Genomic DNA, 66,142 nt, shown 5'->3' on the forward strand with positions numbered 1-66,142 from the left:
TAGATCGGAACCCCTAGAATGCCTCGCCGCCGTTCCAGTTCCTTTCTCCGATTGGACTAACCTGCAGGGGAAAGAAAAAAGGACATTTAACCTAAATCCGGAGAGAGAGCATGCACGCGCGTGTCCACCAGAGTTCCCGGCATCTCGATCAGACGGCGGACTTCGCTGCCCGCTACGCACACGCACGACACGGAATCCGGACAAGTTCGCCTTCTTCCCATTTTCCCTGAGCCCACGTGAACGTCTCCATGTCTGTGAGTACCTACGTGGGGATCAGATAATCAGGCCATGGAGGCTGTAAAGTGTATCAAGCAGCGCAAGGAAAACAGCAGGTCAGAAACGGGCACACACGATGCAAGCCAGCCTAAAACCAGGCACGCGGTTTTGGATTCTTCTTCCCCGTCTAGCGGGCAGCCGAGGCTACTGTGATGTATACCCAACACAGACAGGAACACATCTGTGCTGCGCTGGTCTAGACTCTGATAGCCGCCGCCGTCAACTACCTTTAGTCAAGAAGCAAAGGCACAACATCCAACCCGGGACTGCGGTTCCTAAGCCCCGCGTCCGATGGACTTATCCTGATAACTAGGCAAGTGGGCACGGTGGGATAGCACAAGTGGTTTTTGTGACTGGTGAATCTCTTGGTCCAAACGCCAAAAGCCGTCTCCTCGAAAGACGGACAAGGAGAATAAGGGGGGTTTAGCGACTGGCCCATGATGCGTGGATGCCACGGCATGTTTAGCTCGTACCCGGAAGAGCGGAAACCTGTCTTTACTCAGTCTATAGGCATGGGCATGGGCATGGCATGGCAATGGCGTGGACTTCCCCCCTTCTAGTAAGCCGTCAAGCAGCGACGCCGTGGACTACCTAAGCAGTTCGCCACAGACTAGACTTTGTTTGTGTTTCCATTGTGAGACTTGAGCACCACATGGCTTCAAGCCACGAGCGTGGGAGAAAATCTCGTTGTGTGTGTGCGCGCGCGTGTGTGTGCGATGTATGTGTTCCTCTCGCGATCTCGCGAGGACGAAAGGAGGAACGAAGGATGGAAAGCTTCCTACCCGTTGGCCGAGAAGCCCACGTGGTGACACCCACAACATCGACGGTGATATGGGAGGACAGAGAGATGAAATGTCTGCCCGCCACGTGAAAGATGTAGGACAGGCAGGACGCGGCGCCCGACAGAAAGCCACAACATTCCTCTGTTTCGATCCCCACGGGTAGCTGCTGCATCCTTCCGGGACACCGAGGACGGCCCAGAAGTTTGATACTGCGTGTTGTCAGCAAAGACAAGTCTTATATTTCCAATAACTCCAAACAGAAGCCGGTGGGGAAGAAGAAAGAGAGGAGGATAGAGCTAGAGCAGAGAGAGAGAGACTGGCCGGAACCGGCAGGTAGTCAGAAGCGTACATCATAGTACGGCATTGTGCGTCACAACATGGAATGCCATCAAAGAATGTTCGGAAATGTAAGACAAGAACGGGCGCGCGCCAGGTGGACATTCTGCACCGAAACAAAGCAAACGAAGCCCTTTCCTCCCTTCTCCCCAGCCCAGCCCACCGGCAAACCGTTTGCTTCATGGCACTTTGCCTGCGGGAGGTCAGCTTCCGTTGCATAACACACAACGCATTCTTGTTTCCCTATGATCAGTTCAAACATCACAAGGTACCACTGAGTGGGCTGAAAAGAGGAAGTCCATCCTAACTTGCGTCTTTCTGAACCGGACGAGGCTGGGGAAGAGGGAGGCGGAAAATCTAAGGCGGGACGATGTACCAGCCCGTCAGCCTGCCTCTAGGAGTGCAAATCACTTCTTGGCCAGGCGTTCGCATGTCTGCCGGGCTGGGCATAACAACCCGTTGTAACAATACCGCAGACAAGCAGCTCCGCGAGACCGAACATTGATGAGAGGCTGTAATCTCACCAGAGAGATTGGTAGTCAGCAACCCGTCCCGGTAGTTGGGAATGGGGAGTGGGCTCCTGTTGCCGTTAGCCGTGGCCCATGGCTCGGTAGCTTCGCGCGCGCGCGCAACTTATGGGTTCCTAATTTCTAAAAAAGAACGACAAAACCCTGAGCTGTGGCAGTAATCCCCTTGGAGAATGGGAGATTTCTTCTGCCCCCCCTAGTTGCCGTGGGATTAAGCTCAACCTTCTAATGGCATTCTAGAACTTGGATAGAACCCTCCCTTGAGCCTTCCCCCTTCTTGACGGGTCCTTGACGGGCGGACCTGACGGGGGGCTCGGGAGCCACGTAAATGCGGGTTCTCGGATGAGATCATAAAGCGCGTGATGAAAAGCCCCTTCTAGCCTTCCTGAATCCCCCCTTCCTTCACCGTCACCCCCAATTGGCAATTTGTAAGGCTTCTTCAATGAAACGAAACCCCTTCTGGTCCCCTTCTGGTCCCCGAACGGAGCCTAAAAAGCCTAGTAGTATACATGGATACCGGCAACCAAGTTCAAACAAGTCCTGGGAAATGAGGCCAGGCAGTTCAAGGTGGACGAACCCCACGTCGTACAGGCTCTGCCTCTCTCTTTCTGCTAGCGACGCGACGCCCATATATCGGCACTTATGTACCGTGTACGGGAGTTCCATTATACCATGGCATGCCATACTTCCCTTGCCTGTCCAGCCTCGGAGGGAGGCTGTGGACAGTGGAGAGGGTGAGCCCAGATATCCGTCGTCGTGTCGTACGACGGAGGGGTGCCGATCGCCTAGAAGCCCGCCGAGAAAGCCGCTGCCATATCCGTACCCTCCCTTGCTTTCGTCTGGTGTATCCGTACATGGCCGGCAGCGATGCGGTGAGAGAGAGAGTGCGTGAGTTCGGTACTTCGAAACCGCAACCCAGGGACTGGACTGTGTGCTACCTATGGGATACGTATGGATATTGACATGGGCTATGGGGGTGTGTAACCACCTCTGGCTCCGGTTGTCACGAACCGGGAGCGGGGACGGACGGGGTTGGAAAAAGGCGGTGTTGACTGATCCAGGGTCGTAAAGGGAAATAGGTTTCGAACCTTCAGAATCCATGATTGACTGTATCCATTTCGGTTCTGCTCACAGGAAAGAAGCGACGATAGACCCGGTGTCCTGGCAACCTGAGGTGGGTTACGATGTATTCTCTCTATCGGGTGGTAGCGAGGACAACAGCCATCGTCTCGACCTTCTGCAAAACTGAGGAGAGCCTATTTTGCGTTTTCATGTCTCTCTTTCGCTGGCCCGGGAGTCTCCCCGAAGTGGCCAGGGGGAGGGGGGCGGGATCGAGGAGAAAAAAACGCAAAGTCGTAACTCGTGGCATCCCAAAACCAGAGTTGTTATGCGATGCGTTTGTTTGGATGGCATCATTGGCTATCGAGCCGCAAAATGCTCGAGCTTTTCCGAACCATCCTTCTGCGTGTCTCACTGGCGCATGTGTATCGCGTACGTAAACTACGGCCAATAGGGCACCATGCCGTCGACTTGAAATCCTGAGGTCTGTCGTCGTCATTGTCGCTAAATTTCATGGACGTCTCTGTTTTCCGAATTCTGCATGGCAAGGGACCAGGCTAGCCATCTCTAGAGTCTGCCTGGGCCGGAGAGAGCGGCACTACTGCAAACTGCATCCTCCAAGCTTGTTTGGCCCCTTCCCGATCCCAAGCTTACAGGGGGGGGATTACGGAGTAGACACCGCTATTATTTCCTCTATGCCGAGGAAAGACGAAGACAGACGCGCGCGCGCGCAGGAGTTGTGTGACATGAGATTGTGCGGCTTCGCTCTTCAAGGCCAAGGAAAAGGCAACCGCCGCCTGAACTACCGATCTCAGGCGTGACAAAGATGGCAAGGGAGCTCCCGGTCCCTTGCCATGTGGCATTGGAGATATTGGTCCCGCGATTTCCCATCGGCGCTGCAATCTAGCAGCATCCGTGGGCATGCATCATCAAGTGGGAGGAAAGCAAGCCGCCTCCGAATTGCCGTTGCCGTACCCTGTCTTTCTTACTTCTTGCGCGGCTTCCCTGGTTTCACGCTTGATCGGCCGAGCCGGTAGCCGGTGGCCGGCCGCACCGCGCGAGATTGGCGATGGCTCCCGATGAGGTTGAGCATTTCGGCTCTATTCCAGCCTCGTGAAATCCAGTGGCTCCAGGCCCAACTGGTCGGTCGGTCGGTCGTTGGGGGCCGTGCCTGTCATGTTGATATTATAACCGCACATGATGGACCATGATCAGGGTAGTTATTGGCCAACCAGACGAGGTCTCGGTGACAGTTGTTGACTTTGGGGGAAGACAGGTCGTTGAGAATCGTCAGCTGCTGGCCCCCCTTGCACATAGCCAACGTCTCTTCGTCTCAGTAAGCGGCGTCAGCTCTGTGCCTTTTTTCCAGCCCAGCCTACCATGTGCCAGCGTACCAGCCTAACCCCAGGTGTGCCCGGCAAGCCCCCCAGCCCAACCCCAAATCCTCCTTATGACCAGGGCCCTGGAAACATCATGTTCGAATTTCCGTGTGGCTTGCCTAGCCACGTGGCAATCTCCACCTCTGAGACCGAGCCAGCCCGAATCTGGCACTGGTTTCTGAGTTGTGTCTTGTGCTTCAAGCTTCCCACAGTGTACGGAGTGATGTTTGCTACCGCTAGGTGGACCAAGAGATGTATCGTACGTTTCGTGCCTGTACTCACTACACCAAAAAGCAGCGTCGCGAGTCGATTGGAAATCGTGTCGTCTCAACAGCCACTAGAGGCAGAGTGTAGCAGGTGAAAACGAAATGAGGCGCTCGATCGTGCATGCCATTCAGCCGAGAGGCGAAGACCGGGATAGTTGGGGCACTTGGACTTTTTGACATCTGCAAGTCGATGGCAGGTTGTCTCGCTTCGTAGAAGCGGGATCGCGCGCTTATCAATAGCTTTGTGTTGTGGACAGGGTTTGTGGTCGATAAGACGAACTGGTTTGACGCCCGATGGGTGAACGGCACCGGTAAGGTAAGCTCTTTGACTTGAATATGCAAGGGCTTGGGCGCAAAGTTTACCGCATCATGACTCTTGCCAATATTGTATAGATGACATTGATATTGGCGCTGTACTGCGGAGAGACTAGCAATGCCGAAAGCTGTAGTAAACGTTTCCCTTGAGCCGTCAACGAGTCTAATGAACCAAGATGCCGGCTAACTCGCACCAGGCCGCACGCTCGCTAGACAATGAAGCTGTATCCGTAGCGTCATAGACACAAAGTGCGGGAGCTCGCCACGCTCTCAGGGTTGACCCCCAACGAACAAACAACGGCAAGAAGAAACCAACCGTTCGACATAAGCCTTCCCAACACACGTGTGGCTGCAGAATGACGGAAGCCACCCCGCAGCCGGATTGACGGCAGAAACGGGAGAAGAAATTGCAGAACCCCCTCACGAGATATCCACGTGGATATAAGGGGGGAGGGGGGGTGAGCAAACTGACGAGAGGCAGGGCATCTCCAACCGCTGGACACCCATCGTACGATCTCGCGACTCCATCTTGAGTACTTCTCGCGCCCCCTAGCATGGAATCCATTTGGATATGCGCGTGATCCAAAGGAGGAGGTGGGGATTGTTTGATCCAGAGTGATTTATGCGGCCCTCTCCCTGTCAGTCGCGGGAGATTTTCCTCGACCAGCAACTGCAGCTGCCACCCACGCGCGCAGCGTAGCAGCAAGTTGTAACCACTTTTCCTCGAGTCGGTGGAAATTGACGCACTGTGGGGTTTTGCAACGGCCCATGGAAAGTCAACGTCGAACGGACAAGTTGACGTGCTGGTATTGCGTAGATCGACTAGAAGCAAATAGCTCTATATTTTCTTGGGATAATCGATAGTGCTATGACTGAGGAATACTCAATGATTGCTTCGGTGATAGGACGATCGACGCCCAAGATCACTAGCCCTGACTTAGGCCGTTGAGTCTTTTCTTGCTACAGGATCAGCCGTACGCACCTGTTGGTGAGAATCAGCCCCGTGCCAGGCGACACGAAGTGTCAAGCCGGGTAGCTTCGTAGCAACCCCTGTCGGCCCCGCGAGCGATGAACCGTGTCTTTGATCTGTCTCCTTTTTTCTTTGCTTTTTCCTTCCAGCCTCTAATCGCCAGCGCGTCTCAGATGCCTCTGAAACGGCTTTCAGCTGATTAGCCACGAGATTCGACACGTGTTGAGTGAGCGCCACATGGCGCAGCCAGGTTTCTCCACATTTCATCATTCAGGCTCTTGTTGGGAGGAAGTATGCCGAATCGTCGATGCAGACGTCTGGTTTGATGATAGGAACTCGTTGAGGACACATTTCGTTGCCGAACGCCTGTTCCTAAGATGGCGTTCTCGCCAGGTTTCCTTGAGAAAATGCTTCACAGCGAAAAGAATGGGCTCGAATGCGGAGCGCTGGTCGGATAGGCGAATCGTGACGAAGATTGCAGAATGTTGATGACTGAGCAACTGTGCTGGCACTGTGTCAGGAATCTCGGTCCGCAAGCCGCAATTTGGCAGGTGTCGACTTCTTCTCTACTCCGTATCGAGCTTGGTGCACACTGCCGCGACCCATAGGGCCTGGGAAATGGGTAGAGGTGTCCGAATCTCACGCTGCGATATTGCTTGAAGATTGGTTTACTCCGTACAGTAGCGGCCTATCATGTGTAGCTCCCTGGACAGGGAGCACCCCCAACGAAATCTGACCCGTGCTAGCAGCCTTCAACGTGTGAACCTATCTTTGATGTAAAGTCGAAGATCGCGCCCTGCCAACGTCTGGTGAATGGGCAGCTACAGCGATGTGTGCTCTTGGCACCGAGGCTCATCTAGCAGTACCGCGACATTGTTCATTGTGGATGAAACGCAAAGCCATATCTGTAGGACCGCCCGTTGTAGGATCAACTAGACAGATGAGGGAGAGTGCGTGTGTAGGTATTCTACACAAATCCATTGCCCACGATAATGCGCCGCGACGGAAGAAACAAGCCGAGATCGATTAGTGGTCTAGCAACCACCATGCCTTGCATGTTTAGCTGCCTTTAGCATCTTCAACTTCTGATGGTGGGCTGCGGGCATAATAAACTCGATCCGTTGCGCCGGGCGTCCGCGGGCTTTCGTTTGATCTGAAATCCGACGTGGATACGGAAAGAGTGTAAGGTTCACGTCCTGCAGCAGTGCAGAAGGTTTGGCTGCCCAATCGCTGCCAAAATTTGGATCGTGTCCATATCAGGGACAGACGCGGGAGGTCAGCGAGCGAAACGTCAGACGTTTGAAACCGAGAGATAGCAAGGTTGGCTCAAGCGAAGGTTAGAAGTCTCGGCTTCCCAAAAGGACTGATCGAGCTAGCTAAAGGTATGCAGGACCCCTCTTCCTTTTTCGTCATCATTGTGATATTCCACAGCAAGGTTGCCTGGTTGCCTTCACCTCCGTTATGGGACTTTGAGAGGTGAGACCCATCCAAACCGCAGTCACCGACCCCTGTATGGCCTGGGGGTGTTTAGCTCGTGTTTCCACGAAGGCTTCTAGAAGGTTGGACGTTATTGTGCGGAACTGCAATTTGGACGTCAGCAAGCAGTGCGAGACTGCAAGTATCCTTGAACCCCACCAACCCCGGTATCACAGAAACGATAGGCCATTTAAACCTTGGAGCGAACCTATCCGTAGCATCCGCTGTCTCTGTGCTGTCACCGCGTGGCTTGTTGCTACAGGATATGCTGCTAGGTAGCGGGCCGGTAGACAAACAGCCGAGCCAAATTATAGGCCCAGCAGGGTTTTGTACCTGCATAGGCTGTAGTCGGCATAAGAGGTCGTTATGAAACGTGTATGATTATAGCAGCATGGCTGCAATTCGTAGGCTGCAAAGAGCTAGATATCGACCGGTCACTGCCGAAGTTCGAATAGCCTGAAGCGCCTCGTTATTGATGTTCCCTTGAGCACCTGCAAGGTGGGAAAGGCCAAAGCTTGCGGCGTGAAATGATAGACACATTGGTCTCCATGTAGCCTATCATCGCTGATTGGACGAGATCATGGAGTCAAAGATGACTTCTGTAGCAAAGCGCTAAGCTGTAGATGAGCCTGAAGAGGCTGCTTATTGCCTAGCGTTCCATCCACCCTTTGTTGGTCAATTGGAAAGGTAGACCTGGTTGGCAGCCGGCGTCCGAGTGGGCGTTTTGGGGAATGCACGGCTCCGACTGCCAAGGGGGTAAGGATCGGCGTCCAGGGACCAAGGCACCAAAGCAACTTTGTCGGAAATAACGAGCCACGGAGGGCCCATCTGGCAGCTCCTCCATCATTACGGTGACTCCGAAGTCTACTTGTATGTGTACGGAGTATGGAGCATTTTCAGGTCGCGTCTGCGGATACCTGAGCACACGCCCATCAGCCAGCTCATCGTATCCAGACATGTGTGAGACTGAGAAAGCGTAGCAGCGGGGGAAGGTATCGAATGCGCATGGTTCCGTACGGACCGTTGAGCTGTACGGTTAGGCGGGCTCAGTGAGCTTCTCTCTGGTGTCAAGATAGGGTACCGCGAGGTTGGGTTTGCCAAAGGTGTACCAATAAGAAGGCTGTTATGTTACCTTCCTTTGTCAACAGCAGAGTGCTTGTGCACGAGCAAATGTGTTGCAACTTGCACGACCGTGACGAGTGTTGAAGAAGAAAATGTAGTGCGACGTCTGAGATGGATTGCCGAAGAGGATTGCCGATTGAATTGTGTTTTCTGGTATTTTGCGTTTGTCGTGGTTCGTCTTCAGTATTGTGGCAGTGACTCTTTCGATTGCCGTCAGGTTGTTTCAGGCGTGCTGAATCGCCGACGGGGAAAACGCCGCCCTTATGATCCAGTGAGGTGGATTCGAGGTCAAGTATTCGTACCTCGTAAAGAAAAAGAGGCTCCCAGATACGACTACTGCATCACAGTAATGGTGAAGATGCTCTGACTCCGACAGTCTCTGTCAGACTTGGTTGACTATGCCTGTGCAGACAAACATTGGATGACGTTGGGTGCGTATTGGGCTTCCCGCACCAGCCCGTTGAGGTGAAGTGAGGGGACGGGTGCGGAAGCCAAAGAAGCATTCGCAGGCTAACGCAAGGTGGTGTATCTTAGGATGCTGTGACGCTGTGCTTGGGCAGAATGTCAATGGGTGTAGATGATAGCGCGTGTCAATTGGTGGTATACACAGTACAACGGTGCCGGTCCGCTGGGGGTGCCGGGACTTCCTTCAATCAGTCAGCAGGTGAGTGAGAAAGAAAGGTTAGTTACGGGTACCATAGGATGTGCCACGATGGACTCCGGAGTAAGGTAATTACTGTGGTATTGTTAGTATCCGTAGGGGCCCGGGGGAGGATTGGAGGTGGCGTGGGCGATTTTGGGTTTGGATGTCCTGCATGGTGACGATCAATGAGCGACGAGCATCCCGACCTTGGAGCGTCGAGAACGTGGTTGTGTCGAAAAATTGTTACTTTGGCCGAGCCTGCGCCTGCGTATCCGTAGAGAAAATGGAGTAGCAGCGTTTGGTAAGTGGGTAAGATGGCAGCCAAAAAGGATTGAAGGGGAAATGAGGGGAGGGGCGGCAGGTGGCAGGGCCAGTCCCCAGGGCAGGAAGGAGCAGGGGGTGTGGTGGCTCTGCGTGGCAGCAACGTGACGCCGCCAAAGAAAGACGCGGGCCCATCTGGATCCACTGCGTGGCTGCAGGGAAGATGCGGGCCCAAAACAGCTTGGCTCGGTGGGAAGGATCCCTGAGGCCACGCGCCGATCTGTTCGGCCTGGTGGTGAGACTTCCTTGGTGCGGCCCCATAAGCCCATGCCTCATTGGTGGATACCGGGCTTTGCAGTACGGTGTACCTCCGTATGGATAATCCACCCGTCTCTCTTCCTAGGTACCTAAGGTATGCACGACGGCGTAGTGCAGGTAGTTTCCCAGCATGTATGTACCTTCTCCGTATACTTACACTTAGGTAGTACCTCAGGTCATGCCGTGGACAAGGAACTCGAGGTAATGTCAACCATCGTGGGAAAAAACGGCGCAGACCCAGCAAATACACTTTCGTTCGCTACACTACTATCGCATGTAGGATTACGGAACCGGGGGAAATTTGAGGTACATCTGACATCAAGAACGTCAAGCGTCTGGTCACTGGTAGCCGCAGACTAAGGTACCTAGGTAAGCAAGTTATGCAGTAAAGTGCCGGTGGGATAAAGTGCGGAATGTACGGTTTTGTTCCAGATCTTGATCCCAGTTTTTCTTGGAGCTTATGGAATGAGGTGTTCAGGCACGCGCGGGCAGCAGAAATAGCCTGGCACGCCTGGGAAGGAAAGAAACGGATGCATAAGGTAACTAGAGAGACAACGGCGGCCGGCGGACGGGCAGTTGCTCCTGCCTGCCAGGCGTGCCAGGCTGCATTAAGCTTGTCTCTCTCTCTTTTTTTCAATTTGTTCTTTTTTTCAATCCATTCTTCTTTCCTTTCCGCACCTCCCTGCGTTCATGGGGGGCATGAGGTAAGTACTCGTTACTGCCTGCCTTCCACCGCCTCGCCACCTTGTACTCGAGAAGCATCTTGCCTCGTACCCTTGCCGTACCCATCTTTTTGCGATTTTGTCCACTCTCATTGGCTGATAGATCTGGGTACCTGCCTGGATCATCCGGCGACACATGGGAGCCATGAGATGGGAGCCACCCGGTTTCGTTTCTGCACGCCTCTTGTGGATTCTTTTCTTCTCTTCCTCTCTTTTTTTTTTGCCGAAGGAGCTTGTACACAGTGCCAAGAGTGCGAGGTCCCCGCCCTCTCGCAAGTACCTTCTTTCGCCCTCTTCTCAATCCTCAAGGACCTCAACTCATTCCCACTCAATATCCACTTTGGCCCGTCCTCAAGCATCCAATGAACACCACAATCAGTAGCAGCAAGGACTATCAATCGCGACCCTTTACGGTAACCCGACGGCGTCGTCAGCCAAAGACACTTCTCGTTCGCTCGCTCTCGCTGCGCAGCGTGCGATCTCAGGTGCCCAAGTGGGCTGGCGGGCGCTGCACAGCGTATTCGCATCAAAACATCATCATCACCGCCTTTTCAACGTCCCCTCTAGGCCCTCCTCCTCCTCCTCCCCCCAGCCTCATCCACCAGTGGGACTACCCGCCGCACGACGTTTCCCATTTTCTGGATCCCGCTCTATGGAGTCTGGACGTGTTCGTCTACCCGCAATCAGTGTCCTCACTGTGCCAGCTAAATGAACCGTTTGTATCCGTACGTGGTAGTGTATCTGCACACTGCGAGCCCGATATAGTCGAAGCTGTGGACTCTCTCGCTTCTTCGAAATACACGCTCATGTCCCAATTTCCAAGCCCGCCTAGGTACTCCGTAGCCTAGTCCCTTTTCTCAACCTAAGCTTTACGGATCATAAATGCACGTGTTTTCATCAACGCCTCCCTCTCTCTACTATAGCACGCCCCGCTCATGTTCACAACTAAACAAACCAACCCTACGTTGTGTATTCCTATTGTGGGAGATAAGTTAGGGCGGGCTAGTATAGCACAACGTATCGGCCTTCGTGTTGCCACGCCAATCCTTACTGATTTCAAAAGCTGTCAACCATGAAGGCACTTTGCTTCCTGGAGCCGACGTGGCGGGAGTCATCAGAGTTCAGAACCAGATATCAGACGGCGAAAGAACCCGCACGTTGGCTGCCTGGTCGCCTACATAGTAACATGCCCGCGGCACCTCACACACCCTCTTGGCCATGTCTTCCGAAGGTGCCTACCTGGTTGACCTCTCAACTTTCTTTGGCGGTCTCTCAGACGTTGGCTGCCCCGCACGTGCTGCCTTGTGCCGTGCGTGCTTACGCAGTAGATCGCTCCCCTGGTCCCCTATCCGTCCACACACCCATCCAGTTCATCGGCATCTCAGACGCCCGTTTTCCGAGTATTCCCAAAGGCAGAAGGTGCCTTACCCGGGGGCCTAGGCCCTGTCCAAAGTCCTCTGACATCAGAGTAAGGCGCATCAACATAAGATGGACGTCCAGTACATGGAACGGCGGCGGCAGGCACCGACAGAGGTAGTGTGCCTTGTGGTGGTCTTGGAAGCATGAAAGTTCCGACATCGCAAGGTCGTACGGGGTATGTAAATCGTACCATGTTGCGCCTCTTCCTGGCCTCCCGTGAAAGGGAACTCATAGATGCATTGGCCTGCAGGTGATAACTCATTCACACATTGTCTTGGTGCATCACAATGGCGATATGGATGCTGCATACTATAGGCTGCGATATAGTACCAGAGTCAAGCCCTAATGGGAAGCGGGAGAGGCTTTCTAATAATGCGCCACAGCAATTACCTTCTCAACGGCTGCTTGCGAACCCATTCCGGGATATATGTCGTTGACAACTTTTGTTTCTTTGGTCCAGCACATGATCGGCTTGTCCTTATCAGACTATGCTATGGCCAAGTCTTTCCGGTCATTGGGAGAGAGGGAGTATCCGTACAGTTCGATTGGCAGGGCTCGATGGGTTGCGACACGTTCTGTAACACCGTACCTGCGAGGTATATCTGCCCTTTCTTTCCTTGTGGTTGCCCATAGGCATCCTTCCTGCGTTGCCTTTGGGGGCTGGATGCATGAGGAGGTAAGGGCGAGGTATATGCATAGCAACCTCAGCGCACTTAGGCGCGGCCGGATGTAATGACATAGCAGATGTTCTGCCCGTCGCATCCGATCAAACGGGAACCAAGCCGTGGGCTACTCTCTGTACCTGGTTCTTGTTGGAGTAGCACTGGTACCTACAAACAGGCGAAATAAACAAAAGAAAAGAAACGACAAAAAGGCTAAGAAGGGGGACAACCGGCGACGTCGTTCCCTGAATGGAACGACGAGAGTTGGACGGACGTGTCCCTGCGCCTCTCTTGATACCTCGGCCATGCGTCCGTCTTCCGAATCGAAATATCGGAAGTCGATATCGGAAGACGGGAGGGAGAGAAACTCAGACTTACATGACAACATGTCAGTGGGCAGCAAAGATTGAGGAAAAAGAACAATAGAGCAGAATTATCGGATCGTGAAAAGGGTTCATGACTCTTTCGCATCTATATTCGTATTATACTCTCGTAGCTTGTAAGAGGAAAGGATAGAATTGACAAGAAGCAAAAAGGAGGCAAATTAACGTCAAAACACCGGAGCCCACTTACTGTCAGAGACAGAGAGACGATGTGGGTTCAAGGGGGGGGATTGACGGCGCCGACCAGGCAGACGGGATTTCCTGCTAGCAAAAGATTGATAATTGCTGATGTGATGTCGGTGCACGCAACGGCGGCGAGCCTTTCTTCACGACGGGCTACGGGAGCTAGAGTAGTGATCCACTTGGTCCGACGAGAGAGAGCCAGCGGAATGTCCGTATCACATTGACCACATGGCATCTCCGTCAAGTCGGGAGCTTCGTGACGTTTTTCTCATCTTGCGAAACTTTTCGCGTCTTTTCGGAGACATGTCCATATTACCGCCTTAAACCATTTCTGGTAGTATACACCGCGGCTCGACCATCTCTACATGGTAGTTTCCGGAGCCCTAGATTGAACATCAACGATCGGTTGTTGAAGAAAATAAAAATAAAGCATGTAACTACACAGCCGCACGGCAATAGAAACAGACGGAAAGGCTCGCGGCTGTTCAAAGATTCGCTCTTCTTCTCTGGGCATCGTAACCTTTTTTTTCTAGTTCACACTGTAGGCAACGGCTTTTGATGGAGCTAGGCGCGATGGAGGTTGAGGAACACCTGCATGGCTCCCTGTTCCCTACCCACCACAAGGAGGGTGGGGAGGGGGGCAGGAGAGCACATGATAATCCCTACCGACCTGTCCGTCGTCGTCCATTCACGACCTCACCTTTTTTTTTTTCCCCTAGGCGTTGAATACGGCTCCTCTTCTCCCCTTGCCCACCACCCCCTCAATATACCAGTAAAGGTACAGTACGTAGACATAGCCAGGCCATGGGTCCAGCCCGGATGGCCGCGAATCTTAGCACACCGCACATCTCTGATATCACGACGGAGCCTTTATTTCTCTTTGAAAAGATGAGGTAAGGATGAGGGGACATGGTCACACACACACACAGCCAGGACAAGGAGCCCTACCTAGGGAAAGAGGGATGGTCCGATGGATACCTACGGCATCGACCAGGGGGTAAGGGAAGGCAAGGGAAGGGGGGAGGACGGACGGAGGGATTCAATACGGCGTGCGGCGGCGGCGGCGGCGCAACAGTCGGGAGTTCTGCAATAAGGCGAGGTGCGGTTGCGGGTTGCGGTTGCGGCAGCGCGCGGCGAGATATGATAGAAAATAATCTCTACGACATGCTGCGTAAGGCGTGACTGGGGTAAGGTAGCAAGCCCAGCCAGAGAGCGGCACACCTTTTTGGGTAGGGTGAGGTGTGATTGAGTGAGGAGTTTATGGGAATGGGAGGCGCCGTGCCTCATGGCGAAGGCGCAGGCAGGGCACATGGCAGAAAGTGAGGGGACCAGGTTCAGTTGCCTCCCCCCCTCCCTCCCCCCTGGGCGTTGAGTTGAGGAAAATAAAGGGGGGGTGGTGTTGAGCAAGGGTAAGGTATACAGCTTTGAGATGTGGCTAAGGGATGAAGTACTGTACGGTATTCCATTGCTCGCATGTGCATTTTGGAATGTGACGTTGATTGGGTAGGCTATTGCTAGCTGTGAGAGCGATTATGAGAGTATGGATATGTGAGTGAGTGAGTGAGTGAATGAGTGGATGAGAGTGAGTGAAAGGGCGATATCTTTCGAGATGAGAGGATAAGAGGAGCTTCCATGTGAGAGTGAGAATGAGAGTGAGAGTTGTCTCTCACCTCCGTCCTCCGTCACGCCGTCCCGGATGGTGAGGGGTGAAGAAGGAGCCACGGCATGTGTGCTTTCCAGAGGGGGGAGTGCGGTGGAATGGAGTCCTTCCATTGGGGGCAGGGTCCCCACACGACACCTTTTTCCACTGCAATAGGCCGCCGTCCAGCGGGACTTGGTGGTGGATATCTCTCTCAACCGCTCCATTCATACTCCGTACCTTGTCGCTCTCACCTCTGTACGGTGCGATACGGATACAAAACCTTTATTACGGATGGAAACTAGAAACCGTTCAGATACAATGACGACAGTGTATGGCTCCACCTCGTAAATCGTTAGGGAAAGACAATTTTCCGACGGGCAATGGAAGTTCTGGAAACAACTCAGAGAAACAAACCTCGCAGTACCAAGGCCTCATCATCGGGTTAATAAACAAGAAAAAAAAAGGTACCCTACAGGAACAGTGGGTTAGCGGACGATGGACAGCGGCCGGTGAGAGACGACCACGGAGGGACATGCATGCAGACGGCACCACCATTATCAATCTGCCTCGTGGCAGCAACGAGCTCTATTCATCCGCGAAGGGGGGTTGCGGCATGGCTGGCCACACGGCATGGCTCCCGTCGTTTGGTTTGCGTTGGCGAAGAGCCTACCTTGCATGGCTACAAGTATGGTTCTATCGAATGAGAAATGCAGACAGACAGCCCGTTCCAATGGCCCACCCGGTTCACTCACTCACACGGCAGCAAGTATGTATACGGATACAGAGCGTTGCATTAGAGTATCAAAGAAAGAAATCTATGAGCACGACAAAACGTGTCGGGTCTGCCACAAAAGAGCGAAACAAGAAAGTTGGGCAAAATAAGAATAAAACACGTTGTATGGCATTTCCCCCCCAGACTTTCACCTCTCTGCTTTTAACTCTACTCCGTACATACGGAGTACTCCTGCTCCTATTCCTGTTCCGTCCTGCACATCATTCCCTACTTCTCTCTCGCCCGTCAGCTGCCGTGGCTCGCCCCTAAAAAAGATCGGGTTCGCTGGCTTCCCTTTTTCCCTTGCCCCTGGTTCATGTTTGAACCTGCGCCGGCCTGGCTGACTTCTCGTCCTGGGATTTTCTTAGTCTTGTCGCTTCATCACGTTTCGTCCACTCTTTCTTTCGCCTGTTCGTGGGACTGGTTGCTGGACAAGTTCCGACCAAGGGGGGAAACACACTCTCTCACTCTCTCTTGACCCAATCTTTCCTATCCCAGCTAAGCCAGCTAGTATCCCGTACTTTTGGACTCTAGATCAATCCATCGATCCATCAGTCAAACGCCAAAATTGCCTCCACGAGTTCCACACCCCGGTTTTATTTCATTTTTCCCGTTTTTTTTTTTTTGTACTGCGTTACTCCCTACGGCGTATTTTTCTTCTTTCTCGGCTTACCTTTCCCGAATCCTACGAGAACCTAGGGGCATGCAGACCCAGACGCAGACCCAGACGAGAGAGTAACCCAAGAGAGATTGAGAAAGAGAGCGAGGGGAAAATTAGTTCACACAACCCGCAAGCCAATTTTCAGTCTAATCGAACTACCGCTGACTGCCCGTCCTATATCGTACGGGGCCGGCATAGTCGCAAAATATCAAACAGGACCCTATTCCGGTCCTGCTCTAGCCTCTTACCACCAGCACATCCCATACTTGGCTACCATACTCCGTACCAAAGGCGCATTATTTTCCCCCCTCCATCCACACACCACGGCGCACACCAGCCAAGCGCAAACCCCTAAAACCAAAGAGAAGGGGGGAACCGTCAAGTCTCACGTTGCTGAGCCTCGGTCTCAAGTCTTCGCTCTTCCCGCATCGTCTCCTTTCTTACGGAGATAGTCCCTTTTTCCCCACCCCGGGCCTGGCCTTACCGTCCACACCTCAGACCTCACCCATTCTCACACCTTGGACCTGGAACTACGGATACCGACTATTACCTACCTACAGGCTACCTATACTACGGAGACATTGGCTGGCCTTACCTTACCTTACCTACTGCACCTTGACCTTGACCCAGCACTTCCGTAAAACCTCAACCTGGGAAAAAAGGAGAGAGGGCACTCGCCAGATCAACGCCCTCGTTTCCCATCTACGGAGTACTCCATCCCAGCGTCAGCCACCACGCTTAACTTGTCACTATCCATACACCAATCCCAATCCCTCGCGTTCTCCTCTCTGCGGTATTCGTACCTACATTGAAGGTGCTTGGATCGGGTTGCTAGGCTGGCTTATTACCATTTGCTACACCTCTTATTCCCGTCTCATCTCTCAGACTCTCACACACATACCTGCCTGCCTACACGCGCGCATCATCCGCATCGTCCACTTTACTTCGTCGGCCTTCTTTCTGAGGGGCCGTCTCCTGCTCCTGCTCCTGCTCCTGCTCGCCTCGGTTGTCCCCTTGATCCGCCGTCGTCCTTTTCGCACATCACCGTCGCCAAAAAGTCATCCGTCGTCCGCGCCCGCCCGCGCCGCCCGCCCCGTCCGTTCCACTACACACTGGGCTGGCACACATAACACACATGTCACCAAGCGCGGCTTGAAAATCTGCAGACAGAATCCTCCAAGCCCGCAGTCCAGTCCGCCGGTGGCCATCCAGAGACGAATAGCTTTGACTATCACGTCACGCCTGGACTCTCTCTGGCCACAAAAAAATTAGATCGAATTGTTTGGATCATCGTACACATACTTGCAGCTTCAGTCAAGTCAGTATCTCCCGTACCTTTACCTATTACCTACCTACCTTAGTTACCCTGCGGCAGCGCACAGGCACGACGGTCATATCCGTAGCCCGCATTTCTCAAATCTCCCCCATCCACGTTCTTCCCAGTCATCATCCGTCCTTAACCAAAGTCTCGAGCTTTTCGTTCCCTTTTCCCTTTAAATCCAATCTTGTTGAACCATTTTCATCATCCGAGTACATACCACACCTACCCTATACCTAGTGCGAATTACCCTCTCGTCCCGTGGTCCTGGGAGAGAAATAACCACCCCCCGTTATTTTTGTAAATCAGCCTGTTTCCCACGCGTGGGTGGTCCCCCTACTCCCAGCAGCAGGTGAGCAAGTCCCCGGCGGAAGCCTCATTCAAGCAGCAAAGTCCAGTGTGGCGTGGCGTGGATAGAGAGAAGGGAGAGAAAGAGAGCCTTGTTCGCGATGTCCGACATTCTCTTGTCTCTCTGTGTATGGGTGCTCTCGGCCTCATTTTCTGGAGTTCCTGGGCTTTGACTGCCTGTCTAATCCCATCATCATCTCGCTTTTTGGCTTTCGCTTCATCATCGGCATCTCATCCCTTCTTCCTTTTCCCCTTCCCTTTCCAGTTCCCCCCTAATTACCTTACCTACCTACACTACTCCGCACTCCCATCTTCATCCACTCAATTGTGGTCGAGGTGAGGTGGTTCAAACAACTACTGCCCTGGGCTCTGCTCTGCTCTGCCCTGCTCTGCTCTCTTGCTGGCCCTGACTTGGGTACTTGAAGGTGCCTTGGTTCTTCTGCCCACCTACCTACCTACCGCCCGCTCTACCATTCTCTCTGCTTGTGGTAGCCGTAGCGTGGAGCGTCCGTCAGGCCAAGCTTGGAAAGTCCACAAGTACTCCCGTACCTTACCCTCCTCCTCCCACCTACTTTGCACTCCCCCACTCCCCTTGTCAGCCAGAAGTCTCACTCCCACGCTCTTCCCACTCCCACTAGCCTGCCCCCCCTTGTACCTTTTACTTACAGGGTTCCGCCGTCTACATGTACATCAACCCCTTGAGGCCTGTGTACTCCGTACTGTACCTCGTCTCGGCCAAGTACCTTTTTTTTCCCTCCTCGCTCCATTCGCAGCCCTTGTCCCTTATTCTCCTTCTCCTCCACCACTACCACTACCACACACCTCCTCTCCTTCTCCTCCTTCACGCCCTGCCTCACCAAACCACCCGCTTTCTCTTCAGTTTTTTTTCCCTTCTCCATTTTCTGCGCCGTGCCTTTTATTTGAACACCCGTCTTGCCTTCCGCGCCTCTTCTAACCCTCTTCCTCCCATTAGATGGCCGCTGTCTCCAAGACATCCCGACCTCCGAACCACGAGCCATTGTCAAACGAGGCCAGCTCTCAACCTCTCACACACAAAGCCAACCCCAACCCTACCAGTGCTAATCCACGATCCACCGCTACTACCACCAGCACCAGCACCGGCACCACCACCACCACTTCCAGCACTCCTCCTCATTCTGCTGCTGCTGCTGCAACTACCACTGCCACCACCACTACATCATCATCGACCGATCCCTACCACGCTCAACAACACCAGCAACTCCAACAACAACAGGCGCCCTCGGTGAACCGTCCGTATTATCGCTCTCATCACCACTCGCCTTCTACCAGTTCCCTCTACAAACTTCAGCGTTCTGGTGGAATCTTCGGCTTCGCTGCTGCTGCCTTTGACAAGACCCAATCTGCACTCGCTACCTTCTCCTCGGACCAGTCTGTCCGCCATCGCGCCTCCAGTTCCGCATTGGGCCGCGCCTCTTTGACCCCCGACTCTGCCTCCGACTACTCTGCCAATCTGGGTTCTCAAGACAAATACCCACGATATACGAGCCCCTCCAATTACTCGTCCTCTTCCAGCAGCACCCTGAACAACATAGAGGGCAAGTATCCAAGCCAGGTGTCGCTGGTACAGGATATCCCCTCTCAGCCATATAGCGAGACCGATCCGACCAGGCCCCTTCCCATTCGATTGCCGAGTATCGAAAGCAAGATGCACCAAACCTCCTCGCGGCTTCTCCGCATGACGGATGATGACCGGCCATTCACAAAGGTCAGTCCCATTTCTCCCAATTCCTGGCCTGCTCGACAAGAATCGCGCATCCAGTGCCCCGGTCGCATTCCCGGTCGCTTCGATCGAACCCCGCGGTTCACAGATGGCTAACGTGGAACAACGACAGGACTTCAAGGATCTCTACTCAACACTGATTGTCAGCCTTTTGCCTTTGTCTGCACACCGAGTACGCTTAACACGTGTGGAGAACACGTTCTTATCCGAAGATGCGATCAACAACTTGGGGTCTCTCAAGTTTTCTCAATCCAACCGTATGCCCGACCCCAAAGACCCCTCCAGGATAGTTACGACGACCACAACGACGACTTTCTCCATGGCCAAGGATATGGCACGCTCCATCTGCCAAAAGTTCCTCGAAGCGAGATTCATCGAGTCGGCCGATGGAAAGTACCAACAGGTGTACAACATGAAGGGTTCCGTGTGGCAATTGACGCCCAAGGGCGTCACCGTGCTGGATCGCTTCTGCTCACGTAACGGCATCCAGCAAAAGTCGATATCCGACTTGGTCGGCGCAACACTGTCGCAACTCGTCATTCTCGAGCGGGACGGTCAGACGGACAAGCTCATCACGGATCGCGGCACGATTGAGGTCATTTTCAGGAGATTCATTGGAACACACGGTCCCAATGTCAAATCGAGCGTCAGCTCAGCCGATTCGGACTCACTTAGCGACTACAAGGATGGCTTGACTGGTGTCAAGATGGCTAGCGAGCGCAAGGTGAACGGCAAGACGTACAAAGATACCTTTACTGGCAAGGCTGCCACTGATTGGTTGATGGACTGCTGCACGACCGTAGACAGGCGGGAGACGTACGACATCGCGTCCCTGTTCGTGGAGTACGACTTGATGGAGCCCGTGGTACAAGACCGTGCTCATATGGCACAATATCCCAGCAACAACCTGTTCCAGCCCACAAAGCATGCCATCTACCAATTGACGGCAAAGGGCAAGGATCTGATCAACGGTCTCGGTTCGCGGGGAAGAACGTCAGAAAGCGAGGTCGTCACACCCTCTCGTAACGCTATCGCGCGAGACTCCAACACCCAACGGCTCGACAAGATTCTCAACGATGCGGCCCTTCGTCTGCTCTTCAGAGAAAACCTACGCGAAACACATTGCGAGGAGAATCTTTCCTTTTACCTCGACGTCGACGACTTTGTTCGAAGCTGCCGGCAGGCGATTCGGGTCGCGCAGAAGAACCCCAACGCGAGCTCAATGGACGGCATCAAGGAGATCATGGCCCAGGCGTACGGGATTTATAATGCATTCCTCGCCCCCGGCTCTCCCTGCGAGTTGAACATTGACCATCAGCTTCGCAACAACCTGGCGACTCGAATGACCAAGGCTGTTGGACAGGACGTAGCCATGATCGACACTTTGCAAGAGGTCATGTCTTTGTTTGAAGATGCCCAGAACGCAGTTTTTAAACTGATGGCAAGCGTATGTTTATTGTTCCGACTGATGCACCGTGGAATGTGAGGATCTTCATACTAACCCAACTTGTTTTTGCAGGACTCGGTTCCCAAATTCCTGAGGAGCCCCAAGTACGAACACACCCTGAAGAACTACGATTTCGACTCAGTCACTGGCGGCGGCCGCGGCTTGGAGCGAAGCACGAGCCGATCGAACCGCAAATGAACGGAATTTTTGATATTACGCAACTCTGCTCCCCCAAACTCAATATGAGACGGCATTTTTTTTCTTGCACAATCTCGTCACAACAAGACCGATCGCGTTCCTAGGATCGATTCCATCGATACTGGCACACGCAGGCCGTTTGGCAATTCTCGGCACTTTCCTCGAACCATAATCTTGTGCATACGTGGTGGGATGGTCTTTGATTCATCGACGGGCGGTGGGCAAGATTTTTCAGTTTTTTCCAACAGAGTAGCCCCCAACCGGGACTGATCTTGGCCGCCATCTTGATTATTTTGGAAATGAAGGCGTTGGGGATGGAACTATTCTTAGAGGGAGACCCCTTGAGTCGGCGAAACTGACTCCGCTTGCGCATGACTACGCCGTCATCATCACATGCGGGCTCGACTTTTTTGATTCCTCCGTTTTTTGGTTTTTTTTCTTCTCTTCTAATTTCTCATTTTGTTTCAATCATAACTGGCTGGGTGGGGCGGACGATCATAGAAGGACGGCATGAAAGAGCGCAGTCTCAACCACGACCCCCGAGACGAGCTTACGGCGACGGATGAACGATTTTGTTCGTCACAAGAGTGGAGGACGAGGGCGATTCCGCTGCCAATTGGTATGCCGGAAGTGGATGTCGTGTGGACATCACAAAGCGAGTAACTTGCTGTGGGATAAGGGGGAGGACAAAAAGGGAGACAAGCGGTCGAGGAGCAATTCTGGCCCAACTGTACATATCTCAGAGCTCCACGAACCGAGTGGGGGCGCACAACGCTCGACCTTTTCAACTCGCCTCCGAATGAGAGGAAAGCATATGAAAGCGGTACCACAAAACTTGCCATGCCGGTGCTCGCATGCTCATGTCCCCTGTGTGATGGGAATGCTTCAATGATGAAATCTGCAGAGCTCGAAATAGGATGGGAGAAAGGAGTCGAGACAGGAAGGTGTGTTTACTCCTAGGCCCACCATGTGTTTGTCAACTCATTCGTCCCATCTACCTTTAGTTTCCGTCTTTGCCGACTTTCTTCCCTTCTGGACCTGAAATGTTGGAATGCGCCACATTACCGGCGGCCGGTGGAAACATTCTTGGCAGCTCAACGGACCACAACAAACACGGGCCCGGGACGACTCCCCCAACATTCCCGGCCGCGAGTCCGGAGCTTCTCATTGGTCTCGAAGAACCAAAATTCACAACGTCCAATCTTGCCGTGTTCCAGAGGAACCGGAGGCTCCTTTTTTCGAGTGGAGAGGTGGGAAGTAGTCGTCGTGTTCCTGAGACAATTTTGTTGGTTCCCGGCTTAGCATTTCCTATCCCTTTCCTCCGTCGTGCAAGGCTAAGCCTTTTCGTCAGCTTGTCTGGGTATCGCCAACCCCTGAGCGTGCCGTTCCGGTGGATATCCAGATATCTTTGGTTTATTTTGGTGTGTTTTAACAGGATGTTTGTGTCGGCATGAGATTGACATAAGAAGGAGGCTCTTGAACCGTTTCTTGTGACACCTCTCTTTCCCTTTCATCCCTCACACACACACACATCTCACATACATCCATCCAAGAACTCTTTCGTTTGTTCGGAGGTTCCCCCCCTTTCGTTTTATTTGCTTCAATTGGCCTCAGTCACTCTCTTGAAAAGAAAATCCAAAACATTGCAACTCACTCTCCTTAACAAGAAAACCAAAAACTTCAAACAATCATTAACCAGCTCTGTTTGCTCTCCGGACAATCCCTCACGCTCCCTCGACACTCACTCGCTCAGCAAGTAACTCGATAACCGACAATAATCAACAACTTCAACTCACTCACACACACACACACTACACCAATCAACCAACCAACCGACAAAATGCAGATCCAATCCGCCCTCGTCTCCCTCGCCCTCGTCGCCGGCACGGCCTCGGCCTACGAGCACGTCTACACCAACGGCACCTACACCATCACCAAGGTCTGGGACGCCGTCACGACCTACTGCCCCCAGCCCACCACCCTCTGCTTCAACAACCGCACCTACACCATTGAGCAGCCCACCACCTTCATCATCCCCGACTGCCCCTGCACCCAGACCTACGTGAGTTACCCTTTCTCATTTTTCCCCATATCTTCAACCCTTGAGCCTTGGCTAACACGTACTCCAAAGACCACCAACCAGTGCTCCGAGTGCGCCCACGCAACCGGCTACGTCGTCCCCGCCCCGCCCGCCCAGACCGACGTGCCCCCCGCCGTCCCCACCCAGACCGGCCTCATCACCTGCCCCGGCAGCCCCAACTGCCCGCCCGGCGCCTCGGGATCCGTCCTCCCGCCCGCGCAGACCGGCTCCGCTGGCGTCGTCTGCCCCGGTAGCCCCAACTGCCCTCCCGCTGCTTCCGGCGGTGCTGGCGGCGCTGGCGGTGCTACCCCCAGCCAGACCGGCGCCCTCGTCTGCCCCGGCAGCCCCAACTGCCCCGCCACCGGCACCGCTGGCACCAACGGCACCAAGCCTACCACCGTCGTCGTCGCCGGCGCCGAGAAGAACGCCGCTGCTGCTGGTGTTGCTCTCGTTGCCGGTGTCGTTGCCGTTTTGGCTCTGTAAAGGGGCTTTTTCCCCTTTTGGTTGCAACAACCCCATCTTTCCATGGCTTTTTTTCCTCTCCTCCTTGGAGACCAGACATGGCACTACTCTTCTTCTTTTTTCAAACCCGTTTTGGTAATGGGGGGAGACTTCCAAAGCGGATAGGGGAGGAAACCCAGAGACTCTGTTGTTGTTGGAGTGGTAGAGACTAGAGGGAGGGGTGAAGTGAAGCCAGATTCGCCTGCGCCTTCTGCACTCCTGCACCTTTAGGTTTCTTTTCCGTCTTCTTCATCTGGAGTTGAAGGGCCCTTTCTTTTCTTCTTACAATCGTCATCTCTTCCTTGCGGACGGGTAGTGAAAAAGAGGACTTGTGCGGCTCTGGAATCCATGGGAGGTCTGGAACTCCGCTGATCCAAGTCGTGGAAAAGTGTGTGGATCCAATATCGTTATTGTTTTAGTGTGTGTGTTTGTTTCTTGTTTTGTTGTTCATCATCATCATTGTTATCACGCCCCGTCATTGCATTACGCCGATTACGCCCAGAGATGAGGATACTTCTGAACCTTGCATTGGGGAAAATTAGACGAAGAAGGAGAGAGAGAGAGAGTGGAGTGGTTTGGAAGAGACAGCAGCAGCATTTCTTATGGCAGTATCCCGCTAGAACCCGGGTGAAAGACTGGGGGAAAGGAGGCGGGATGGACACTGCTCCAGTGGATGAAAAGGGGACGAAATGAAGGATCTCCTTTGTTAGAATCTTGTTTTATTGCTGGGTTCTGTCACAAGGGGGGGAAAGGGAGGATCGAAAAGGGGTTTCGATTGGTATTATTAACCCACTTTCAGCATCATTATCACTCTGCATCCTTATCACCGCCATCATCATCGTTATCATCCTAATTTAGGTGTATTTTCTTTGATACGCCTTTATATACTTTATCCTTATTTTTTCTAGACTTTATAGAATTATCACTTTTGTTGTGTGTGTGTCATATCTAGGCCCATGATGCTTCTTGTTTTGTCTGGTGAAATGTCTGTGAATTGGGATATGTTGGGTATGGCACTCCTCGTAACCGTGTAGTGCTTTTCTCCAGAGGCCAAATTCATGTCATATTCCTCCTCAGTAGATTCTCGGACTCGGAAGACCTAATTACCCATCCCTGAGGTCACTTGCAGATGGTTTAGTCACCCTTGGTCTTTTCTGGGCAGTGTCAAGACAATGGGCGGTAAGTTGAGCGATGGTTGGAAAGCAAGGGCGAGGTATGGATTTCGAGGCTCTCGATCGACTTCATAATCTTTTGCTCAGTTGTCTATGATTGTCTTTCGTGCGTCTGAACCGTGTTATGAGTCTATAATGGAATTTCAACGATACCTGGGGTAGGAAGCTGGGCATATTGCCGCTTCGTCACAGGGTATGTCCTATCCGCCCTTCAACCTCCTTCATAACCCCAAACGCCTCAAGCATCTCCGCCCTCGTCTCCTCAACCAGCCCAGAATCATCACTTTTCGCAAGCCACTCGAGCCGATCCATCCAAAATCCCCACCGCTGGAGACACATAATGGGCGGACCCTCGTACAGGACCCCCTGATATGCTATCGCTTCCTCCGTTAAGTCCCTCTCGTACTCTGGCATCTCGGAATAGCCAACGTTCTCCCGCGCCCACCCGAGGAGAGGCCTCGCGCCTTGAAGAATCCATTCACAGGCGACGCGCAGCCGGCACTCTGCGACCGCCGGAATGGGGCTCGGCTCCTCCTCAAGCGCCGAACGCAATGCGTACATTGCTTGCGTGTGAAGGCCCAAGACGCCCTTTCCTAGTAACATAGCGCCGAACCTGTTGATGTTGCGCCATTCTTGTGCGTCTTTTGGGGTGAAACTCTCTGTTGTCGCTTCTTGGGTTATGTCTTATTTCGCGTCAGGCCTTCAGGTCCGCACGCAGCCTAGTCCCTCTTCATGAGGGACGACAGTGGTTCAATTGCAACTTACCACTAATAGAAGCCCCAGCGGCCATGTAAAACATTGGCAGATCTATCCAAACGCGTTGTCTGTCTTCTTCGTTCTGTCAAGTTTGAGATGATCAGTCGTTTGTGGTCCAATTTTGAGTGCTCGTTAGCGAAATACACTTACACCCCAGATGTCGATTTCACCTTTTGCACATTGCTGCAATGCTGACAGGGTGTTGACGAGATGAGTTTGCGTCTCTTTTGTCACATCATAACTGGTTGCAATATATGTTACGAGGCTCCAAATGACATAGAAATAGTTTTCTGCCTCTTCGCGCTGTTCTAGAGGAGGGCACAGAGCGTCCAAGTAGAATGCAGCCTCTGAAGCGGTCTCCCAACTGGTCGCTCGAACGTCGTAGGCTAGAATATCAAGAACTTGAACTTCAATATCCGAGAGATCCAAGTTCTTCAAAAGCTCTAGTTTGAGCAAAGGGTTTTGTGCATTCGTCGTTTTCTCTTCCATGGTACCGAATCGCGGCTGGCTTTGATGTATGCCGAGGCAAACGAGGTTTCGAGTCTCAGAGGTAGTGACTGAACGAAGTGCCGAGTTAAATACAGGTGGGAAACTCATACATCTCACATCACCAAGAAACACGGCAGAAGCCAAAGAAATCAGAATGAGCCTACAGTAATTCCCATAATAAGCGCTGAAGTCGGCGGCCGGGGAAGCAACGGTCAGATCCCCGCTTTTCCGGGCCGGCGTCACCACATGCAACTGGTCAGAGCTAGGCTTTAAGCGCCCGTCGACCAACAACCCACGAGAAAAGTCAGTAATGAAACTTGGAAAGTAGGCACGGCCTCTTTTTATTGCACTGGGTAACTGAAGATATGTGGAGGACTACTGCGGCGCGCCGCCGAACCAACATGGCGCTAGGGTATGCGTCTTAACGCGCGGAAGCGAAGCCAGTCGAGTCTCTCTCTCAGCAGAAAACAGTCCTATTTAGACGTCTACCGGACAAAGAAGGCTTGTACATTCTACAAGCCACTCTTTCCTCACCGTATTTCTCTCCTTGAAGGTCATTACAACCTGAAATGAGCCAAAAGTCGGTTATTGAACCAGAGTAAGGCCTGTTCAACATGGCACTTTTGTCACCGCCTCGGGAACTAATTCTTCAAAAGATTGCCTATTTGACTAAGATAATATACACTAGACCACCCTGAACGGAGATACTTTTACGCCCCAACCCCAGACCGACTAACAACAACAAATCGTTACATACCGAAAATCCTCCTCAGCAGAGACAACAAATCCCCCGGCAACTCCCTCATCAAACTCATCAATCCCTTACGAGCTAGCTGAGACCCCTGCTGCTGCTGCTGTTTTTCTTGCTCCTTTTGCTGCGTCTTCCCTTTCTTTGGTGTAGGCGTATACCTCCTCTCTCCATCCAATCTCTGCATCCCATACCTCTTGGTCACAAGCGTAGACCAAACCTCCATCCCCAAAATCCACGAAACGCACCCGTCCCGCAAGATCCTCAAATTCACATCATCAACCTCGTCCTCCAACATCGGTAGCCCCTCGCAAACTTCCAAAAACTTCTTCACGAGATCACTAGTCTCCTTGCCCAGCTTCGTCATGGCCTCTTGCGCACCTACCCCGTCCTCCTCCATGAGGACCCTCACTCCATTATGTCCGTCCTCGCCCTTGGCCTGCTCTTTATCAAAACTATAAATGTCGTTTTGGTTGATGATGATGTCGACGCAGAGACCCAACAGCGAGTCCACCGCGGGAACCTGCAAAAAGTTGGGGCGGATGGCGCGGTCGATGAGGAGGAGCGCCATGCCCGGGAGAACACCGATAGTCCGGCGCCGGACGGCGATGTACCTCTCCCGGCTCGGCACGCAGTTGTGTCCCCCCACCTCCCCGTTCGGCCCCGTTCTCCGGAGCGCCACCTCGTCGCCCACGCCGTCGAGGTAGTCTGCGAAACTGTCCACGAAGAAGTTCCACGAGTCGAGCGTGCCGCCCACGGCGTCGCTGCGGTAGCGGGTCGCGATGTCGGCTGCCATGCGGACGCCCACCCACACCTCGTCATCCTCGTCTCCGTCCCGATCTTGCCCAATCTCCTCCGGGTGCCGAAACGCGCGGACCATGGCGGCAGATTGCCTCCGCACCTGGGCCTCGCCCTCCTCCGTGTCGTCCACGTTGTCCGTGAACTCGTCAATGACGAAGAAGTGGAGCATGACGAGCGCGGCGAGGAGGACGTGGCGCGTGGGCTGGTGGGCGTAGATTATGCATGCTATCTCGGGGAAGTCGCCGGCGATGATCTTGGAGATGAAGAGTTCGTTGATGCCCTTGTTGATGGAGTTTGGCTTGGCGTTGCTGTAGCAGTAGCCTCGCAGCCAGCTTTCGGATTCGGCCTTGATGTACTGGGAGTCTGGGTGGTTGTTTGGGGGATAAGGGGACGGCCAGCTTGGGTGTTGGCGCCAGTCTGCTAGGAAATCTGGTATTTGAATGGTGGCGTGTTGGGTGGTATGTTTCTCAGTGATTGGGGACGCCATGATTTACGGCTTGCCAACGTAGATCCAGTTGTCTGGACTCTGGAGTAATATGACTGGATGATAGTGTAATTGAACTCTTTGAAGGGAAGAAGAGGTTGCTTTGGACAAGAGAGAGCAGGAGGATTTGACTTAATGTCTTAGGCTTCAAATGTTTACCTGATCACTACTTGGAACTGAGAGCTTTATAGCCATCCTTCGAGGGGCTAAGCCGTACTACCAAGAGGCTTTCGAGTCACGAGGCTCAGCAAAGACAGAGAGGAAGCCTAGAACTTGATGTCATCCAAGGTACACGATATCACATCCGAACCAACTTGTCACTTTCAGACTTGATAACGGTCATCATATCGGCACACAATCACTTCCTAATCCGGATGTGAAAACGGGGCCTCTTCTCACTCCGGAGACAAGGGATAGAGGCCAAAAAAAACCTGATGTGAAAAGCTTCTCCCCCTCCAACACGAAGGAAAAAAACTACCGATACACTGCCCATAAGGCGTCCCATCGAAGGAGACTAGGCTATCGCCGTAGCCCACCGGAAACCCGCCCTAGTGCCCCCACGCAACTCAGCCCTATCGCCATTGAGGAACTGCACAGCAGACGCTTGTTGGTTCGCAAACGCACCCAGACCAATCAATTCGCGGCCCCCAAAGCCCATAGGGCTGAGACTTGTTCGGTCTTGTTGAAGAATCCGGTTCCAGGTCCGCGGTAGAGTTACCTTCGGACCGGGGCTGAGGGCTCCCCGATCCCCGGCTCCTCCACTCTCTCTTCCTTCCTGTGCCTCGGGCGGTGGCACGGTGATGGATGACTGGCTGTTTCCACACCCACACACACACACACACTTCCACTATCACTATCACTATCACACACACTCTCTCTCCCACATACACACTCACACAACACCAACACCCTCTTACTTCCATGTCCCGAGAGTTACCAAAAGACCATAACCATGGACAAAACTCCATCAAAAATAAAACATGCAACACCAGGCATTCGCCGGTCGTCTCCGACCCGACTACTACTCTGGCCCTCGCTGGTTTATCAATGGGAGAGCGGACGGGATCCCGAGTTCTCCAGTGGGTATGGTCGCATGTGCTAAGTTATTCTGGCAGTTCTGTTCTTGTTCCGGCAGGCTGGTTGACCGCGGAGCGTCGTTGGAGCGTCGTTGGACGGGCTCGGCGGGATTACCAGAACCAGGACCCCGGGATCGACATAAAACCAGGGCGATTAGTCACAACGTATCTAAGCCCCCCCAAATTGGGGTCTGGAAAGTGGGATGTGGAGAAACATGTTGGTCACAAGTGCATGTTCTCTTTTTACTCCATTCGGCATCATCTTACCCCCCTTCCCCTCGTGCCACACCTTGTTCTGGCCGTGGTTGGGGAGGACCGGTGGGAGCTGACTGTTTGTTTGCTTCGCCCGAGGCTAGCAACGGTGGCGGTGGTCCAGGCTTATACGGGCTGGCGCGGGGGGGCATTTGCGTCGTTCAGGGTCTCGGCCCGGGAAAAGCGGGGCCGGGGCGGGCGTCCGGCTTTAGCAGGCAGCACAAGGCAAGGCTTGGATGGCAGCCTGCCAGGCAGACGTGGACGGAAAAGTCATTCGCGGGCGATGGTTGCTCCCCTTCAAGGTGGTTCTAGATCGGGAACTATGCCAATCAAAATTTTTCCTTGCTGAATTGTTATCTGGCCACATGATCTTTACGGGTGAGCATTAAGCGCGAGAAGCGTTGGAGACGACTCGTTCTTATAGTGCGAGATTCGGGGTCTATTCATCTTTCGAGTAGGAGGCAGCCAGACTTTTCAACACATTGGTTCGAAGTAACCCGCACGCACGTCGAAGGAATGGATGTGTTCCGGCCGTGATTGGACATACCAAAAAGCAACCTCATGACCGCGCTTCCTCAAGAGTCAAGAGAGACGTCTTACCTACATTCCATTACGAGACTAACAAAACCCCATGCCCGCGCAGCATGGAACATACTCAAGACGCCAAAAATATGAAAGACATAACGAAATTCGAACTCGCAACCTCCAGAGCGCATCATCGTATTCCGTAGAAAAAGGTACATGTGTGAATACGCAGGTATCACATCACAAACATCGCCCATCACCAAAATTACTATGGAGAACGATGCCACCAAAAAACAAACTATCAATGGCATTATGTAGGACCGTGAGCCAACATACGCTTCCACCACCAAAGGCAAGAATCGTACCGCTCGGCCATCGACTACAACGGACGGTGTTTGTTAAAAGGTGCATCTCTTTTGGTCGCCATGTATCACCATGTCAGTCCAACATTGTATTTTTTTTGGGTGCCCGTTTTTGGGTGCCCATACACTCACTCATCTTCCATATACACATGTCATCTTAAAAATTCCATTTGATTGTGAGATAAAAACCAATTTGCCATTTCAAAGGTTTCCTGGCGCTTTTCAATTGCCGCAGTCAAACTCATCGCATGCGTATACAGTGACCAGGTCTTAATCTGCCAAACTGAGGGTTTTGTCACATTTCTCAGCTCAGTAATAATGATGCTCTTCTCTTTTCGCTGTATTGGATGAGGTTTATTCATGTAATTCTCACCGATGGAGCATCGCCGAGTTGCAAAACTTTCACCTGGATGAAGAGGAGCAAAACGAATTGCGTGCGTTTTTATAGCCTAGAACGCCAACAACATAGATTACAGTTCATCAGCGCAAAGCTACCTTAGGCAATGATCGCTTCAAGCATTCATCTCTTCTTCTTCTTCTTCTTCTTCTTACAAAGCTCTACCCACGTAGAGGGCAAGCCATACTCTCTATCAGCAAGTTTTCACAACTCGCAATTTAGACACCACTTTCGGGGGGTTCCTTCAAAGCCGGGAAGATGAGAGTGGAGTGGTGCCCGTGGCAGGGCTCCAGACACACAGAGAGAGTCAAACTCATACGAGGAAAGTTATGTTGAGAAGGAAGTCGTCCAGAAGGGAGAAGGGGAGCTGAGAAAAATGTGGTTCTCATAAGTACGTGTATCATCTGACAACAGTTTGAGTGATTTTGAGAAAACGGTTGCCATAGGAAGCCTGCGAGTTGAAATATGAGGTTTCCTTCGACGAGCGATACATTTTGCGTGATTGCGGCTTTCACCCAATGAAACTTGCACAGTAACGGGTGCGTAAGAGTTAAGATTTCGCCTTTTGGTGATGCAGATGAAGCTGGTAATCAATAGTATTTGAAAGACGAGAAGAAACTCAGCCTCGGCCTCAGGTAAGACTTGATCTTAGTCAACTTCACCAACCTTGCCACATCAGGACGTCACCTGCGCCTCACCCGTACTACACAAGACATCCAGATCCCACTTACAACGAAGGAAGTTCTCATGTACTAGTATATGTGTCTTTGATAAATTGCCAAAAATGAATAATAAGATATGGGGTATCGAGTTTATATAACCAACACAAAAAAGACCCTTAGGCCGAAACGACGGGAAACAAAAGACTGTGACACAAAGGGCACACTCCGCCACCGCTCACTCCCGAAATCTCACTCACTCCAGCTCAGCGACAAAGGGCCCTTGCAGCGTTGCGCCACTGTTCTGCTGACACCCATTCCGCTGGTGCTGCTGCTGACCAAAATCATCACCGCCGGCACCTCCCGCTCTCCCACCCGCGTACGGCGACGGAGGCAAAGGTTTCGTGTCGTAGGCCTTGTTATGACCGGACAAGAAGTTGGCGTGCGCGTACCCGTTGGCGGCGGACGGTTGCGATTTGATATCCGGCCACGACGGCTTCTGCTGATGTTGATGTTGGTGTTGATGAGAAAACGTCGAGCCGGTTTGGTTAGTGGTGCGGCGGACACGGAGGGGTTCCGGGTACGCGTTTTGCGAGGACTGGGAGCCGTCGCTGGCCGGGGGCGTCGGCGCTGGTGTTGGTGCGGTTACGGGGTTGTTGTTGGTATTGGGATATGAAGGTCTATACGGGAGACTGATCTGGTTGCCGAGGGCGTTGCCGAGGGCGTTGCCGTTCGTGTAAGCCGGGTTCGGGTACGTTTGTTGATGCTGCAGCTGCGCTGCGCTGTGCCCGCTTGAGCCGGACCTGACCGACCCCGGTAGTGAGTTCTGACTGCCGTGCCGCTGATGCGCGGCGGCGACGACGGTGCGGTGGACCTTTGTCTTTAAGCGGTCGACCAGCAAGCCGTGGCTCTTCTTGAGCGTCTTCTTGACGAAGCTCGAGGTGAAGACGTTGCAGCGCATGTCGACGTCCTCGCGGATGTAGAGCCCCGTGAGCGGGGCGCCGATGCCGAGCTCGACGGGCTCGACGGGCTCGCCCGGCAGGGAGCCGGCGACGGTCCACTTGTCGCGGATCTCGAGGCCCATGGGCGCGTAGCAGTGGGTCTGCAGACCGGTGGGCAGGTCGTGGAAGCAGCATGTGTAGCTGACGTTTCCCGTGGCCAGGCCGCCGGGCAGGTAGGAGATTTCGTCGGTGAGGGAGTACCACGCGCAGGCGTGCTCTTCGGGGGGCGCGTTGGGTGGCGGCGGGATGAGGTGGCGTTCTTTGATGAGGGGGTTGAGGTCGATCATCTCGAGGTGGTTGTGGAGGAAGTCGAGGACGGCATCGCGGGTGATGCCGGGGGGTAGAGGGGAGATTGTGGTGAAGGTTGTGCGTTTTGACATGGTTGAGGGAAGAGAGAGGAGAATAGATGTGTTGGTGGGCGGGGGGAGGAGGTTCTCTCTTTAGATGCGGGTATTGGACCCCATGTGCAGAAAGACTGTATCTGGAGACGAGTACGAGGGTTGAGATATGATGTGAGTTTAAGGTTGTTGAGCTTTAGTTTGGGGGTGAAAAGCAGCTCTATTACCGAAGCGGATATGGGATGGGACAAGAACAAGAAAGTGGAATAGCTTTGGTGTAGAGAAGTCGGTTGAGAGGTGAGTAGGTGAGATAGGTCGGTAGTGTGTGTAGTCCCAAGAATTCGGGTCTGAAAATCGAGAATAGAAGAGTCAAGTTCGCGGTAAAACAGTAGATCGAAGGCCGGGAGGTATTGAAATGGGGCCTTTGCCAGGTTATGCGGTGGAAGAGGAAGCGATGCGTCGTGGTTCGGAGGCAGTGCCAGCTTGGCACGGAGACGGAGGACGGAGGCGCAGAGGGCGGCCGGGTGAGATTGGCTCCGCGAGGCGTAGCTGTGCGTGGTGGGCGGTGATGGCACGGTGAAGCCCGACTACCCACACTATCCGTACGGATGCTAGTATCTGTACCGCAGTAAGATACTGTGTAGGCAGGTAGTGTGCACTACCTTAGGTAAGTGTGTCCCCTTGAGCTGGGTTCCCTGCCGGAAAGGGTTGGAGCCGGTAAAAAGACAGGGCTCTGGGTAAGGGGAGCAGGGCAAGGATTGCCGTGGAGAGCAGGTTTGGAGGTGAGGAAAGTCTAGTATCCGTGGGAAGAAACAAGAAGGGGCATTACCACGGTGTTGTTTCTTAATGAAGGCCAGGTAGTTGAGTGATAAGTCGTAGGAGATTTGAGGGAAACGAGATAGACTCGGGATGACCTCAAAGTAGGAAGGGATATGTACCTTGGGTATAGTAGATGGAAAACCAACGATGATGATTGATCAAGAACAGCGTCAGAAAGACGGAAAGAAAATGAAGGCCAATCAATGAAAAGAAAGCGGCGGAGAGCGGGTAAGGAAGGAACTGATGCCAGTTCGTGTAGTACTTGTAGTCCCATGTCACTTCATAAACAAAAAGATGCGGTCAACCTCGTAGTTTTGTTTTCCCCCAGCTTCGGAAGGAATCACCAATTGAAAATTAACGAGAAAATCTCATCAGGCGGACGGGACCCATGCACATCTTACCTCACACCTTTTTTGGCTGAACTGAGGTGTTCGTACTTCTGTATCCGTACAAAAGTCGTCGGGGGCCACGGGATGGATTGGGATGGCATGGGGGGAAGAAGCATGGGCGGCCGCCGCCCTCTCCCTCACTCTCTTGCACGCACACACACACACACACACACACACACACACAAAGTACCTTACTGCGTACATAGAACAAGGGGAGTCAGTGGACAAGTTTCTGTGCTGCCACTAAAACCAAGGCAGGCAGGCAGGCAGGCAGGCAGCTCGGCTCGGACGTTTCTCTCGTCTTTTTTCTCTCGTCCCATCAGCTCAGCCCCCTTCCCCAGACTCAGAGACAAAAAAAACAAAACAGATCATGCGGCTGATGTGTCCCACTGGGGACACTGGATGTTTTCAAAAGACATTGTGTTCGGGTGGCCCAGTGGTCCTGGGAAGAGAGAGAGAGAGAGAGAGAAGATGATGGTGTTTCTCGGCACATGGCTAAGTCGGATCGATGACAGATGACAGTGGCACCTGGAGGACCCAGACACTCCAAACCTAAGGGAAGTCAAAGAAAAGGGAAACACACCCAAACCACCCAAAACCCACCCTTAAAAAACCCACGAGATTGGATGCCCGTGTGCGGAATTCAACCCGCCGCAACGTGGCGGCGGGCGGCCGCCGGGTTCCCAGACTTGTGGGACCACCCTGTACCCGATGGACGACTGATCACCAAAGGTATCCGTACCCGACCCTGTCTTTGCCTGGAAAGTATCGAGACGGGTGCTGTCATTGGGCCGATGCAAAGAGTCAATCAACACCAAGACAAGACGTCCAGTCCCGAGCAGCAGGGCCCTTCCGTCCAGCCAAAGTACCTACACCAAACAACCACGCGTGCGGCTTGCATGCTCACTCTCACCAATCTCCATCTTTCCAGCATGAGCGAATACGAGAACAATGGGATTCTTGATACAAACGCCTCTTTTTCATACATGTGTAAAGCTACAGGCGATGCAATGACCATGCGCAACTCGGAAAGGATCCAATGAGGTCCAGACTTCGGTAGATGAGGACAGTGGAGATGCTGTGTACCTTGAATGTAGGTAAGAAAAGCCTCTCTTTTGGGAGGGAGCGGCCGGCTTACATCTCTTGGCACGCGGCCGCCCGAGGGAGGGACGTCACTGACACTGACACCTCCAACGTCGTTTAAACTACCACAAACTACCCGAGGCGGCCGCCATCCCTTGGCGCTTCTTGACTAACACACACACACACACTGGACCTTTCAGACTGCACTCACCGTCTTCTTACATTCGTCAACCAGCCTTAGAGAGGTAGACGAGCCGACAACCGCATTTGTCCATGCTCATATCTCACGCACTATCTGAAGAGATAGTCTGTCCTGTCCTCCTGCTACCTAGGTACCTTCTGACAGGCTATCACAGCCCATGCACTGCTACGATGATCAAAGGTTTCACGAACCCCATCGTCCCGTCAGATCAACCACGAACCCCAGCCGCTCCAGCCTCCCCTCCCTCCCCCCTCCCGCTGCCTCCTGAAGATCCTCTAATAATATATATCCCCCGGCCAAAAAGGGATCATACTCTATCTTATTCAGCACGTGTTTACTCCGCGATATCGTGACATCGTGACATCGTGACATCGTGACATCGTGACATCGTGACATCATCTAAACTCCATGTCTTGATCCATTCTCCGCTACGGGGATATGGTTATAATTCCGCCAGACACTCTCGTTCTTCAACCCCCCCCCCCCCCCCTACCTCGTGACCAGGGCCATAGGTCGAACCGCATACATTGTTCAGGGTGCCTGTCTATGGAGAAGCAAAACGCAAAACGCAAAAAAGGGCAAAGGCGCACCCAAAGTGCCAAAGGTCCTCATACTCTGCGTCTCGACCTTCGCCCCCGGGCGTCCGACGACGACGACGACGTTACGGCCGTTACGCAGCTATCAAATTCCCCCAAGCAACAACAACCATCATCAAACCTTGAAACTACCACACTGCCCACCACACCACAAAGCCAATTTAGACTTTAAACTAGGACTTGACAGCAGACCATAGCCAATGGGATCCGCTTCGGTTCATGATACACTCAAAGACATCGGTAGTTCACCATAATATTACAACTACCCGGCTGACGCTATCCAAAATGCGCTACTCTCGTGATCACTAAACATAAATGAACCCCCCCCCCCCCCCAAAACCAACCGCCCTCAGAGACTCCAGCAAGATTAAGGTCTGTTAGGGAGATAGAAATACTGCCCGCCGTCCTCGTATTCCCCTCTCCTCACACCTACATCGTATATCCATAAGCAGACTGCATATCCATGATTCCAAACAAACACCCAACAACCCCCCGACCTTGACAAAAGCAGCCTAGACACCGGGCCGGATCGCCTCCCTAGCGCCGCATCAGAACAACTATCTGGTCCAACTTAATTTACCCAACGTGCCTACCTACCTACTTGCCTCCCCACGCTCCCCAAGGTAAGATATTCGCCTGGCCACGTCTGGCGTCCTTACTTGTTACTTGATAGACGATCAGACCACTTTATGCCAACCACGCCCTACGAATCCCTAGACCGCGCGATACTCATGTGGCGCCAAGCCCTGGGAACCAGTTGTGGAAATGAGATCGCCAAGGAGGCGCTCGACTTTCAGTATCAGCCAGCTCCTTTGCCGCCAACTACTGTTACAGGTCCTAGGGGTGCGAATATGTAATGGCTGATACTGGTCTACCGCTTTAGTCTATACGCCACAGTCATATCATATGCCTCCAAGACGGGGCTCAATCAGTCTTCGTCGAAGCATGACTCCATTTCCCACGCTCAAATCTCCTTACACCACCGCGCCAACACGTTATTCAACTTCAATCCCGCGGGAATCTCCTCCAGCGCCATATCCACTTTCCACATCTTCCCCTCTAGCCCGCCGTACCCCGAAGCCCGACCCGTCCCGAGACCCGCTGGCACCAGCAGCCCCAGGGCAACGAGCCTCTCCCATGAGAGACCAGCCACACCCCGGCCCCACACCCGCACGCCGCCGCCCAGGGCCAGCAACCCGGAGCTGGCCGACTGCACGCGCTGCCGGCCCATCAGCGAGCCGTACTCGTCGTACGCCATCGCAAAGTTGACCGTGTCTGTGTGCGCGACAATGTCCAGTCGCGCTGCCGCGATGAGGAGACCCAGGTCCAGCTCAGAAAGCGACGACAAAAGGTGAAGTTTGGAGTTTGGTGGCGTGAGGGAGACAAGCGCACCGCTTGGTGTTGGTGGAATGACGAGGTCTAGAGATGTAGAGGAAAGCGCGGAGAGGGGGAGGATACACGCTGATAGGAACGCCGAGACGGATTTCGTCGTCGCATAGTGGTATTGCAGCAGGCTCTGGAATGCCTTTTCTTTGTATAGAACCTGTCGAGAGGTGAGTCAGTTTCCACCCCTCCTGCAATCCGCTGTGGAAACATACCTCAATCATAGCCTTCCAATTTGCGTGGAAAGCTTCGTGTCCATCAACATTGACATCGATGCCCTCGACGTCCATGTCCTCGTCGTCGACGCAAAGACCCTGCTTGCATATTTTCCAGTATGCCGGCAAGCTCTTTGGGAGGGACAAGTAGACATAGCGGTGGCTGAAGCGACTCTTCACGCGCTTTTCCAGGCTTTCTACTACGTCCATCCGCGTCGTGCAACCCAGCACCGCGATAGGGGCTTTACGCGCCTGTGCAATATCAAACAGATTGTAGAGCAGCGTTTGCCGGGGATGTGCTGCAAACATGTCAAACTCATCAATGATGAAGACGACCGCTTGCGAGGTCACACCCTCCTCCGCCCGTGCCATCTCCGACGGGTGAGATAGCAGCGCAAGCAGCGAGGCCATTGTGTCGGCATAATTTGACTACACAATCCGTTAGTTTCTTTGACCTCTATCTCTTGAGGTATTGGGACTGCAAACCCGAGCATTGGCCTCGTCCTCCGCCTCCATCTCTTTGCCTAACTGCCGCCAAATCTCTTTGAGAGCCAGCTTATCGTCGGTGTGAATAAACCCGTTTAGTCTTACAACGTGAAATTCCTTCTTGTGTTGTAAAGACAGGTCGTCAACTATACTCTCGAGGAGCTGTTTGATATTAGAACAGCACCGATGCCGGGGGAATGACTTTCGACCTACCGTGGTCTTGCCGCATCCCCTTGCCCCTATTACGAGCATGGAGTTGCCCTCCCCAGCCAGTACCGTCTGCTCAACCAGCTGATGCGCCTTTTCGTAGGCGTCATCCTGGTCGATCAGCTTGATTCGTCGGCGACCAGTACACCGGTCCAGTAGCACCCTTTGCAGATTGCTCAGGTGTTGTGCGAAATTGGGAGTCTTCACCGCCTCGTCTGCTGCCACTGCTCGCGACTGCTTCTGCCCAACACATTCGTTGCAGAACCAGTCTCCCCGGGGAACCTTGGGCACGTTGTAGCATTTCTGATGGAACGCCTTATCGCAGCCATCACAGAATAGAATTCTGTTTCCCGGCTTGGAATCGGGCTTCGTGCATATCGAACAAACGTCCTCGTCTTCCTCTTCCTCCTGCTCTGACGCTTCTGCTACCGGTTTCTCGTCTTGCTGTTCTTCAACTTCTGACTCCGCCTCTTCTTCCTCCTGTGGCTCCTCGTCGATTACCTTCGGTGGCGCCTTTCGTGACTTCCCGGGCTTCGCCACTGCTACTTTTGCTTCAACCACCTTTTGTGATGGTTTTCGGCTTCTCCCAGATTTTGTCGGAAGATCCTCGAAAAACACCTCCTCTTGAGCCAAGGCACTGGCAGAGTCAAATGCTACGCTCTTGCTCCTTCTCGGCGTACCGTCCCGCTTGGACGGCGTCAAAATGCCTTTCAAAGGCATAGACACATTGCGATTGACCTTCCCCGTCGCCTTCTTGGACTTCGAAACTTCATCCACAGCGGCAGAAGATCTTGCGTGAGAAGTCGGAGTTGCAGAGCGACTCGCAACCTTTTCCACATACTCGAGGGCTTTCGCTGTCAGAGTTCTCCGGCGTCCGCTCGATCGTATCTGCGAGGAAGACTCCTCCGTCGAAGCATACTTCTCGTCCTTTCCCAGCACCCTATTGCTCCTGCCCTTTCGGGGCTGTGGCTCCTCGATGGTCTCCCCTCCATTGACCTCATTTATAGCGTGGTCGGCCGCGGCGTTGCTTTTTTTCTTCGTAGGGCTCGCTTTCTGCGAGTTCACCTCCTTCGGGCTCGAATGCAACTCGTCGTCGGAGCAGGGAATATCGTAAATGTCAACGTCGACATTGCGGCGAGGCGGGATCGGAACCTTGGCAGTCGGTCGGTCAACGCTCCTAACGTTGCGGATTCGACGTGGCGGGTTGTCTTCGGGGGAGTCTGGCACGTCGTATGCTGAGACGGGCGAGGATGTAATTTTACTGCGAGCGGACTTCTTTACAGCCGACGAATTGGCCCCTGGAGTAGTTTTGGGTGTTGTCGGAGAAGAAGCGACGATCGGGTTGCCGTTGGCGTCTAGCTTCCGTTTCTTGAAGCTCGATGGGATACTGTGGTCTGGTTTCGCAGGTGTGGCACGACTGCGCTTTCGGCTCTCCGTGCTGTCGTTAGCACCCATTCTCCAGGATTATCACGGATGCAGGAGATCACGCAATCCGAATCGGCACAAAAGAAAGGGTCGTTATGCGAATCCGGGTCAAGAAATTGGTGGATGGATTGACAGCTCCTGGAAACCATTGGAGGTTACGAATACCACCAGGAAATTTGGAGAGTGACAAGGGTCCAGCGCGTTAACTACCTAGGTACCTGGGTGCACAACCGCGTCGGATCCTGGCAGGTACGGTCATAGCGTCCGGGGCGGTTGCCCTGTCAACGAGAATGACACAACCCTGGCTCAGGACTCGGAGCCTTACCTCTCATCCATGCGATCGGATGAAAGCTGGACACAGTGATAGCCGGCCCTCAGGTGCATGTCCGACTTGTGGCTAACATACCACGAGGTTCATCATAGCTTCAAAGGTAACGCCGATTTGCCATTTTGCTCGATATTAACACGGTCATAATTGTATGCCTTATGCTGCTCAACGCCTGCAATAAAAAAATTTCTTGCTTCCTTGCAAGAATAAAGAATACACCAGGCTTTACTCAGCCAGTCTGAGCAGCCGTATGATCTGCTTGCATATGTCCCATCGTGAGCACGTTCGCATGTGTAATCCACACAGTTGTCACCCAACCACCAAAACCAACGCCAAGTCTGCGGCGACTCTCACATCAAGTCCTTGCTCATCTCGTAGGACCAACCACCCTCTCTGCGAAGCTTGTCGCGAGCTGCAAGATCCTTCCTAATCTCGTCTTCTGTCAAGCGATCCGATCCACTCCAGTTAGCGCTTGATGTGCGCGCGCGGAACTTGTGCCATCTCTCCTTGTTGTTAAACACTTCCTCCATGTTAAGGGCGCGGGGAGGCCCAAAGATACCCTCAGGATTCATGGTTTCCTGTTTCATGAGGGCGCGTCTCAAATCAGGCGAATCAGCCCAAGGGGCAACGCCAAAGTGGGAGTCGTCATCATCCTCGTCCTCATCTGTATCGATTTCGGGCAGTTCAATCTTTTCACCATCCTGGAATCGAGGAGACGATCTTGTAGCCTTGGCGGTAGACTTTGTGCTTGCAGCACCCATAGGTCGCGCCGGTGTCTTATGAGCCGGGCCGGCAGGGTTTGGGTTAGGCGCGAATGGGATGTGTCCCTGAGCAAACTGGTTCATATCCACTTGTTTTGTGGACTTGATTGTGCTGTGGTGCTGAGCGGTGACGGTAGACTTGAATAAATCTCTGGAGGCACTCGGCGGTGCATTCGTGTAGCCGTACGTCGACTTAGTGGGCATGTCCTGATGATCCACGTTAGCAAAGCTCCCGTCGTGCGCACTGAGCAATGAGTTACTAACCTTCTTGAAACCCACTGACGGAGGGCGAACAGGGGGGCCCTTGATGTTGGGTGGCTGAATGTCCATGTCAAGCTCATCAGCAAAGTCATCACTAGTGCGACGACGCTTGGCTTCCTGGGTCTTGTAAGATTGCCCGTTACGTGCGGGAGGGTTGCGAGAGCCAGTGTCCTCTCTGCTGTCTTGCGGCAGGGGGCGCTTTGAGCCTGGCTTCGAAGCGTTAGAAAGAACAGCATTGACTGGTCGATCCTCTTGAGACCGATGGGCCATGGAGTTCATTCGGGACGGAGGACGGGGAGGTTGGCCATCGGAGCGTTGACTGGCAGTGTAGTCGGGAGGGCCATTGGGCTGAGAGCGCACAGCAGGTGGTGGTGCTCGCGTCTGCTTGGCACGCTCAATTGCTGCTTGTCTCTGTGCACTCTTCTTCGCCTCGGCTTGCTCCCTTTCCCTCTCTCTTTGTCTCTCTGCCTCTTGTCGCCTCTGCAGTTCCTGCTTGCGCTCTTCCTCTTGGATTGCAGCGCGTTTCCGTTCGAGTTCGAGCTTCGCATCTCTCTTCCTTTGAGCCTCCCGTTCCTCCTGTTCCTTTCGCTTGGCGGCAAGCTCGAGTGCTTTCGGTCGCCCATTGGACGAGACAGAGCTTTTCATGCTCGCCAGAGATTGCTTGCTATGTGAGCCTGGCTGGCTTGACTTGGACTTGACCGATGAGACCAGTGTCTCTTGAAGGCCCGATGATAATGTGCTGTTGGAGGGGTGGAACTGCGAGTGTTGCGAGCCGGTGTTAACGCGAATGACGGTAGGTGCTTGCTTGATCTTGCTGGGTGCTTCCTTGGTTGGCTTCATCGGACGCCTGAGTTCCCGCTGCCTGGCCGTTTGGCTAGGGCCAACAGAGCGAGGAGCGGATGGCGGCGGCCTGGGGGTTGGCGCTTCAGCCATTTCAACATCGGGCTTCTCTGATTGTGAGGCCTGGGCAGCGGCCTCGGCCTCGGCCTGAGCCTTAGCCTTGCGGGGGCTAGTTCTTGTGGGCTTGGGTGCTTCCTTCGGCGCCGGCGTTCGAGCAGATCGTTCAACCTCCCTGACCTGGTCTTGTTCAGGCTCCTTCTCCTTTTGAGCAGCAATCTTCTTCTCCATCGCGGCAATCTTTTCTTGCTCTTTGCTGAAAGTCCGGGCCTTTTCCCGCTCATCTGCACGAGCCTTGTCAAGCTTGCTCATCTGATCGGCCATCAGCTTGGCCTCTTTCTCTTTCCGCTTGTCTTCCTTCTCCTTCTCAACGGAAGCCCGCGTTCTGCGCGCAACGGGCTTCTCAGGGCTTCCCATGCTAGATAGTGTCTGAGCATCGGCTGCGATTCGCTTGGAAAGGTCAGGATATAATGGCTCTGCGGCGACTGACTGAGGCACGATCGAGTCTGTAGAGGGACCGGGGTTGATGCCAAAGCGAGTGGTGGAAGGGGACATTAGCGAAGATTTGCCTTCAGCGCTGATGGCTGCACTGCTCGCAAGAAGGCCCTTGGAACTCTTCAGAATGGAAGACAGCTTGTTCTTGACCTGTTTCAAAGGACTGTCCCGGAAGCTTCGTGTAGGCGATTGAGGAGTCTCGGGGCGTCCATCCTCCGGCACGGCTGACAGAGGGTTGGAGACTGAAACATGCTTCTTGGCTGGAGACAGGTCTTCAACCATCTTGTCCGTGGAAAGATCAGGCAAGACAGAAACAGAAGCAGATTTCCCATGTCCAAAAACACTGGTAGTGCGTTCGGGAATGACAGGTGCCCGCTTGGGGGAGCCTGAGCGACCAGGAGATTGCCGCTGCTTAGGCAAAGCGAATTCAGGGCCGCTGACGGTGTCTGCCCTGTCGATGCCTTCCATGACGTCTGCAGTGTGGCTCTTAGGCAAATGCGGTCGTGGACTGGCCAAGGGCGTATCTTTCGCAGGCACAGGAGGTGCAATCCAGTCATCCTCTTCGCCCGCTTCCACTTCGTCTTCTTCATCATCGTCCTCCGGGAACGCCCCAGGAGTCGGTGGTGCAGCAGATTTCTTCGCGGGTGTTGCTGCCTTGGCATCTGCAACTGATTGGGTCGCAGTCGTTTGTGCAAGCTGTTGCGCAACCGCTGAGCTCGGGATCGACTTTGAAGGTCGGCTTGCGTTCGGTTGAGATTTACCGAGCAAGTTGATTTGGTCTTGTAGTCGTTGAGTGTATGTCTTGTTGTGGTTGGAGGCGTAGTTGTCGACCTCCTTTGTGTCTTCGGCTGAGCCATCGATGCTCATTCCGTCGTCGTTGCCTTCCTCGTCGTCTGATTCCCCAAGTAGCTCCATGTTGTTTCCCAAACTCTTTCCTCCTGTTTGCCTGCCGTAGTAACTCTGACGGTTCATATCCAAGTGGCTGGTCCTAGAGACACGAGCCCCGATACTCTTATTCTTAAGAGGCTCTCTAGCAGGAAGTGAAGCAAAGTTGAGGCTGCTCTTTCTGACTGGGCGGATCGGGCTCGACTCGTCGTCGGATGGTGATCGTGTATCATCGTCCATGTGGACGTCCACATCATCCTGTGATTCGGCAGCAGGCGAAGGCTCGGGCATGGGAGATGGTGCAGCTCCAAGCACAGGTGAGGATGGCGGTGAAGACTGCTTCGCTGGGGAGCGCTTCTGTGGTGAGGCCTTGATAGGCGACACGCTCTTTTTTGCGGAGCGAGGCTTGGGTGACACGATAGGAGGCGAGGGCGTTCTGGCTTCCTTGGCCGGGCTTGGGGCAGCTGAGGTCTTGGACGATGCTGGGGATGGAGATTCCTCGGTGAGATCGCGTATAACCCGCGTTGTCTGCTCCTCCTTGGCCGTTTGGAAAGTAATTTCGGGAGAGCGCATAGTGCGTGTTTCGGTAGGGCTTTGAGGCGCGTTCTGCTCGATGGCCTCGAAGGCGACATGGCCGGTTCGTCCAGCAGTCTTTGGGGGGCTCGATCGTGGCTCGCCAATCTGTGTCTCCTCTTCAATCAGGTCGACATCCATGTCGTCGTCGTCTTCCTCTTCGTTGTCCATGTTGTCGACATCCTGGCTGCCATAGTAGCCGGAATCGGCTAGTGCAACGGGCTGTTTCGAAACCGGCCTAGGGGAGGGGGCAGCCTTGAGGGGCGAAATATTCCTGTTGATCAAAGGTGATGATGTTGATGGCGCAGGGTTGGCATTGGGAGTAGCGCGAGTGAGATGTTGTGTGAAAGTGTTCGGGGCGCCGTTGGGAGTGGAAGAGAACACATCTGATAGTGGCTGCACCTTGTTAGCGGACGTTGACATTTGCGCGCGTGAGAGCAGTAAACTCACGATACGAGGCTCGCCATTGTCGACCTTACGCGCCGTTCGGGGCGTTTTGCTTCGAAGCTTTCCAGGTGTCTTGAAAATCTCGGCGACATTGCTATCAAGGTAGTTAGCAATCGTGAAGGAGCAACTGGCTAGGGGTCACCATACATCTCGTTCTCGTTGAAGACCCCAGCCATATGCTCATTAAGCCAGTCAAACTCGTTTCTCGCGGCAAAGGAGAACTCCTCGGCCTCAGCCTGAACGATGCTAAGGGCTGTAGTTCGTTCTTCGTTAATCCATGACGCGGAGCCAATAGGCACACGCGTTCCTCGCATCGCCGCCATTGTGAGGGGTAGATCGCGACGCGCGCAAGAGTGTCGCTGTGAAAGAGAAGGGAAATGCTAGCTGGTCATCGAGTTCGGAATGTGGTAGATGGGTGTAGTAAGTTAGTTGCTGGAAAAGAAGGGGGAGAGGAAAGCAAAAAGTGGAAAGCACACAAAAGCTGTATGGATGTGTGGTGGTGTTGATGGACCTGGATTTGAATTGCATTGCGAACCGAATGTTTTGGTCGAGTCCGAATTCAGCTTAGCGCGGCTGAAGCTCGTGGGGCTGCCTGAGCCGGGGCAATCACAGATTGACAGTCGCGCTTGCGCCTGGCGGGAGACTCGCGGTGCCCTGTGTGACTGCCCCCCCCATGTGTGTGCTGTCCCTGATAAGGGCCTTATCGGGCGGAAGTGCGGGAGGGTCCAAACCTTCCATCCATGGGAAGGGGGGGTGAAGTGGAAACGCGACCGGTCGAAAGTAAACAAAAAGACCTTGACTCTGACAACACTCCTCAGCAACACCATTGCCAACCACTAACTACTGCAGCATGAGGGTCATAGAGGTTATCATAGACGTATGCGATCACGTTTCTTCTTTCATCTTTTCGTTGCTAACAATATCCAGGGCTTCAAGTCGTATGCCGTGCGAACGGTGATTTCGGGATGGTAAACAAACCCCTTGCCTTGGTTGTGAGGGGGCAAAAGCTCACACGACACAGGGACGAAAGTTTCAACTCGATCACCGGTCTCAACGGTTCCGGCAAGTCCAACATTTTGGACGCCATTTGCTTCGTTCTGGGAATTACCAACATGACAACAGTCCGAGCGCAAAACCTCCAGGTGCGTAGCCATCCACTGCGGCGGATTTCTGCTGTTGGCAGGTGAAGCTGATGCTATTCACAACAGGATCTTATCTACAAGCGCGGTCAAGCCGGTGTGACGAAAGCGAGTGTTACGATTGTTTTCGACAACAGAGACAAGAAGAAGTCGCCGATCGGCTTCGAAGAGTACTCAACCATTAGTGTGACTCGACAAATCGTCCTCGGCGGCACATCCAAATACCTCATCAATGGACACCGAGCCCAACAACAGACTGTACAAAACCTTTTCCAGTCTGTTCAGCTAAACATCAACAACCCAAATTTCCTCATTATGCAGGGCCGAATCACAAAGGTTCTCAACATGAAGCCGGTCGAAATTCTGGCCATGATTGAGGAAGCTGCGGGAACCAGAATGTTTGAGGACAGAAGGGACAAGGCGCTTAAGACCATGGCGAAGAAAGAGATGAAGCTGCAAGAAATCACCGAGCTGCTACGAGACGAGATCGAGCCGAAGCTCGAGAAGCTCAGGACAGAGAAGCGAGCCTTCCTGGACTTCCAACAAACCCAGAACGATCTCGAGCGCCTTACACGGGTGGTCGTGGCGCACGACTATGTAAGGTGCCAAGAAAAGCTTGAGCAATCCGCAGCAGACCTGGAGGGCAAGAAACAAAGACAAAAAGACCTCGAGGAGTCTGCGGCACGACTGAAGAGCGAAATCTCCCACCTTGAAGAGGACGTCAAACGAGTCCGAGCTCAGCGCGACAAGGAGTTGAAGAAAGGAGGGAAGGCGCAAGCTTTGGAGGATGCCGTCAAGAAGCATTCAAACGAGCTGGTCAGACTTGCTACGGTCATGGACTTGAAGAAGTCCAGCATGGCGGAAGAGAAAGAGAAGAAGACGGCTGTCGAGAAGAACGTCGCGGAGCTGGAGGCGACACTGCAAGAAAAGACTCAGGCCTTTGAGGAAATCAAAGCCCGATTCGACGCAGCCAAGAACGACCTGGAGAAGCAAAGCCAAGAAGCCGAATCCAAGGAGGAACTCTTGCAAACCTTACAGACTGGTGTTGCATCCAAGGATGGTCAAGAAAGCGGTTACCAAGGCCAGCTACAAGACGCAAGGAACCGCGCGACAGCATCGGTTACCGAACAGGAGCAAGCAAAGATGAAGATTGCTCATCTCGAAAAGCGCATCAAGGAGGAGGAACCGCGAGCCAAGAAGGCGAAAGAGCAGAATGCCGACCTTCTCAGGGATCTCGAAGGCCTAAGGTCACAAGCGCAGAAGCTCGAGAAAGAGCTCGGACGACTAGGCTTCGAGCCCGGCCAGGAAGAGCAGTTGTACCAAAAGCAGTCATCCCTGCAGCAGCAGATCCGAGGTCTTCGTCAGGAGGCCGACGGCCTGAAGCGCAAGGTCGCCAACATTGACTTCAACTATGCCGACCCGACACCCAACTTTGATAGATCAAAGGTCAAGGGCTTGGTTGCCCAGCTGTTTACACTCGACAAGCAAAACACGCAAGCCGGTACTGCGCTCGAGATTTGCGCTGGTGGTCGCCTTTACAACGTCGTGGTTGACTCCGAAGTCACTGGCACTCAACTGCTTCAAGGAGGAAAGCTTCGCAAGCGTGTCACCATCATTCCTTTGAACAAGATTGCGGCCTTCAAAGCCTCGGCTCAGGCCATCGGGGCTGCCCAAAGAATTGCACCAGGCAAGGTTGACCTAGCCCTGTCACTCGTTGGCTACGACAATGAGGTCTCCGCCGCTATGGAGTATGTATTCGGCAACACCCTCATCTGCGCAGATGCAGAGACGGCCAAGAGGGTCACCTTCGACCCTAACGTTAGGATGAGGTCCATCACCCTCGAAGGTGATTCCTATGACCCCTCAGGTACACTTTCGGGTGGTAGCTCCCCCAACTCCAGTGGTGTGCTCGTCACGCTGCAAAAGCTTAACGAGATCACACGCCAACTCAAGGAGGCCGAGTCTTCGTTGCACCAGCTTCAGCTCACCATTGCGAGTGAGAAATCGAAACTTGACCACGCTCGCAAGATCAAGCAGGAGCTTGACCTGAAGAGCCACGAGATCAAGCTTGGGGAGGAGCAGATTAGCAGCAACTCTTCTTCTTCAATCATCCAAGAGGTGCAGAACATGAAGGAAACCATTGCCCAGCTCAAGAACGACACTGCAGAAGCCAAAAAGAGGCATTCCGAAGCCACTGCTGACGTCAAGCGGATTGAGAAGGACATGAAGGACTTCGACAACAACAAGGATGCCAAGCTTGTTGAGCTCCAGAAGTCGTTGGACAAGCTGAGAGCCGACCTTACCAAGAACACTGCTTCCGTCAAGGTTCTACAGAAGGAAGTACAAGGCGCTCAGCTCGACTCAGAACAGGTCTCTGGCGATTTGTCCGCGGCCCGCGAACAGCAGCAAGAGGTTGAAGTAGCCATCAAGGCCCAGCAGCAGGACATCGAGGATCTTGTCAAGCAGCAAAGCACCCTGCAAGAGACTCTTGACGGTGTCCAGGCCGAGCTTGACGATGAGCGGGCCAAGCTTCATGGATTCGATGACGAACTCCACGCCCTTGAGGACGCTACCCGATCCAAGAACGCCCGCATCGCCGAGGAGAGTCTCGAGATGCAGAAGCTTGGCCATCAGGTCGAAAGGTTCCACAAGGAGCAGCAATCGGCCGTGCAAACTGTTGCGCACATGGAGAAGGAGCACGACTGGATTGCCGATGAGAAGGAGAACTTTGGCCGCTCAGGAACGCCGTATGACTTCAAGGGTCAGAACATTGGCGAGTGCAAGTCGACGCTCCGTAACCTCACGGACCGCTTCCAGGGTATGAAGAAGAAGATCAACCCCAAGGTCATGAACATGATTGAGAGCGTCGAGAAGAAGGAGGTGTCACTCAAGCACATGATGAAGACTGTCATCCGCGACAAGCGCAAGATTGAGGAGACTATCATCAGCCTGGACGACTATAAAAAGAAGGCCCTGCAAGAGACATGGGAGAAGGTCAACGGCGACTTTGGTCAGATTTTCAACGAGCTCTTGCCCGGCAGTTTCGCCAAGTTGGACCCCCCTGAAGGCAAGACCATTAGCGATGGTCTCGAAGTCAAGGTATCCCTTGGCAAGGTGTGGAAGCAGAGCTTGACTGAGCTGTCTGGTGGTCAGAGGTAAGCATGCACTCAATCTTTTCCACTTGGCTTCGATGAATCAAACTAACGCGTGCAATTAAGATCTCTCATCGCCCTTTCACTCATCATGGCCCTGCTGCAGTTCAAGCCTGCGCCCATGTACATTCTTGACGAGGTTGACGCCGCGCTGGATCTGTCCCACACGCAAAACATTGGTCGTCTGATCAAGACTCGTTTCAAGGGCTCGCAGTTCATCGTCGTCTCTCTCAAGGACGGCATGTTCCAGAACGCGAACCGCATCTTCCGGACTCGCTTCAGCGAAGGAACCAGTATGGTCCAAGCATTGACGCCTGCTGACATGAAGTAAAACGTGCTTGTTCGCGTTTGCTCGTGAATGTTTCTAAAATAGTTTTCGGATCGCGACATGATGATGATGACGATGATGGGATTTTCTTCACCTTTTCCGTTTGCCGTTGGGGCCTCTCTCCCGGTCTGAAGAAGAGGCGCAAGGGTAGTCGACGGGGTTTCTGGGTCGGGCTGGAATTTCTTTTCGTTGGATACCACAGCGGAGCACGCTTTCTGTCGTTTTTCTGCACTGGGTTCGGACGGGCTTGTCTCTCTCACGCCAAACAAGCCGGAAATACAGGAGTAATTGGCATGATATCTAATGGAGGTTGCGAGTGCGAAGATTAAGAAATCAAATTTTGTTTTTCCTGGTCTTAACCTATAACGTTCTCTCCTTCTGCGTGTGATTGAAGTCTATGTCTATTATGCCATTTCACACACCATAATCAAGCAAGACGAAAATCCAACCACTCATCTCTCCTCAGCAGCGCCAAATTGCCTCATCAGCCGCTGCCCAGATATTCTTTCTTCTTCTCCAGGACTAAGATCGAGATGAATGGCCTGGATTTTCACTGCTTGATGTACACGTGCTCGCCGCGCTCCAGCACGGAGACGTCCATGCCGACCTCGAGCCAGGCCTGCATGTACTCGACGCGGTCGGTGCCCTCGAAGAGCGGGCACATTTGCATGCCCAGGCACCCCATGCGCGGGGCGCCCTCGTCGACGTCGCGGAGCTTGCGGAGGGACCTGTCTGGTTCGGCGCCGTGGCGGGCGCCGGTTACTGGGTCGACATTTGGCATTTTGCAGCTTTTAGGGGGTGTTAGCCAAGGTGTTTTTTTTTTTTCTTTGAGTGATTGAGCGATTGAGCGATTGTGTGAGAAAGGGAGGGGGGCTTACCGGACTGTACGGCACGAGACTTGGAACTTTGCCGGGACGGTGACCTTTGAGGTGCCCTGGGTGAAGTTGACCCATTTCCATGATTCCTCGTCGTAGGCTGGCGCACCAGAGACTACGATAGTACAGGATGCCATTAGCAAAGCTCTTGAACCTAGAATTCTGTGACCAATATCGAGTCTCTGGAGTCTCGAAGGGGAAGAGTCATCTCATGCTATGTCAGATAGCACTTACCAATGATGTTGGACCGGAACCTCCTGACGTCGAGATGCTTGAGCTCGTCGTCCTTGGGGACCTTGGCGTCAAAGTCCTGGAGACTGCTAATGTTCATGATATGGAGAGGATACTTTTTCCCCAAATGATTCATTAGCTTCAAGTTTCCCTCTCTCACTTTCCATGCATTCATTTCTCATCCCTCTCAACAAAGAGAAAACCCGAAAAAGGGGCAAGAGGACGCAAAACCAAGAACCAAAGAAGGAACAAGAACTCACAGCATCCTGGAACCCAACAATAGGTTGATACCCAGCCTCCTCCTTCCGCGGCGCACACCGATACACCTCCCTCAACTGCCCCGGATCGACCCGGAACAGCGCCAGCTTGTTGCTCACCCCCAGGTACCGACACAGCTCCCCCGGCAACTCCTTGTCCATATTCAGAGCCGGCACGACCTCCTTCCACACCTTGACGTCCTCGCGCGTGTACCCGCGCTCCGCAATCTCCGCGTCCGTCGGGAACTCGACGGGCAACAGCACCTCCATCTCCGGCTGCCCCCTCCATCCGTCCCGGATCTTGGACGCCACCCACGACATGGTGCCCCGGAACCCGGGTTCCCGCCAGGGGAACCGCATCACGATCCACGCGTCGGACGACTTCTCCATGAAGACTGTGGACTTGGTCGCGTCGGGCACGTAGACGTCTACCTTGATGGTCGCGAGGAGAGGAAATTGGCGCTGCGTGACGAATTCCCAGGTGTGCTCGTCTTTCGCCTCGGCCGAGTCGTCCACGGCGGCCGGGAAGCGGGACTTGAGCTGCGCGAAAGTGTACAGCCTGTCGAATTCCAGGCCCGTCGGGAGGAGCTTGCTCCGGGTCACTTCGATGCCGCGGCATGATTTGATGGGGTAGACGCAGAGCGCCTTGACCCGGGCGACGGGCCCGGTGCCGGTGCCGGTGCCGGCATTGGAGGTGCTGCCGGCGTCGGCCTTGACGGAGTACTGGTCCCGGAGGTTGCTCTTTGGCGGCGAGACGCCAATCTTGGTGTGGGTTGAGCGTAGGGCGTCGCTGGTGGTGGCCGGGATCGGGGGGAAGATGTAGAGGACCGGGACGAGGAAGCAGAGGAACGTGGCGAAGGGGAGGAGGTAGAAGCCGATGCCCAGGTGGTGTGGCTCACCCAGAGCGGATGCCGAGATATTCGGGTCCATTATGATTATGCTTCTTTCTCTCTCCCTCTCTGTTGTTGCCGGTGATCTTGTTGTTGCTTGGATTCTCGATGGTTTTGTTTGTTGTGTGCTTTCTGTTTACAACAGTATCTGGTTCTCCCTGCGATCACTCACTCACTCACTCACTCCCTTGCTTGTAAGACGGATACGGGTGGGCTGTGATGAGAATCGGACGTGTGGTTGGAAGCTCCGCCACCAATTTCACACACGCAATGTTTTATTTCGTCGACGATGTAATTGAGGGCTTCCAGTTCATGGTACGATATGAGCTTCACATCATCTCACCCTTTGAGAACCACGCTTTCCTATTGACAGCGCGGCTGAAACTTTCCATTCATCCCTTTCGGCAGGGTCCAAGACCCCTACGGCCCGGGCGCGTGTTTGATACTGGCCTCACGTGCAGAATCAAGTGATCAGCTTCTCCCAAGAGACAGTCTCTTGTGCTTAGTCATCAAACACTCTCCCAAGGGAAGCTGGCCTGTGCTTGAAACGAAACTTGGTCCAAGAAAACTCGGTCCCGAGTCCCCCGCGCCTAATCTCAGAACCGCCGCACGTGTGGGCGGTGGACGTGGGTATTTGCAGTTCCGTCAGTGGTATCTGTAGCTCCCTACGGGAGTAGGAGCACCCACAGCCACCTCGAGACGTATAATCGTCAATTCGAAACAAAAGCAGGGGAATTGTTGCGATCTTCGTTGCGAAAAGCGGGATGATGCCATCAGCACGGGGGACTGCAGATGCCACGTACTGGCGACCCCTACATAGTACCTACACCCCTATCAGCCACAGCTGATGGATGACGCCAACATCCCCATCACCCTCCCACGCCTCCTTGTCGATTCTTACGTCCGTATGCGTAATAACTTTAGAGGTGCTGTGACACATCTCTAGCGGCAATTAGTCTCGGCGCCTTTTGGATTTTTCATTTTTCTTCAATTGACTTCTGTCTTGTGCGACGAATCAACTCCATGTCTTCCGGAAACTTCAGCATTGGATTTTGAGGTCGGACGGGGAAGGGCGCATGAGATCGTCCCCCAGCCTCCCGGTCTAGAAGAACCATTACCTGTGTACCTCAGCAAATCGATCTGGAGGTGTAAACCCCGTCCTTACCTTCGGGGCGAATTGTTAAGGACCCGACGAGGTTCTTCCGACAACCTCTGGGCACAATAGCATTCGCAAGGTACCGACAGCTTTAGCCGCCGCTTCTAACTCGGTCTTCGTGTTACCGACGTAGCAGGAGTGGCTGTAACGCCAAGTTCGTATATCACCAAGGAAGAACGCCTCCGACCGCGAGTGGCTTTGCGCCCGTTGTAATCTGATGGCAACAGATGAGAGTTGAGCTGTTGTTGAGTGTGAGTGAATGCCACTCGGTCTGATCGCAATGTCGCAATGGGCTGGCGAACATAGTCCGTTCCTGGCGTAGCATCCATTGGGCGTCTCCTGCATAATCCCCGAGAGGAAATCCCAAACTGGTAGCATTGCAACAGGAGAGGAAGGTAAGGTGATGTCGTTGACGCCCATTGCGATTGGATACTCAAATCCAGAGTAGTATCCCCTCGTCGGATCGGAAAATTCGAAGGCGGGCTGTCCCTGAGACTGCGCGAAAGAAGTTTGAAGCTGCATGGATCCAGTTCCATGGGATCTACAAATACGGTCTGGTATGGTCTGATCACTGTTGGTCCAGCTCTTCAATCTGCCGACTGGCAGATGCGCGCAGGTCTGCTGTGATATATGCGAGTACATGTGAACTATCTCTCGAAATAACTCTGGGAGTCCTACTGTTACTCGCCATAGTAAGCTCCAGTACCAAAGGCAGAGGAGTAACAAGACGAAGCCAATGTCAACATGTGTATGGCTGTGTGATAGATCGATCACGGATGCCTTTCCAATAGGGAGAATGGTGATGGTTGCACCGATACTATGCGACCAGGGAAGCTTTGAGATATCGGCAGATCATTTGCATCGTTCCTGCGCCTCTGGCCCGTCTGGGACGCGCGTTATAGGTAGGTAGTAGCATTTGAGGAATTCGGCCCGGACGAAGAAGAGCCGCACGTCCGTCTAAAGTGTGAGGTACCGTATGGAAGGGGCCATTGCGATGCTCAATGCCGAAAGTAATTCGTCAATCGCGTCGGAGATTGACAAAGAAAGGCGCACATATCGATATACCCTACACCGGATGGCACTTTGCCGCGGATTTCGAAGAGAAGATCAGGATGCTACTCTGATACTGTGACTGTGGCTTTGAGGTCTGAACACATAGACCCTGACTGGGGATGGGAAAGAGAAGGTATCCCACAACCCGGCTTAGATCGCATAGCTGGGCAAAGACGACGTCCCGGAGCGGTTGGTCCACTCAGCGCCATCCGGGGTAAGAACTCGATATCAAAGCGCACGATGAGTATGATCCCAGACGATGAACAACCTCACCAGGCTTTCACCAAGCAGCACGAGCTGGGGTGTACAAGCCATAGACCGCATATTCCTTCAGGTCAGCATCTCCATCTTGAAGAAAGGTACACAGCTGGTTGAGTAGGAGTAGATACGGAGTATCTCAAAGAGACCGTCACCAAAGTCTCCTGAACATGGAACAAGAATTAGAAATTACGAGAGGCCTTTGCGCCCGTAGTAAGACATGGTTGCCCCCATAGCAACTGGGTATGGTGATGACCAATGAACAGTGATTGCAAAAGGCGAGGAATGACGGCGATGGTCGTCACAGTGGGTTTGCTGTAACTCCTAGGGAGTCGAGGCCAGGGACTTCTCTCCAAGAGTAACGTATGTCTGGCCTCTGTGATTTGATGCCTCTCTTGGGATGCGGTTTTTTTCTCTCCCCTTTTCGATCTCCCGGGCAATTAGCAGTGATGGTCCTCTATTGATATGCCGTCCTTGATGCTGTTGATGACTTTTGTTCCCTGTTCATAGGTAGTCGTGTATGTTGATGTCAACATGGTGCTATAGTAGAGACGTGTTGTTAAGCTAGTCCGGTTGATTCAACCTGAAAACGCCTTCCTCATTGTGTCAGCCATCCGCTTGATCTCTTAGATAAGTTAGCTATCGGAGCATATGCCAACATGGGTTTGGTGAACATACCTACAGTCGATTTGACCAGCCACAACGGCAGGGCCTCTTTGCTGATCTCACTTGACGGCACTTGAGAATGCTTCACAGCCAACGCTGGCCGCTTCTGCCCCACTGTGGAAGGGATGGGAAAGCGAACGGAGTACAGAACGACGTGAAGCCTGAGGTTCATCTGAGGACGAGCCCCCCATCCCCCCCGTCTTTACGATCCTTCTAGGCCCTGGCTAGGCAAATTTTGGTAAGACGCCAAGCATCGTTGGCCTTTTTGTTTTCGCGCTAGATATCTGGACGAAAGACGTTCGTGGTATGGCGAGCGGCTGCATATATGTTAACCAAATGCGGGTTCGCGTTCTTTGTTCAGATGTGTACCTCTCTCTCGAGAGAGGTACAATCATGTTTGCGTTCTTCTATGAAGACTGATTGACTATGCCAGTCTGATGATGGTTGTTCCCAAATTGGCAGAATTTCGGAAGAGCTATAGCGTGCTTCGAGCCTGGCAGCAATTGAGCATATTCTACCGCTTGTCGCTCTTGACGCAAAGGCCATACCTGGCATTTGAGATTCTTCTCCGGGTCCGCGGGAGTCGAAGTCAGGCTTCTCTTGATTTGTTATAATACCGAGCAGCTTCCCGCCTGCGGAGGTTGCTAGGATATGAGCAAGGGAGACATTATCGCTTTCGTTCGGCGCCGTGCCCGTTTGATCACTGCGTGTAAAGCTAAAGGCTATATCAAGCCATCTTATTACTTGTGATATGCAAACCGGATCCGCCATGTCGCGCTGCCAAACATGACTGTCTTCTGGTACTACCAGCCTTTCGCAGGCAGTTCATCCGATGGCGTCAACCTCGAAAGGGCAAGACGTTTTGATGACACTGTTGAGCAGAATAAGCCAACGGCCGTTACAGTTGACTATCTGCAGCGATCAAGATTCCGCGCCACAGATGGTCCAACGGCTGTTGGAACGTTTGCGAACGTTTCATCCTCGGTTTTGGCAACTCGCGAGTGCCGTTCTGCAACAATTTCCTTTCCCAATTGAGAACCGTATGCCATGTTTGCTTGTCCATGCTGTCCCTCCATTTCGGGGTAAGTTAGTTGTCAAATCCGTGTCGTAACTTGGCAAGGAGTCTCTGTCAATTAGGCCACGCTAGATTAGGACACTGTCAGGATTTGCATAGGGAGCCTGGGGCCGTAACTGCAGGACTGCGGGAACTATTGAGCAAGATGATTGTGCTTCTGTGAGGGGTCCTATCCAGGCGTATTCCCCTTTTCTATGGGTAGATGCATCCCGTCCCTGTTATGGGGTGTTGATCCACAGACGAGAAGGCCACATAGCTGCCGGCTAACATGTGATTTGTTGGACTATCCGTACACGGGCGGCGCTTCTCATGGTCATCTCTCAATGACAAAATTGACTGCTCGTGCTGGGGGTATGTAGAGGGAGAAAACTCTTGGCTGTCGTTGAACCCGGTGGTCAGCATCGAGGTTCCGAGGCGGCCGACATATTGAGAAACAAATCTGCAGTCGGTGTCAAAATCCATGATCCCAACAAGGACCCAGAACTATGACCGCCTCCTTGGTGGAGTATTGCAAAAAGCAATGAAGGAAGAGTTGCGAGAGGCTTCAGGGCTCAGGCCTGTCGTAGGCCCCCTTGTCTCGGGGCGTGCCTTGCCACGGGAAATCTGCAACCCTGCACCGGCAGCGGATGACCTGGGTCACCAAGAATGGTGGGAGAATGTGAGGTGCGTCTGCTGCTTGGGACTATACCAGACGACCGGCACCCTCGACGCTGGAACAAAGTAGGACATAGAGCGCTGCAAATAAAATTGCGAGACGATGGCGGTTTTGTGGCGAATCCTGCAGATTAAACCATGCATTATCTTTTCCGGATAAAGCGTCTTCTCCGTCATATATGACGAGTTTGAAGACTCGTCCCGGTGGGCCAGATCCTGCTATAGGGTGCTACTGTTGATATTGAAGCAAACAGCATGGATGGTAAAAAGTCGCAGCTTCGAGCAGCTGATTGCGTCGTGACTCGGGTTCTCCCGAGCCAAAGCAGACTGTGGTGCGGTGCGGTACGACGCGGATAGGACAGTTGAATTGAGACGCAACAAGCCCAGAAGCGCTGCAAACTTTCGACCAGGCCAGGCTGTCATGCTGGAAAAGAAAGTTGAGGGGTATTTTCTGTTCTAGAAGCCGGGCCGGCGGTGACGGGCGTGACAGAACCAAACCACGCAAGAAATAGGGACAGAATTGGGTTCCATTGTGCGGCAAACACGGAGCAGATGAGACGTTGCAGTCCATCTGGATGATCGATTTGATCACGCACTGTCGACTCTTAGAGAGTGTAGGGCGCAGCAAAGTCTAAAGCCTCAGCTCAGCTAGTCTTTTTGGTGCAACGTAGAGCCAAGATGCTCAGAGATGCATTTGGAGCATGCCGTTTTTGGCGACGGACGCACAGGGCGCTTACTCTTTGATGTGACTTGTGAGGGCGGATGTGAGGTATGTTTAAACTGTGGCGGCGTGCAATAAGGCTGATTATCCGGTAGGTAATATTGCTTGACAGCTGCAAGCAGCGAAACATGGGAATGGAGTGGATGACTGAGATGGTCCAGGTCCAGGTCCAGCTGAGATGTCTCGGAAAGTGCCGCAATTCGCCTTTCGTTGACCAAGCTCACTGGCGCTGTCGTTGAGGAGCCGTGAGATATTTTAAAACTTGCTGCATCGCGATGGAATTTTTGCTTTGAATGTGCGAGAGAAGATGCAATGCGGTGCAATGCAGCGCAGTGCATGACATGACATGGCATTGCAGCAGCTGAATCTAAGTTACAGCACACTCCATATTGTTGTCCACAATCGTCCCGAGCTAGGAGGGCGAATGAGGCAAGTGTGGCCACATGAGATGCATCTCAGGCAAGTAAGTACCTTTGCCCATGGGCCAGTTCCTAGGGGCGGAAAGACGCGGGAAGTGACTGGCCGGGGAAATGGAAGGAAGGACCTTAGATGGTAAGTACAGATACGGGTACGGATGCCTTCTCAATCGGTATTACTACTTTAACCCAGCTCCACAGGTACTGATACATACGACTGAGCCGACGGGACTGCAGCTGAAGTTTCCTTCGTACCGTGAAAAAGAAAAGAGACAAGTGCACAAATCCCAAGAAAACGTGTAATGGAGGAAAAGACCGACCGGCAGGGGCACAATGCTACAGCGCACCTTCGATCGGTCTAGGCCGCTAAAAACCATTGGATCGGATCATTGCAGGTTAAATTCACGATACCGCAACGCCGCAATGAGGCACATCCCAGTTTAAACCGACATCTGACTGGCTGGGGGCGGCGTGGGGAGGGAGAGAAAGGGAGTGTGTATGAGAAGATGGGCAATGGCAACCTAAGCCAGCTTGTGCCGTATGCCGTAGCACAGTGGGAAGAAGAGGAGGGAACTTGTTGGAGAAGTGAGAGAAAAGGATGTTGTTGGAGAAAGTAAACTGTAAAGAGCTATGTGAGTGAAGTCACTGAAGTGGTGTGAGCGTGCAGCGTGAGATGTGAGGCAAGGCGCAATGATCAAGAGCCGGCACTTTCCCTACCATCCGGATCTTACCTGAGAATTTGAAAGCACGCGCTACATATTGCAGGTCCCTGTCCAGCCTCGGTCTTCCTTGCTCAAGCTCGGCCCCTAAAGCAGGTGCAATGCGGAGATGAAGCCACCGTGCAAGGTTGGACGCTGTAATTTTGAATTCTGCACTGAGGGACTTGCGGATATTGAAGCCAACTTTGGCATATGTTGGCAGCTTCATGACTTGGGGGCACTGGAATCATGGAATAGGGAAATATGGTTATTGCATGGTAGACAACTGATTATTGAGGTAAGGCAGTCACGGCAGTGTACCTTGTTCTGGAGTCTGCTTGATGCGAAATGGGGTTCCGCCACCCACCGCTCTTTTATTTTTGCTTCTCATTTTGTGGGATTCCACTCCTGTATCAAGATATAATAGTACCTAGGTAGTGTAGACAACAGTATTGAATGATTCAGGAAGGTCCAAGGGGAAACCGAGGTTCATAAGACCATGTATGCATAGACACAGTTCCTTGGCTATTAGACTGTCCAATGATCGACTCGTTGCAAACCTTGCCTGATATATATTTGGCCATAGGAACGAAGTCTGGTTGGACGAATGCATCAAGTCTCCAGTGTATCGTCGGATCTTGCGTTGCCGCGCATTCCTCGAATCCATGAACATGACTGCATATCGAGTTATCACTGACTCTTGAGTCTCAACCCCAACTCCTTTTGACCCTCCTCGTATGCTTGAAGTAGAGTGTCGAATGCAGACGGAAAGGTGTTCAGGTCCAGGATATGAGCAGGGCCTTGCTCCCAAGGCACTCCATTCGGATAGACCACGGGGCCATGTCATGTTTCTCTCCGATTACCAAATTGGCAGAATTGAGGCAGGCACGGCAGGAAAGACAAGGGGAAAGGGGGGGGGTTGGACGTGCCGTAGGCCGCCTGCTTTCTGCTGGTTAAGTATCCACACGAAGCAAGTGAGTACGGAGTAAGGTAGGTGGTACCTACGGAGTATTCCATGATCCATACGGAGTACTGCAAAGTAAGGTACTCCATACCTAAGCAGGTTGAGTGGTGACAAAAGGCCCCCGACGCCGACGGCAACATGGGACCGAATCGTGGGAACTTGGAAGGTGGACCCGGCCCGTCCAGTTTTTGACTCCTGCTGTTTCGAGACTTGATCATCCAAGAGGGCCTGCTTGGGGCCTGATATTCCTGCCCTCTTTTGCAGCACATTAATTACATAATACTCTTTTAAACTCACCATCCCCACTCGGGCTACTCTCCACTTTCTTTTTTTCCCGGTCCGCGGATGCCTTGTTCGTCCGCCATCTCTTTTGCGTCAGGTCTTTCAAGTTCCATGCCATCATGCCTGTGCTGCGATACAACACGACGAACACAATTCCCACGTGACTCCCACGCTTTTTTGTTTTTCTCACTTCTCGATATGGCTGGTCAGGCCACGCGATATGCAAAGCCTGGTCTGAACCAACCTGGATCAAAGTAAACGGTGCCCAGGTTATCGTTGTCGCATCGCAATTCAAGCCCCCTGTAACCTCGAGCTGCCTATCTGGACACAGCTGGAATCTACATAGGGAAATGGGTACGATGTACTGCACAATGCAATGCCTACGCCCGCTGACCATGATCAATTCGATGGATCTAGCCATCAGTACAAAGCAATCCGGACACTTCTCCATCTCCTGAGTCCCCAGCTGCTCATCTTCCAAATATCCTCCTTACCGCGCACGACAGCGTTGGCTGCATATCGACTAATGCAGGCTCGACCTCCCGCCTTGAACGAGCCCTGCCAGATCAACCTTTGGCACGCCCACTTTGCTGCCTTTTTAGTTGCGCAAAGTACGTATTACGGAGCAAGAAACCACCCTCGCCTTCTGCCGCTCATCCTGGCATGGGACGATGTTGCTCTGCTTGCATGTTGGGATTGTTGATCAGTGCCCGCTTTCGATCCACAGCCGACGCCTCCATTGGCCTCAACCACTGGCATGGCCCTCCCTGCCCCGACTGTCCTGGGACGGAAGCCAGTCTCGATCGTCGACTCCTACGAGGTTTCCCTATATCCGGACTGCGCACACAGACAGTACTGCTCTCCCGCTTTTGGTCGAGATGCGCCAACGCCAGACGCCTCCGAGCAGGTGGTCATTGGTGTATTCACTGCAAGCAATTGATATTCTCGATCTTGTACACCGGCCGTCGTCCCTGGGATCTCCTCTGTTCATTCGATATAGTCGTCATATCACGTATGGATGTGCAATACCTACCCAAGGATTCTGGCATAGACTCAAGGAGGTTAGACAGTTCAATGAGCTTCTCGGGACCACAGGGGGGGACGGCCCAGGCACTGGGATTACATGAACCAACAGGGCGGAGAAACTTTCAATCAGGTACCCTTTTGCCAGGGCCAGTCCTCTCCCCTGGCATCTTGCTAGCTTTGTGGTGCTTCAGCTGCGACGTTTTCCTTTTCTCAACCGTCAGACGGCTCAGTACTGAATCGAGTCGCTCCCTCAGCTGCATCTTATTGTCAACGCCCGCCCCCTTCAATCCCGCCGACTCCCGTTCTCCAAATCTAGCTTCTCCACTCGAGTGCGACATGTCACTGAGCACAGGCACCGGCAGCTACACTACAGTAACAGACGACGGCGGCAGCGGCACCGACCTGAACTCATTTCTCATCCCATCATCAGGACCGCCGCCTTTTTAAGCATGGGCGCTAGCGGCATCAGGTTCCCAAAGCCAAGAAAGCTAGATTATGCTGCCGCTGCTGCTCTCACATCTCTTTCTGCCCTTGCGCCCTCCGCCACAACACCCCGGCCGCACCTCCCGACCCCATGTCTGTGCTCCCGCTCCAACGACACCCCCTTCACCATTTCAATGACACCGAAACCTGGGACCCAAGACCTGGAAGTGGGTGTGGAGTGTGGGTGTGGCTAGGGTTGATGAGGGGTGCTGGTCTCTCCGTCTTGCTCCTCTTCCTGATGCCTCCACCAAGCCCATGGCTCGACGCCCCGACAGCCTGGGAACACGCAAAGCATCCATGAGTGCCTGGCCAGTCGGTCCCCTTCTTCTGGCATTCCACCGTGCCTCTGGCCGTTCGTCCCGCTGCAAATTGGGCGAGATCCACGGGTCCTTGACTCCTTTCTGCGAATTCTGCTAGCGACGATAGCTCGGACTCGGCGGGGAACATCTTGCTGCGGATACTGCTCATATGGTTTGAAATTCGAATACGATCATTCCGAGTAGTACACCCATTGTGACGGGTAGCTGTCAACAGATCCACGGGAGCTTCCCATCATCAATCTCCGCCGTCTTAGACAGGACCAGGCCCACATTGTCTAAGAGTGACCTTTTAACACGAGCTTATAGGCCTAGAGCTGTGACTGGACGCCAGGGCTTGGACAAGTTCCGCGCTAGAGTGGCACAGAAGAACGCGCCCACGGTTTTCTTAAACTGCCAGACGAACGCTGGCGCCGCTCAACGCATTTGCTCTACACGGCAAATTTGCGCGGACAGGCTTTTAAGGAACGCGGTTTCAAAGGATGGGCCTGGCGGCGGCGTATGTGCAACTTGGGTCGTACTAAGCAACTAGTGAGGACGCCGCCGTTCACTCATCCATGTCGATTCCAGGGCGAGTATGCCCAGCTGTCACGGCTGTTCTCTCGCGGGATCCGAGATCAGAACATCAGATCAACAACAGGAACACCCACATCATTTTCAGCTAGCCTGCTGTTGATCAAACTTCAACAACCAGATGTTGACAGGGCTTCAACTATCTGCTTTTCCCGCCCAACCCCAGCAAGCTCATTCCCAGCTTTGTCCCCACCACCGACCTGGGCGCTTGCTTTGGCCCGTTACATCACCTTAGACACAAGACCCTTGTCTCATCATTCTGCCAGGGCTTATCTGTGCCTCTTCTTCCGTCGGGTTCTGACGTCCAGTCCAGTTCCTGATCCAGAGTCCTTTGTACTTTGTACGCTTGTGAGGAGGAAACCCATCTCTTCAGGCTGAGGGGTGAGTCGAACCTGTCTGCCGGTACCGCTGGGTCGGACGATCTTTACTCTTCTCCCCATGCTAAGACTTTGGGCAGACGGCCAGACCAATTCGAGCACAGCCCGGACATTCACAGCCGTTTGGGCTTAGGACGACCAGCCGTTGCCACGTTCATCAGTAGACACGGGTGGTGACGGGACTCCATATCACGCCTTGGATCGGCCTCTTGCCAGCGTCTGCCACGCCTCAGCCGCCCCAGCACTCACGCGCCATCCCGGAACCTTAATCAATCTAGGGCCGTCTTTCCAAACCGCTTCTCCCGAGGCTAGGGAACCACCAGCAAGACACAGAGCTCGCAAGGGTGGCTGCGCCAAAAACCCCTTCACCCCGCGCCAGCTTCTTTCATCACTTTTCAGGACAACCGTTCTCTATCCCAGTCCATTCCTGAGGATACTATCACTGTTGTGGACTGTCCAACCGTCTAGACATTTCACATTTTCGGCAAGTCACGTACTCTAGGCCACCTCAGAGCTGCCCATCTGGTCGACTCTCGCTCCCTACTTGGCGCCACCCACCCGTACACCATCACACACCAGCGGGCTTTTTGACTTTGGAATCTACATTCCACGCCTCTTCTGGCTGCAACGCAGCTACAATACCCACATGTTTGGCCAGTTTCGTCTCACTTCTGGCCTTACCGCTGGCTTCGAGTCTTCAGATCTGACGTATTCATCTGCTTGAATCTCTTCGGCAACCCCTTCACTCGATCTAATCCCCTTGTCGGGCCCAAGTGAGTGGAACGAGGCACATCGATACTCACCAAGCCGTTGCCGTGTATTTTGTTACACAATACGGCGTATTCTTCATACTCGTCGATATTCAGGACCAATCTTCATGCCAGTTGGCGCTTCACCAGGCCCTTGAGTTCCAACTAGGCTTAGGCCAACCACAACGGCCCTCCACATTCTCAACAGCTTCCAGGTGCTTTTGAGCTCTGCCGGGATCGATTCGGACACGGAGGCCAGACAACACCACCTCGCCATCTCTGTCTAGGTCTTGACTTCCCTTCCTAGCGTAGTAGCTTCCAGGAGCCCCCGCCATAACGCCAATCCCACCAGCAGATCAATAGAGCGCGAGCTGCGATACCCGCTCTCCAGTCAACCCAGTTACATTGTGGCCGTCCCAGTGCCCCACTACCGTCATCACCACCCGCAGTAAAAGCTATCGAAAGAACTGGTGTGGCTCTGGGTGACCGAGACCCTCTTCTGAGTGGCACAGTTCGCCCTTTCACTACTTCCCCCAAAACAAGGAGCGAATAATCTCCCTCCCAAGTCCGCTCACAACTACAACCACAGACCCCTCTCGACATATGCCGGGTCCGCCATTTCTATTCCCCTAGCCATCCTATGAAATACGTAGGTTGCCACGGACTCAAGCTACAGCTTTGAAGGATCAGTATCCATGCCCCGGATCAGATTCCACCAGCTCGCCATTTCAAGCTCTCGATCTGATCTACCTAGCCGGGCCACCGCGTCCCTCTATCCGGACGGCTCCTCCTTCCACAACTCTCCATCTTTTTACCTCAAGGAATCCATTCCCTAACAACAACTTGGCTCACTCCATCCTTTGGCTTGCTTAGACATATCCCGCCTAGTCTGGCCACCCCACCATAGCTCGCATTGCCGTCACGGTTAGCGACCCACGAACTCCAAGGGATACGGATTTGCGGTCCTTCTGAGTACAGGTATAGCATGCCAGCTCCCTCAAGGTCATCGTAGCACACGATCCACAAAATCTCACCTTATCAGTCCCTTGCCTTCCGCCTAAAAACCACGGCGTCGGCCCCTTCTAGCTGCAAGTATGGGGGACTATTATCACCATTTTCTCACCTCCATGACGGGGGTGGCAGCTAGCCAAAGTACAAGTCCGCAGGACATACATCCCCCCCAATTTCCAGGCGCCCAGATGTCCATGATGGGCGGTGCCATGCCTGGGCCATATCCCAACCTTGGATATTTCACCGGCTTCCCTGATCCCGTTGGGCTTACTGCCCCCAAATCCTCGAGGAACCGAAGAAAGTCGGCTTCGGGCTTAGATCACGTCAAGCACCGAAGAACACGATCCGGTTGCTACATGTGTAGGAGCAGAAGAGTAAAGGTATGTCTCCGCATCCTCTACAAGATTATAGCCTTCTGACTCGATGTAGTGCGATGAAAGCCGGCCAGTTTGCGATAGTATGTTTGGCCGAAGAGGTACTTGTGATTTGCATCGTTAACGTGAGCATAGGGTGTCGAAAAGGTAGCCGCGAATGCATCTATCCAGAACCACCAACGACCAAAGGATCTCCAGCACAAGGCTCCTCATCCAAAGATGGAGCTCCTACTCAACAGCAGGCCAGTCCGGATTCTTCCAACGATGCTGAAGATGGAGAAGACGACACCGAACCCGCCGGTCTAGACACCATTCTTGACGAGGACGAAGGAGAGGAAGAGTCTTTTCAGAGACAATTTTCTGGGCCGAGTAGAAGCAGCACAGCTTCTTCCTTCAACCTACAACGTACGGGAGGCACACGGCACGGCTCCGAGACGCCATCACACGAGGGGACCAAGAGCGCCTCGCCTTCAACGTCTACCGCGAGCAGTCAAACAACTACCGCATATACGATGCCGGATCTTACGATATTATCCCTAGGTGGTCACGCCGACTGGTCACATCTGCCCCCCGACCTCCGGCAGCATCTGGAATACTTCTGCGAAAACGTCACTCACTATCATTACTGTATGCTCACTGACGCACACGAGTTCTTCCGTGTAATTCTGCCGAATTTCGCGTTACAGAACGAGGCTCTGTTATACGCGGTTGTGGGCTTCGCAGCGTACCAACGTACGATACAGGATCCCAATGGCAAGATGGAAGAGTTTCTGAAATACTACAATAAGAGTGTTATCCTGCTGCTCAACTCCCTGAAGAGGAAGGAGAAGCATAACATTGCTATGCTATTGACCGTCCTTCAGCTTGCCACAATCGAGGTACGGCATTTTCCGCATATAGATGGAGAGTAAACATGTGGCTAATCTATGATACAGGAGTATCTGGGCGACTGGATCAACCTTATGGGGCATCAGAAGGCTGCTTTCGAGATGCTGACACATTTGTTCACACCTGAGACGGCTACGCAGACCCCTCTTGGAAGAATGATTGTGTCTTGGTATGGACGCTTCGACATCTTCATCGCCATGATGGGCGGCTTCCCCACGATGCTAGCCCCCGAGTGGTTCATAACTTTTGTAGAATACTGCGATCAGCAAGCTGTATCGGACGAAGCGGATAGCCTGCACTGGAAACTCGAAGCGGAATCAGGTCGCCTGCGGGTTATTTCGAGAGAAATGTCTACCCTCTTCGCCCGAGGTAGCAGAGGCCAGATAACACCGGAAGATTTCGCGACGGAGCACGAACGACTACAAAACTCGCTTCAGGGCTGGAAAGACGGATGGGATCACGCACTGACTGACCCTGCTTACTACGTCACCGACTTTAGCCACGCGGGGCCTCTAGGGGAGGACAACATCGTCGACCCGTTTATCACAGGAGTCTTGTACGATTTCCCGATATTCTCGACAACGCTACTCACCAGCGAGTTCAACTCTACCATGATGATGCACAAGTGTCAATCGTCGACGACGCAGCGGGAACACCTGTATGGCGAGCTTAGAGGTCACGCATACGCCATCTGCCAAATCTTTGAGGCTGTCGAGAGGTGGCCGTCGAGCCCCAGGGGCAGCTTAATCCTGATTCAGGCTTGCATTGCCCTTTCGGCTTTGTTCTTACCGCAGGATGCCAAACACCACAACTGGATCCGAAAGAAGTTTGCTTTGCTAGAGACTATGGGGTACGTGGAAATGCTGGCTGCAGCCTTCTGCTTTTTACCTCGCATACGACGGGACAGCCACACTGACGTTCGATGAACCCTACACAGATATATACACCCGATATCACTCCGCACCAAGATGGCTGAAATGTTCCACGAGCCCAGCTGCGTGCGCTGGTGGCTGCCCAACGACGAGGGCTACAGCCGTATCCTACAGGACGTGCGGACTTTTGCCGATGAACGCAACGCCAATGCCGCAACCGCCCAGGCGGAGAACCTAAGAGAAGTCAGACACATTTTTGCAAAGATGCAAATGGCGGAGGAGAATGCAACACAGGCTGCATAGATCTTGAGACCCAA

At 53.3% G+C, this 66,142-nt stretch overlaps 10 protein-coding genes across 10 annotated transcripts in view; 4 read left to right on the plus strand and 6 right to left on the minus strand.

The window, feature by feature from the left end:
- Positions 1–16,307: 16,307 nt before the first annotated feature.
- Positions 16,308–22,054, plus strand: HER10_EVM0009777 (domain found in Dishevelled). The gene is made up of 3 exons (XM_035479252.1): positions 16,308–19,587; positions 19,715–21,049; positions 21,122–22,054. Exons 1-3 carry the CDS (start codon positions 18,814–18,816, stop codon positions 21,245–21,247), a joined length of 2,235 nt encoding a protein of 744 aa, XP_035327184.1. The 5' UTR covers positions 16,308–18,813; the 3' UTR covers positions 21,248–22,054.
- Positions 22,055–22,646: 592 nt separating this feature from the next.
- On the plus strand, positions 22,647–24,662 carry HER10_EVM0004556 (uncharacterized protein). The gene is made up of 2 exons (XM_035474197.1): positions 22,647–23,309; positions 23,379–24,662. Exons 1-2 carry the CDS (start codon positions 23,088–23,090, stop codon positions 23,808–23,810), a joined length of 654 nt encoding a protein of 217 aa, XP_035326790.1. The 5' UTR covers positions 22,647–23,087; the 3' UTR covers positions 23,811–24,662.
- Positions 24,663–25,081: 419 nt separating this feature from the next.
- Positions 25,082–26,364, minus strand: HER10_EVM0006687 (uncharacterized protein). The gene is made up of 3 exons (XM_035476266.1): positions 25,907–26,364; positions 25,766–25,838; positions 25,082–25,683 (listed from the first exon to the last, which is right to left on the minus strand). The coding sequence occupies exons 1-3, from the start codon at positions 26,351–26,353 to the stop codon at positions 25,187–25,189; spliced, it is 1,017 nt and encodes a 338-aa protein (XP_035326930.1). The 5' UTR covers positions 26,354–26,364; the 3' UTR covers positions 25,082–25,186.
- A 461-nt stretch (positions 26,365–26,825) lies between these two features.
- Positions 26,826–28,400, minus strand: HER10_EVM0003582 (uncharacterized protein). Its single transcript, XM_035473254.1, has one exon. It carries the CDS (start codon positions 28,279–28,281, stop codon positions 26,995–26,997), a length of 1,287 nt encoding a protein of 428 aa, XP_035326712.1. The 5' UTR covers positions 28,282–28,400; the 3' UTR covers positions 26,826–26,994.
- A 3,182-nt stretch (positions 28,401–31,582) lies between these two features.
- HER10_EVM0012509 (uncharacterized protein) lies at positions 31,583–34,031 on the minus strand. The gene has a single exon (XM_035481903.1). The coding sequence runs from the start codon at positions 32,928–32,930 to the stop codon at positions 31,806–31,808; it is 1,125 nt and encodes a 374-aa protein (XP_035327405.1). The 5' UTR covers positions 32,931–34,031; the 3' UTR covers positions 31,583–31,805.
- A 2,307-nt stretch (positions 34,032–36,338) lies between these two features.
- Positions 36,339–39,838, minus strand: HER10_EVM0001520 (inner centromere protein). Its single transcript, XM_035471265.1, has 4 exons — positions 38,275–39,838; positions 38,062–38,223; positions 37,576–38,004; positions 36,339–37,520 (listed from the first exon to the last, which is right to left on the minus strand). Exons 1-4 carry the CDS (start codon positions 39,721–39,723, stop codon positions 36,942–36,944), a joined length of 2,619 nt encoding a protein of 872 aa, XP_035326543.1. The 5' UTR covers positions 39,724–39,838; the 3' UTR covers positions 36,339–36,941.
- A 440-nt stretch (positions 39,839–40,278) lies between these two features.
- HER10_EVM0012048 (inner centromere protein) lies at positions 40,279–44,663 on the minus strand (the record flags this gene model as incomplete). The annotated part of the gene is made up of 4 exons (XM_035481452.1): positions 40,279–40,989; positions 41,047–44,289; positions 44,344–44,434; positions 44,488–44,663. 4 exons carry the CDS (start codon positions 44,661–44,663, stop codon positions 40,372–40,374), a joined length of 4,128 nt encoding a protein of 1,375 aa, XP_035327358.1. The 3' UTR covers positions 40,279–40,371.
- Positions 44,664–45,018: 355 nt separating this feature from the next.
- Positions 45,019–49,219, plus strand: HER10_EVM0012559 (RecF/RecN/SMC N terminal domain-containing protein). Its single transcript, XM_035481952.1, has 5 exons — positions 45,019–45,217; positions 45,268–45,308; positions 45,362–45,482; positions 45,549–48,634; positions 48,698–49,219. The coding sequence occupies exons 1-5, from the start codon at positions 45,191–45,193 to the stop codon at positions 48,960–48,962; spliced, it is 3,540 nt and encodes a 1,179-aa protein (XP_035327409.1). The 5' UTR covers positions 45,019–45,190; the 3' UTR covers positions 48,963–49,219.
- Positions 49,220–49,306: 87 nt separating this feature from the next.
- Positions 49,307–51,781, minus strand: HER10_EVM0005517 (MOSC domain-containing protein). The gene is made up of 4 exons (XM_035475131.1): positions 50,326–51,781; positions 50,069–50,180; positions 49,838–49,949; positions 49,307–49,747 (listed from the first exon to the last, which is right to left on the minus strand). Exons 1-4 carry the CDS (start codon positions 51,250–51,252, stop codon positions 49,510–49,512), a joined length of 1,389 nt encoding a protein of 462 aa, XP_035326860.1. The 5' UTR covers positions 51,253–51,781; the 3' UTR covers positions 49,307–49,509.
- A 10,119-nt stretch (positions 51,782–61,900) lies between these two features.
- Positions 61,901–66,142, plus strand: part of HER10_EVM0007658 (uncharacterized protein) — a 4,853-nt gene continuing 611 nt past the window's right edge. Inside the window, exons 1-5 of the mRNA XM_035483044.1 lie at positions 61,901–64,071; positions 64,121–64,148; positions 64,201–64,943; positions 65,001–65,803; positions 65,891–66,142. The exon at positions 65,891–66,142 is cut by the window's right edge and continues 611 nt beyond it. Coding sequence (XP_035327012.1) covers positions 63,775–64,071; positions 64,121–64,148; positions 64,201–64,943; positions 65,001–65,803; positions 65,891–66,128 — 2,109 coding nt within the window. The 5' untranslated portion in view covers positions 61,901–63,774 and the 3' untranslated portion in view covers positions 66,129–66,142. The remainder of the gene's footprint in view (positions 64,072–64,120; positions 64,149–64,200; positions 64,944–65,000; positions 65,804–65,890) is intronic.

This window comes from Colletotrichum scovillei (assembly GCF_011075155.1).
Source record: "Colletotrichum scovillei strain TJNH1 chromosome Unknown Contig00011, whole genome shotgun sequence".
NCBI classification, from domain to species: domain Eukaryota; kingdom Fungi; phylum Ascomycota; class Sordariomycetes; order Glomerellales; family Glomerellaceae; genus Colletotrichum; species Colletotrichum scovillei.

Coding starts and splice junctions, on each gene's coding strand:
- HER10_EVM0009777 (XM_035479252.1), top strand. CDS start 18,814: ATGGCCGCTGTCTCCAAGACATCCCGACCTCCGAACCACGAGCCATTG. Junction 19,588..19,714: donor ATGACCGGCCATTCACAAAG/GTCAGTCCCATT, acceptor GAACAACGACAG/GACTTCAAGGATCTCTACTC. Junction 21,050..21,121: donor TTTTTAAACTGATGGCAAGC/GTATGTTTATTG, acceptor TTGTTTTTGCAG/GACTCGGTTCCCAAATTCCT.
- HER10_EVM0004556 (XM_035474197.1), top strand. CDS start 23,088: ATGCAGATCCAATCCGCCCTCGTCTCCCTCGCCCTCGTCGCCGGCACG. Junction 23,310..23,378: donor GCCCCTGCACCCAGACCTAC/GTGAGTTACCCT, acceptor CGTACTCCAAAG/ACCACCAACCAGTGCTCCGA.
- HER10_EVM0006687 (XM_035476266.1), bottom strand. CDS start 26,353: ATGAGTTTCCCACCTGTATTTAACTCGGCACTTCGTTCAGTCACTACC. Junction 25,839..25,906: donor GTGAAATCGACATCTGGGGT/GTAAGTGTATTT, acceptor CAAACTTGACAG/AACGAAGAAGACAGACAACG. Junction 25,684..25,765: donor CGCTGGGGCTTCTATTAGTG/GTAAGTTGCAAT, acceptor ACGCGAAATAAG/ACATAACCCAAGAAGCGACA.
- HER10_EVM0003582 (XM_035473254.1), bottom strand. CDS start 28,281: ATGGCGTCCCCAATCACTGAGAAACATACCACCCAACACGCCACCATT.
- HER10_EVM0012509 (XM_035481903.1), bottom strand. CDS start 32,930: ATGTCAAAACGCACAACCTTCACCACAATCTCCCCTCTACCCCCCGGC.
- HER10_EVM0001520 (XM_035471265.1), bottom strand. CDS start 39,723: ATGGGTGCTAACGACAGCACGGAGAGCCGAAAGCGCAGTCGTGCCACA. Junction 38,224..38,274: donor GGGGATGCGGCAAGACCACG/GTAGGTCGAAAG, acceptor AATATCAAACAG/CTCCTCGAGAGTATAGTTGA. Junction 38,005..38,061: donor AGGACGAGGCCAATGCTCGG/GTTTGCAGTCCC, acceptor CGGATTGTGTAG/TCAAATTATGCCGACACAAT.
- HER10_EVM0012559 (XM_035481952.1), top strand. CDS start 45,191: ATGAGGGTCATAGAGGTTATCATAGAC. Junction 45,483..45,548: donor TCCGAGCGCAAAACCTCCAG/GTGCGTAGCCAT, acceptor TATTCACAACAG/GATCTTATCTACAAGCGCGG. Junction 48,635..48,697: donor GAGCTGTCTGGTGGTCAGAG/GTAAGCATGCAC, acceptor CGTGCAATTAAG/ATCTCTCATCGCCCTTTCAC.
- HER10_EVM0005517 (XM_035475131.1), bottom strand. CDS start 51,252: ATGGACCCGAATATCTCGGCATCCGCTCTGGGTGAGCCACACCACCTG. Junction 50,181..50,325: donor TTGTTGGGTTCCAGGATGCT/GTGAGTTCTTGT, acceptor TTGGGGAAAAAG/TATCCTCTCCATATCATGAA. Junction 49,748..49,837: donor GTCTCGTGCCGTACAGTCCG/GTAAGCCCCCCT, acceptor ACCCCCTAAAAG/CTGCAAAATGCCAAATGTCG.